The sequence below is a fragment of the Sciurus carolinensis genome, chromosome 3, assembly GCF_902686445.1.
Source record: "Sciurus carolinensis chromosome 3, mSciCar1.2, whole genome shotgun sequence".
Classification (NCBI taxonomy): domain Eukaryota; kingdom Metazoa; phylum Chordata; class Mammalia; order Rodentia; family Sciuridae; genus Sciurus; species Sciurus carolinensis.
Genome location: NC_062215.1, coordinates 176,230,670 through 176,297,002, shown reverse-complemented (window position 1 = coordinate 176,297,002; position 66,333 = coordinate 176,230,670). Strand labels below are relative to the sequence as shown.

Genomic DNA, 66,333 nt, shown 5'->3' with positions numbered 1-66,333 from the left:
AAATCCTCATTGCCCTATATTCTCAAATACTCTGAAATTTCCAAAGATCCCTTCTTAGACATCATACCTTTTGAAAATTGCTTCCAGGCAGTCTAGCATCAATCTCATTTTGAGTTTTATTTTTGAGGAAAAAAATTAACAATTTCCTAAAATATATGAACATCCTGAATTTTTCCAAATGTGCTTGGGGGATACTGGTATTAATCTTCAGAATCTGATTTTCCTTTCTGAGTCACAGAGAAAAAGAAAGATTCCACGACAGTAAATATCATGTCTTTGTATAAGAGGTGGGTACACATACTGCCTCCCAGCCTCCCTCCCCATCAGGCCTCTAGGTGAGCCTCAGTGCTTTGCCCAGATAAATTTACACTGCTTACTCCCACCTTAGTTTTTGATTCAGGGTTTTTGCCCCTGCTGTCTCCTAACCTGAAGTACTCTTGCCCTTTTAATCAGGTCTTTTCTCAAAAGTTAGCTTACCCATAAAACCCCAGGGGAATCAACTTAAAATTAACCCCTCCCCCAACTCCCTATTATCCTATCTTCCTTTCTCATTTTTTTCCCACATCACTTACCACTACACAGATGGTCCCCAAGTTAGAAGAGGGTCGCCTTATGTTTTTTCAACTTTACTGTGGTGCAAAAACCAATACCCATTCAGTAGAAACCATTCTTTGAATTTCGATCTTTTCCAGAGCTAATGATAGGTGGTACAAAACTCTGGCAATGCTGAGCAGTGGCAGTGAGCCACAAGTAGCAGCCACGAAAGCATGAGGGGAAATAACAGGGGGAAACAACCCAGACTCTACAGTAGATTATGTTGCTAAGCTGTGAGGTGGACTGTTAGGTATATTAAGTGCATTTTTTATTCAAAATGTTTTCAACTTGCAGTGGGTTTATGGGTATGTAGCCCCATCCTTAAGTCAAGGAGCATATGTACATTTTACCGAAGTTTGTATTTATCTGTCTGGAAATGAGCTCCACGAAGACAGGAATTTTTGGTCAGGTCTGTTCCAAGCACCCAAGAGTGTATTAAGTGCTCAATACTTGTCAAATAAATAAATGAATGAATGAATGAATAAAAACACATAGTGCATTTTACCTCACCAACCTCAAAACTCTAAAGTGCTTTGTCAAGTAACAAAAGGTGTGAAGTCTTTTCCTTTCTAGTGAATCACTGCCACCACCAGTGTTAAATGTCAAAGGAAGGATCATATGACATTTTCCCAGATACATGCTACTTTTAAATTTTTCTAATGTCCTCTTCTGATGTCAACATCTGACGTAACAGAAATATACATATTCCAGTTTAAAGCAATCCAAAAGCTGCTACATTAACTGGTAAAACACATAAAAACATCAATCAGTGAGAGAAAGTGTATATATTCTAACCAAATCAGTCAAACTCTTCAAGGCCAGAGCTACAAATATTATAAAATGAAAGCTAATGTAGAGGAAAGATGACCAAAAAATTGGAAATTTTTTTTTTTCTAATCTAGGAAGTCATTGGAGTCTAAGAAGGAAATACTACATAAGGATAGACTATCTTCCCTCAATACAACACTGCGAATCAAAACTGACCATAATCCAAGGTACACAGCACTGGATAGGAAGCTTTTCACAGATTACAGTAGTCCCTTACTTAATTCCTGGCAAGTTACACTGGAATACTTACCTTTCTCACAGAAAAACTACCCTTCTTTCAGAGAAACTAGGTATGCTTAGGAAAATTAGCATGCGGGGGGGGGGGGGGTTACTGGATAAATGCAAAGCAACATTATTTATTGCCAAACACGGTCAAACAAACCTGCTTCTTTCACACCATCCCCTCCTTCCCTGCTCGCTGGATTTATTTATATTTCAGTCACAAACTGAAGTGTTCGGAGTGCGTCGTGGGAAACTGCTCACAGGTAAGACTAAAGCCCATTTCGGCCTGACGTGAACGTCTGGGTCCCCCTGGGTCCCCAGAGCTGCGGTGGGCGCCACAGCCCAGCCTCGGTCCCAGGTTCCGATCATGGCTCCACCTTGCCTCGGGCCTGGTCCAGACCCAGTCCTCTCGCCATGGAAGCAGTCTCCCGCGTCCAGATGCTCCGCGGGAAAGGCCAGGGCGCACCTCCCCGGGGCAGGTGTGGGCTGCAGGGCCGACAGGAGCAGCTGTCCGGCCGCAGCAGCTGTGACCGCGGCACGCAGAAGCTGGGCGGGCATCCGGCCCGAGCGGCCCGCGGAAGGCGAGCCCTCCGGCCCTGAGCAAGCCGGCCTGACGCTGCCCACCCCAGCGCCGCCTCCCGTCCTCGGCTCCCCCCGCGATGCCACGGGGCCCCGGCGCAGGGGCTCCCGCGGCCGAGACGCGCCCGGGCCCGCCAAGCCCCTCGCCCGGGAGGAGGCTTCCTCTGCCCCGTACCAGACCTGTCCCGTCGCCTGACGCCCCGAACCGGCCGCGGCCGCTGCCGGGGCGGCCTGTGGGTGTCCATGCGGCCCGGCCGGGTCGGGCAGGAGCGACGGGGACGCGAGCGCGGGTGGAAGGCCCAGGCGGCCCGGGCCGCAGCGGCGGGGCCAGGGCGCGGAGCGGAGCCGGGCTGTGGAGCGAGACGGAGTCGCTGGTTACCTGCGGTCCCGGACAGGGAGTCTCTCAGAACCCAAGTCAGTCCTCAGCCTCAACAACACAAGATGGCCGACACGTCGCCACGCACGTCACGTGACAGCGCGCTCTCGGCCACGCCCCCAGTCCGCCCCCGGCCCGCCTCGCTCCCGCCCCACTCCCCAGTCTCCCACGACATCCTTCCTTTCCGAGGCCTCCGGCCTCTCTGCCCGGACACGCCCCTGCGCGGGACCCGGATGAAAAGCCGAAAGCGGGCGGAGTAGTGCAGTGCGCAGGCGTCTGCTGGGCCCTTTGGCCACTGTTCTGTTCCTGCCCTTGAGTTGAGTCCAGACTTGGACCCCTGCCAGGGACCCTGTGATTCACTACCCTCGGCACCCAATCCATGGCCAGTTTGCAATTCAGAAATCTCCGAATAACTTAAGGGCTGATCTTCCAAGCTAGAACTTTTCCACATTTTTTCGTCCAGCACTTTCCTGCCAGTTTATCATAGGGCGAAGGGAAAGTGACAAAGCTGAGATTCAAAGCAGTTTTATCTTCTGGGGGAACTGGGAGTTCATTCTGGAGTGTTGGAATGCTGCGACAGCTGACAAGGACTTCGGAGCTCAAAACTCCCGCCTGGTACAACTGGGCCTACAACCCTTTTCTTTAGAGCTCCCGATTTGGGGTAAAACACCGGACACCCAGCAATGTTTAGAACATAAACTAAGAAAAATTTTTTTTTCTAATTCAAGTTTAACTGGCACCCCGGTATGTGTGTGTGTGTGTGTGTGTGTGTGTGTGTGTGTGTATGGTGGTGGTGGTGTTGGCAGTGCTGAGGACTGAACCCGGGGCCTTACATAGGGTAGGCAAGTACTCTACCACTGAGTTACATCCCCAGGTTTGGGCATCCCATATTTTTATTTGTTAATTCTGGTAATTTTACCCTTCCCAGGTCATCCCCGTCCTTCCTCTGCCATCTGTTTCTGCCTTTCTACAAGATCTTTCCCAACAACTTAACAAATTTATCTCCGATCTTAAAATTTCCCCTCCATTAACCTCTTTGTGCCTCCGATCCCTTTCACAGGCAAACAGCCAAAAGAGTTGTTTATATGCATTTCCAATGTGACTCTGTTCTTACCTATTATACACCTATAGCTTGCCATAAGAACACCACAACCTACAGATGGATAATTGGAGATTTTCAGTTCTCATCTTGAGTTGTGCTCCTGTCTTCAAAATGATTGACCAGTTCCCACTTTGTGAACTACTTTCTTCCCTTGACCTTTATATCTTTGCTGCTCAAAGTGGCCCAACAGGATTATCATTGCCTGGAAGGTTGTTAGAAATGCAGAATTTCAAAGGGACCCTTCACAGTCCCATTCTGCTGAACTCCACCCTCTAACATCCATACCACCACCCTCTCCTTGTTGTTTCCCATGGACTTAAGACTCCAGATCCACCAACATGCCATTCTATTTTAACCTTTGCACATGCTGTTCCCTCTTGTTACAATGCCTTCCCAACACTTACCCCACTTTTCTCCAGACTACATAATTCCTGCTCATCTTTAAAAACCTAAGCCAAGTGCAGTGGTGCATGCTTGTAAGCCCAGTGGCTCTGGAGGCTGAGGCAGGAGGATGGCGAGTTCAAAACCAACCTCAGCAAAAGTGAGGTGCTAAGCAACTCAGTGAGACCCTGTCTCTAAATAAAATACAAAGTAGGGCTGGAGGTGTGGCTCAGTGGTCGAGTGCCCCTAAGTTAATCCCCAATACCCAAAATAAATAAATAAAATAAAAGCCTAAACCAGTTGGGCACAGTGGCACACACCTATAATCCTAGCGACTCAGGAGGCTGAGGCAGGAAGATCACTAGTTTGAGGCCAGCCTCAGCACCTGAGTTCCTAAGCAATTTAGCAATACCCTGTCTCAAATTTTTAAAAAGGTGGGGCGGGGGGGGGGGGTTGGGATGTGACTCAGTGGCTAAATGCCTATGGGTTCAATCCCTAGTACCAAATAAATAATTAAAAGTCTAAACCATATATTACTGCCTCTGAAGATTTTCCCTCTGGTACTAGGGGTTGAACCAAGGACTTTGCACATGCTAGGCAAATTCTACCTCTAAGACATATATATCCCCAGTTCTTTTTATTTTATTTTGAGACAGGGTCTTGCAAAGTTGCTGAGACTGGCCTCAAAGTCTGATCCTCTTGCCTCAAGTCTCCTAAGTAGCTGAGATTACAAGTGTGTGCCATCACACCTGGTCTTTACTACTGCAGGTCATTGGCTTGATAATACATGTTTGTTTGTTTTTTTAAGATTTCTTTAATCCTTTTCATAAAACCAAAGAAATATCTCTTGAACTACGATTTTTTTTTTTTTTTTTGAGAGGTGGGGATTGAATCCACAGGCACTTAACCACTGAGCCACATCCCCACCCCTTTTTATTTTTCACTTAGAGACAGGGTCTCCCTATGTTGCTTAGCACCTTGTTAAGTTTCCGAGTCTGGCCTTGAACTTGCAATCCTCCTGCCTCGGCCTCCCAAGTTGCTGGGATTACAGGTCTGCCCCACCATGCCCAGCTATAATTTTTAATAAAAAGAATAAACAGCATTTGTTATGTGCTGACCATCTCATTAAGTGCTTTACTTGTATTTTCTCTTGTAAATCCTGGTGACAGCACTATGGAACTCTGAGAAGGCCAACCAGGCATCTAGGAGAAATTCTAACCGTCTCCAAATCTCAGCCAGCACTTCCAAGCCCAACTTGGCTAATTGCAGAACCCACGTCCTTAACCATTTTGACATAACACCTTTCTGATGCTTTGCCACCTATGTGTTGCCTATGTTTTTTTTTTTTTAATCAAGGTAAAACACATAGTAAAAATTATCATTTTTATCCTATATTTCTGTGACTTTTGATAAATGTCCACAGGTGTGTGTGGCCACACAAATCAAGGTACAGATCGGTCTTTGTCATTCACAAAAGTTCCCCTGATGACCCTTGGAAGTCAGTCCTTACTCCACGCCCAGTTCCTGCAACCACTGATCAGTTTTATGTCCTATGGTTTCACCTTGCAATGTCATGCACGTTGAACAACATAGTATGTGGCCCTTTGAGACGAACTTCTTTCACTTAGCACGGTGCATGAGTCATCCATCATTGCGTGTCTCAGTACTTTCTCCTTCTTGTTGCTGAATAGTATCTCACTGTGTGTGTGCACCACTGTTTATTTATACATTCCTTATCTGTGGGACATTTGGATTGTTTCCAGTTCAGGAAGATTATTAATAAAACTTCTATAAATACTTATGTGCAGGTGTTTGTGTAAACACAGGTTTTTGTTTCACTTGGATAAACATCTAGGAATGGGACTGGTGGTGATGCAGGACTTCTTGAACTTTCACAGAAACTGCCAAACTCATTTCCAAAGTGCCACAGCCATATTTTGAGCCTGAAACTCTAAAGCAGGAACCAAATCTAAGGAATGATGTTGACCTTGATGATCAAAGCTGACAGACTCCCATGGTTTTAGCCATTATTTGCCCTGCACTCTTCGACTTTGAATTCTCATCAGATGCTTGTCCTGGTGCAGAGTAAATGCTCAACAAATCCCTGGACACTCAAGCTTGGATGCTCTGCTCCTTAGGAAGGGTGTACTCTGTTCTTGTTTTACTCAGTCTGCCCAGTGCTTCACCAGGTAGTGCTTTTAATCTACAACCATAGGCTTATGCACACAGGCTGAGGCATGCTGTCATCAGGGATGATAACCAAGTTTCTACTTTATTACACCATCAGTAGAAACAGAGGCCAAGAGTAATGGATCAGTTGGGAATGGGAGTCAGGGCTAAGGAGTTGGATCTGAAGTAGTTTAATTTGTAATGAATTCAGGCCCATCACTTGTGACAGATTGTTTTTTTCTAAACATGGCTGTGATGATCTCTTCCACTTGGCATACTCTTCTCGAACATTCTCCATGCTTTCAAGAAGTAGGGTCAAGTTCCCTTCCCCTTGGCCCTTACAGCCAATGGACGGTGGTAGAAGTAAAATGACGGGCCAGGAGTGGTGGTGCAGGCCGGTAACCCCGGTGACTCCGGAGGCTAAGGCAGGATTGAAAATTCAAGCCCAGCCTCAGCAACTTAACAAGACTCTGTCTCAAACTCAAAAAATTAAAGAGGGCAGGAGACATAGCTCTGTGGTAAAGCACTCCTGGGGTCAATTCCCAGTACAAAAAGAGAAAAAAAAAAAGCCAGAAGAAGCAGTAAAATGACAACTCCCAGTGCTCGGTCATGAGAGGTGGTGTATCTTCCACCCTGCTTGCCAAACAGTCCCTTTGGAAGCAAAGCTGCCACATAATGAGTCCCAATGGCCGGAGGCTGCCCGAAGCCAGACCACAAGGAAAGACCCACAAGTAGTTGCCCCTTCAACAACTCCAACTGTCGTCCCAGCTGACACCAGCGTGATTGGTAATCAGACATCTGAGTGAAAATGCAACCAGATGATTCTGAGTTCCTGATCCAATGAATGTGTGGACATGTTAAAATAGTGGTTTTAAGTCAGTAAATTGTGAGGTAATCTATTCATAGAAATAGTGACTGGAACACCCTTGTTATGGACTGAATTGTGTCTTTTAAAAACAGGTGCTGAGCCAGGCACACATCAGTAATCTCAGCAGCTCAGGAGGCTGAGGCAGGAGGATTGCAAGTTCAAAGTCAGCCTCAGCAACTTAGCTTGACCCTGTCTCACAGTAAAAAAATACAACAGCCTGGGGATGTGGCTCAGTGGTCGAGCGCCCCTGGGTACAATTCCTGATACAAACAAACAAACACGTTGGCCACTTAACTCCAAGTACCTCAGATTGGGACATTATTTGGAGATAAGTCATCAAAGGGGTAAAGAAAGAAACGAGTCATGGAGCACAGTGGTGCATGTCTGTAATTCTAGCTACTAAGGAGGCTGAGGCAGGAGGATCACAAATCTGAGGCAAGACTGGACAACTTGGTAAGACCCTGTCTCAAAATAGAACATAAAAAGAGGGGGGTGTAGCTGCATGGGAGAGCGGCCCTAGGATCAATCCCCAGTACCGTGAAGGGAGGGAGGGACGGAGGGAGGGAGGGGCAGGAGGCGTCCCATACCAACATGGCAGGAGTCCACACAGAAGGGGGAATGTACACCCACACACACATAGGAAGAGCACCATGTGATGAGGAAGACAAAGATGGCAGAGATGCTTGTGCAAACCAAGGAACACCCAAGGTTGCCAGCAACCCCAGAAGCTAAGTGAGGGGGGTCCAGCAGGCTCTCCCTCACAGCCTGCCCACCCGCTGCTCTTGGACCTGCGACCTCCTGAAATAAAAGACAATACATTTCTGTTTAGGCCACCCAATCTGTGGTACTTCATTTAATCATCTCGAAGGGTGAAGAAGCCATGGACATGACAGAGACCGACGGGGTAAGAGCTAGAGACCTGAGGGTCATCCACGGACAGAAGATGTCTGAAACCCAGGTCATCATCCATAACCAGCAACGACAGGAAAGAAAAGAGCTCAGAAGACACCTGGGAGGAAAAGCTGTTGCTGGTGGCAGAGAGAAGTCCCAGGTCAGGGCAGGCTGGACGCAGGAGCCAGACTCAGAGTAGAAGGAAAAAAGACCAGTTGGTAACCCAGATCTGCAGAAGCCTCTGGGAGGATGGAGCTGGCAGATGGCCATGGATGTGGAGCCTGAAATGTCCAGTGAGCAGTGAGAACAGAGAGTTAGGAAAGAGGGGGGACGAGGAAGAGGGTGTCGAAGTTTGAAAGACGATGGGAGGAAAGGTGGAGCATGAATGCAGAGGCCAGTGGCCTTCGGACTGGGACCTGCTCTGGTTTGGACGTGGGAGTTGTCCCCAGAGTTTCACGTTGGGAGCCTGTCGCTGGACGTTGATAGAGCGGTGCCTTGGAAATGCGGAGTGTCGGGAGCTCTTTAGTTCATGGGGATGCTGCCCCAAGGAGGAGTCTCAGTTCTCAGCGGAGTAACAGGCCCACTCTCGCACCGCCCTGGGCCTTGCCGTCTTCTCACACGTGCCATCGCCATGTGCGACACAGGCCGGGGCCCTGGGCAGAAACGGTGTTATGCTGTTTGGACTTTCAGTATCTAAAATTGTGAGCTAAATAAACCTCTTTTCTTTATAAAGTAGCCAGCATCAGGCCTTTCTTGTCGTAACGGACAACAGACTAACACGGAACCCTAGCAGGGTTGGGTACGTGACTAGAAACCAAAGGGATAAACCAGGGAAGAGAATGTCTGAAAATAATGCACCAGAGAACTGAGCAATCATCAACAGAGGGCACATAAATGATACTAGGGAAAAAATTCATTTTTTTGTGTTTGAAAAATAGGTTTTATCATGAACATACTTTGATATTTTTTCTTTTCTTTCTTTCTTTTTTTTTTTGGTACCATGGATTGAACCCAGAGGTACTTAACCACTGAGCCACATCCCAAGCCCTTCTTATTTTTTACTTTGAGACAGGGTCTCACTGAGTTGCTTAGGGCCTTGCTAAATGGCTGAGGCTGGCTTTGAACTGGCAATCCTCCTGCCTCAGCCTCCTGAACCGCTGGGATTACAGGCATGCGCCACTGTGCCTGGCTCTATTTTTTCTTTTCTCATTTCCAAATTCTGGAGGTAAAATACAATTAAATCATTTTTTAAAATCTTGGAATACAATAAATGTATCCTTTCACTTAGTGCCTCATGATGTGTCCCAAAATGTTAACCATTTTCTTCTGCGTCCTTTGCCTATTTAGGGTTTCCTATTTTTGTTGCCCCTGAGGGTTCCCACATGCTGTTTAACATTCTTCTCATTTTCTTTGTGGTCATAGATTCCCCTCTCTTTTTTTATTAACCGTTATTAAGAGTAGTGGCGATGGTGGTAATTGTTATCATAGCAAAGCCATATGTATTTATGGCTTTAATTTTTTAGAGTTCAAAACCAGTCATGTTGGTGCATGTCTGGAATTCTAGCAACTTGGGAGGCTGAGACAGAAGGATCACTAGTTCGAGGCCAGCCTTGGCAATTTAGTGATACCATCTTTCAAAAGAAAGAGTAAAAAAGCGGGAATGTGGCTCCATGGTAGAGCCCCCTTGGGTTTAATCCCTAGTACCACACGCACAAACATTTTCTGTTAGAGTTTGAAAACACATAAAATAAAAATTTAACTCTCCAGACTTAGAGAACCCTGGGGTCCTCTTCCCCTCCGTTTGGTGTCATTTGTCCTGAAATGTTGCACGCGTAAACAGGTACGATGAGTTCCTTCATTTTCAGCACCATTAGGTTTGGGGAATATGGTAGTTGTCCAAAAATCCAGCTTAGTGCTGACCTCATGAAACTTGCAGTCTTCTCAGACAGAGACACGGTTCTGTGTCTCCCATCTAAAATAAACACAATGAAAACAGTCAAGCACTGCTGTGCATACTGCTCAGCTCCAGGGCTTTCCCAAGAAACACCGTGCCTGGAGGCCTCCATGTTTTTGTTTGTTTGGTAGTGGGGATTGAACCCAGATAGGTCCTTGGGCTTCAATAAGATACTGAGGCTGGCCTCAAACTTGTGATCCTCCTACCTTAGCCTCCTGAGTTGCTTGGATAACAGGTATGGGCCACTAGGCTCGGCTCACAGGGGTTTTTGTTGTGGTTGTTGTTTGGGGTGTTTTTGTTTTGTTTTGTTTTTTGAGGTGGGGGTAACCGGGAATTGAACTCAGGGGCACTAGACCACTGAGCCACATCCCCAGCCCTTTTTTGTATTTTATTTAGAGACAGGGTCTCGCTGAGTTGCTTAGCACCTCGCTTTTGCTGAGGCTGGCTTTGAACTCACGATCCTCCTGCCTTAGCCTCCTGAGCTGCTGGGATTACAGGCGTGCGCCACGGCTCCCAGCTGTCACATGGTGTTTTAATGGCTACCCGGCTCTGCTTATTTATGTGGATGCACCATGATGTACCTAACAGATCCCATGCTGATAGACATTCTGATTATTACCAGCATTTTTGCTTTACTACTAACACTGTCATGACTACCCTTAATTTTTCCTTTTTTATTTTTATATTTACCTATAGGATAAATTCCAAAGTCAAAACAGTGAACATCTGCCATTTTTCATGACTGTTCTGCACTTGAAATACTTTCCCATGTGCGGGGAAATGCCAGTCTCAGCGAGAGGCAGGGCCTGCTCTTGTCACAGAGCACGCACAGTGGAGATGCCACCCTGTCCCACCCCTCCCCACACAGTGGCGTGTGACTGGACTCAGCCGGAGGCTGAATTTGGAACCAAGGACCTGCAGAAGCAGGACGCCGCAGAGCTCTGGCCAGCCAAGGCAGCAACACCACCCCTGGCCGTTTCCCAAGATGTGCCTTGCGGCTGCCAGTCAGCTGGCCTCCTGCCTGCTTTCTGAGGCTGGCCCTGCAGCCCTGCTAGCGACTCTGGGAGCGCCTCAGTCCTCTTCAGTCACTCCCTGTCTGCTTGCGTCAGTCTGCCTTCGATTATGTGACTTGTGTTTAAGGACCCTGACTGAATCTGTGGCAGTCAGCTCCAAGATGGCGCCCAGTGATTCCTGCCAGGAGCGCTGACCTATGTAACCAGCAAGTGTGATTTTTGAAGGCTGGTCTTAAAGGACACTGGGGCTTACACTTGCTCTGGGGAAAGGCAACTGCCATGTCGTGCGGACACTAAGTGACCTCCTGGAGAGGGTGGCGTGGTCGGCAACTTGAGGCCTCTTGCCAACAAGCAGCACTAACTTGCAAATCCCCTGAGTGAACCACCTTGGAAGCCATTCTCCAGCCCAGGGAAGCCCTCAGATGGCTGAGTCGCAGCTGGCATTTCAGTTGCAGCCACACGAGAGACCCTGAGCCAGACCCACCCAGTTAAACTGCTTCTGAATTCCTGACCCTCAGAAATTGTGTGAGATAATACATGTTAATTATTATTTTAAGTAATTAAGTCATTGGATGAATTGTTAGTGCAAAAATAAGTAAATAATACACCCACAGTTTGGTTTTTTTTTTTTTTTTTAACTGCAGTTTGAACCCAGGGCTCTGTGGATGTGAGGCAGACACTTTGCCACTGAACTACATCCCAGCCTTTTGCTTTGTCTTTGATTTTGGTTTTAGTGGTACTAGGGATTGATGCCTAGGCTTCACACATGCTCGGCAAGTACTCTGCCACTGAGTTATACCCCTAGCCCTTTCCTAAATTTTTATTTTGAGACAGAATCTTGCTAAATTGACTGGTCTAGCCTCAAACTTTCATCCTCCTGCCTCAGCCTCCCCAGGAACAGGGTTCAGACTTGTGCCACCATGCCTGGCTTATGGATACAGTTTTTAAAGTTAACAGTCCACCAAATTGCCCTTCAAAAAGGCAACAGTAGGCCAGGGGCTGTGGTGCACACCTGTAATCCCAGCTACTCAAGAGGTTGAAGCAGGAAGATTACAAGTTCTAGGTCAGCCTGGGCATCATAGTGAGTCTCTGTCTCAAGGGAAGATGTAGCTGGTTCCTGACAGCACTAGCGGAGGGCAGGGAAACTGACCTTAATGAGGTTCCATCCGTGGCACCTCCCTAGACTGTAGAACCCTAAATGGGCCTCTGAGGACTCCACACCATCACGGGACCCAGAGAATATCTCCAGAACTGTTGTTCTTGTATTTTCAGGCCAGGTGGGCAGAGATGGATTAGAATCTGGCCCGGTGGACAGGTGGAATCAGTGTGGAGACAAGGTCAAAGGTGTCAGGTCACATGATCAGACCCAGCAAGCTCAGCAACTGCCAGTTGCAAGGTTCATGGCAGGTGAGCAGACAGATGGGCAGAAGTCTCCCAGGGCCGGTTAGAAAAGAGCCCCAGTGACCACAGAAGGTGGGTAAGTAAGTTAGATAAGTGGACATCTACCCTCGGGGTCAAGACAGTATCCAGGATTGAACATTTCTGGGTCACTGTGGCTTGGACTTTAATTGAGAAACCCTGAGCTCAGAAAGAGAAACATCGTAGCAGTAGAGGGTGGCAGGTAGGAAGGAGACCCTGTGTCCTGAGCACTAATTATATGCTAGGCATGGAATCATTCCCATTCTGCCACTGCACCCAGTGAAACCTGTTTTTTTTTAAATGAAGTTACCCAGCTTCAGGTATTCCATTATAGAATCAAAGGAGCTTAGAAGTTTCCTGACATTAGTCATGTTCAGTAGTGCATACCTGTAATCTCAACAACTGAGGAGGCTGAAGCAGGACAATCCCAAGTTCAAGGCCAGCCTCAGTAATTTAGCAAGGCCCTATGCAACTTAATGAGACCCTGTCTCAAATTAGAAAATAAAAAGGGGTGGGGATGTAGCTCAATGGTAGAGCACCCCTGGCTTAACTTCTCAGTACCAAAAAAATAAATTCAAATAAGTCTCCGACATCAGTGGTCGGGGATCCTTCCTTGCCTGTCCCTGTCTGCTCAAAAATCCCAGCACATTCTTGTGAAATCAACATGCAGGGACTGTTACATGCCAGGCAACGTGCTAGGCCTCTAGCAGTGGGCAAGGCAGAGCTCCTGCCCTTGGAAGAGTTCATAGTCCAAAGAGGAAGGCAGAGAAGTCGAGAGGGGGATACTGAATAATGCTATAGGATTGCAAAAGAGAACATCTCAAAGGGAAATGGGAACCCTGGGATAGGGTTCCTCGTCCAGCTTGGGGGCAGCCGGAGAGCTTCCTGAAGATACTCTCTGAGCAGCGTGAACAACAATGAGGAGTAGTTGGCCAATGGGAGGGAGAGAGGGAGTGCCAACGAGAGGGAGCAGCGTCAGCAAAGGACTGGAGGTGTGGCACTTTCCAGGAACTACTATGCGTTGCATAAGCTGGCTATGCACTCCCCAAAGGCAGAAGCAAGGAAGGAGGAGCAGGAGACGGGGCGAGACCCGATCTTAAGAGTGGGAATCAAAAATGGAAGGGAAGATGTTAGGAACAGATTGTTAGGGCAGATGAGGTGGAGAACCATTAGGTCACTGCAGAGACCTATGAAAGGGCCCAGGAAGGGTTGTCCTTGGAGATGGAGGCCGGGAACCTGTTATGGTTTGGATATGAAGTGTCCCCCCAAAGCTCCTGTGTTCATGCAGGAATATTTGGAGGTGAAATGATTGGCTTGTGAGAACTGTAACCTAATTGATCCATCTTATGTGAATGGACTGACTGGGTGGTAACTAGAGGCAGCTGGGGAGTGGCTGGGTCGCTGGGAGCGGCTCTGGAAGGGTTGTCTTCCCTCTGGGCCCTTTCCTTTTCTCTCTGCTTCCTGGCTGCCATGAATGGGACAGCACCTCACCATGCCCTTGTGCCACGACTTTCTGCCTCTCCTTGGGCCTTAAGCAATGGAATTGGCCCACCATGGACTGAACCTCTGAAACCAGGAGCCAAAATGTACTTTTCCTCCCTTAAGTTGTTTCTGTCGGGTATTTCGGTCACAGGGATACAAAGCTGACTAATAGAACCTTAGGTGGGAGCTACTTCTACAGAACATCATGACCAGAAGGGAGCCAAGACAAAAGACAAATTACATCTGTTCTTTGTGGTTACCATGTCCAGGATATGTCCTAAATCCTCTTGTGTTACTTTTTTTTTTTGGGGGGGGCGGGTACCAGAGATGGATCCCAGGGATACTTAACCACTAAGCCATATCCCCAGCTCTTTTTAATACTTTATTTTGAGTCAGGGCCTTACTAAGTTATATAGGGCCTCACTAAGGTGCTGAGGTTGGTCTTGAACTAGAGATCCTCTTGCCTCAGCCTCCCCAGTCACTAGGATTACAAGTGTGCAACATCACTCCTGGCCATACTCCCAGCCCTTTGTACTTTTTATTTTGAGACAGGGTCATGCTAAATTGCCCAGATTGGCCTCAAACAGCAATCCATCTGTCTTAGCCTCTATGGCTGCTGGGATTACAGACTCATGCCACTAAACCCAGCTCTTCCTCTTGGGTAAATTTGCTGTTGTTTTCTTTTCTTTTCTTTTTTTTTGGGGGGGGGGGTGCTGGGGATCGAACCCAGGGCCTTGTGCTTGCAAGGCAAGCACTCTACCAACTGAGCTATCTCCCCAGCCCCTGTTGTTTTTCTTTTCTTTTTTTTGCGGGGGGAGGAGTGCTGCTGGGAACTGAACCTAGGGTTTTGTGCATGTGAGGCAAGCACTCTACCAATTGAGCTATATTCCCAGGCCTCCCTTGGGTAAATTTGAAGGAGCATGATTGCCAGATCAAATGTTAAGGACCTCTCTATTCTTTGATGGTCTCCCCTCTGGTGAAGAGACTGGAAGGTGACCCTAGGTAGAAAAACCATGTCTGAGAACTGTAGATTGTAGCTTGGTGCAGAAAGAGAATGGTCTCCGGGAGAGCAAAGGGTGTTCCCCTAAGACCCCAGTCCTTGCATAGGTGGCCCAAGCATCCTGCAATCATACACAGGAGAGGCATTGACCCTCATCAGTGTTTCAAGGGGTCTAGAAGCAAATGGGATTAAGCTAGAGATGACCAGCAGCTGGAGGGCACGCTCACTGGTATGAAGGGGGTGCGGGGGACAGCAGCTGACAACCCTCGTACCCTGAACGTCCAGTGAAAGCCTTCCCCCAGTTCCCATTCCTAACTGTACTATAGGAAATCCCTGTCAACAGACGCTCAGGGCTGGCCTTGGCCCCCACGGAAAACATGCTTCTCCCTCCCAAATTCAAAGACTAGAGGTACATTGCTGTGATGGCCAAGTTCATTTGCATAGTTTATTTAAAAAGAAACAGCTGTAAGGTAGAAGTGCAGATGGTTTCTTTACCCTGAAGAGAGAAGTTACAAAAGAGAAGTAATAAATATGACAATAGGAAAGATATTTTTTAAAAATACAAGAGCCTGGTCTATGTGAGCAATCCCAAGAACTCACCAGATAGAAAAACTATCACAGGGGTAAGAACATATCTACCTCGACACCTTGTAGCAGGGGTTGGAAACGGGCTAATGGAGAGAGAGGATGGCCATGACTTTTGGGATTTCAAAAGGCACTGGATGTGACCCTGACCTCCTGGGAATGTAAGCGGTTCATGTAACATGCTCTGCACAGTCAGCCTGATCTGGAATCCTCTACTCATCGACATTGCTTCTAGTGATGCTTTCCTTCTCAGAGGGAGTAGCACAGCACTTAGGTGTGGGAGATGGCCCCGGGGCAGCCCCGGAGCAGGGGAATGCAGCGCTGCCACCCCTGGATCTTGCCACCACCCCAGAAGATCACACAGAAGCAACTGGCAGATTCTGACCAAGAAAGGAATGGGCTGGGAAACAAAGGGAGGAAAGAAGAACTTCCCAAGAAAATGGCTAGCTCGCCTGTCCTCTAAGGACCACAGAAGAAAGAATATCTGTACAAATGAACACAAGAGACGCCTCGCTGGTGCGGAATGGTAGAGCGACAAGGGAAAGGAAGGCTGAACCCAGCTGCAGGGGAGGGCAGAGGAGGGAAGTGGGACAGAGAAGTGAGCAAGCGGGGTTTGGCCATCCCATGACCCTCTGGGAGGGCAGGACAGGGTGGGGGCAGCCTCTGGCCACCCCCGTGAGGCTCAGGAGAGGCCTGGGGCCCAGGAGGAGGCTGGTTCTGGGGGGGCCTGAAGGTTGAAGATGTGGGGTCACCCCTTCCCAGGCATCGTAGAGGCACAGCTGTGGACAGAGGTCAAGGTCTGCTGGACTATGCGCTGAAAGCAGCCTTGAGTTCCCGGAAAGCTGCCTGGCGGAGCCGTCTCTTCTCCTCCTCCTGCTTCCGTTCATCTTGCTCTGCTTTTAATTCAGCTTCAAACTTGCTGGCAGATGACAAGGCCTGGGCCTGCGGAGGGACAGCATATACTGACAGTTAGGGTGTGGACAGGGACGGAGATGCAGATGCCCCAGCCGGCAGCAGGACAAGCCAACCTGGGGATGAGGAGGCTGGGCTGTGAGGGGAGGAGTCCCCAGGGACAAGGAGGCTGGGCTGCGAGGGCAGGAGCCCCCAGTCCACTCTCCTTCCTGTGGTGTGCTGCTGGCACCCAGGCTGTGGCTTTATTTGTTGCTGGCTGTTGTGGTTGGATCTGAAATGTCCCCCCAAGATTCATGTGTTGAGGGCTTGTTCCCAGCACAGCAGCGTTCAGAGGTGGACCTCTGGGGAGTGACGGGGTCCTGAGGCTCTGACGGGATCGCAGCGGAATGGATTAATGGGAGGTGGTGGGAACCGCAGCAGGTGGAACATCATTGGAGGAAATGGGTCCTTGGGCCCATTCCCTTGGGAACTATACCTGTCCCTGGACCCCCTTCCTTTCTCTGCTTCCTGGCTGCCATGACTGACGGTTCTGCTCCACCACACACTGCCATGACGCTCTGCCTCACCACAGGCCCAAAGCAACGGAGCCTGCAACCATGAGCCAGACACCTCGTCCTCTAACTTGACTTTCTCAGGTATTTTGTCACAATGACAAAAAAAAAAAAAAAAAAAAAAAAAAAAAACAAACGACAAACACCTATGTCTTACATGCTTCTATCCACTCAGGTTGCTCCATCTTCCTTTTCAGGATATCATTTAACATCCCAGCTAACTTTTCACCCTGTGTGTGTGCGCGCGTGTGTGTGTGTGTGCGCGTGTGTGTGTGTTACTGGGGATCTTGGACTTGTTCTACCCCTCAGCTACACCCCCAGCCCTTACTCGCTTCTACATTCCTTGAATTTCACAATATCGTTACCTCCTAGGGGAAAAAGCAGAACAAAAGGCCCCCCTTGCTGGGATTCTGGTTGGCACTGCATCCATATGTCCATCTGCTGTGGCAAAGGGAAGCCCTCACCCTACCAATTCCCCCGGAGGCTTCAGTTTTTATGTTGCCTTTACAGTCTGAGTTTTCTCTACATTGGTCATTCTAATTTACTTTACTTCTAAATATTAGAAGTAAATATTACCTGTTTTTGTTGGTGGTGTGAGTAGAATGTGGCGCCATTTGGCTTTTTTAAACCTAACAATCTGTCTTCAAGACCATATCAGATAAATCCATCTAAAAATCCTCTTAGAACTGACTTCCCCTGACCGTGTCTCATCCATAGTTGTTTTTTTTTTTCCAGGCTGCATTTTGATTCATTGTACACAGATGTACACAGATGGGGTACAACTTTTCATTTCTATGGTTGTACAGGACGGGTCTCATCCATTTGGTAAAATGTCTTAACACAATGGGTGTGTACATTATTTTAATAAAGGCTGTTCAACTGCTCTCAAAAGTAGCTGTTCCAGTGCAGGCCATATAGTGCACCTTGTAGAGTGCCTGCCTCTCATGCTGGAGGCCCGGGTTCGAGTCCCCAGCACTGTGGGATTGTGGAAAGAACAAACAAACGAAAAGTAGTTGTTCTGAGTCACCCCCGCCATCATGGACTGGAAGTGCTCATTTCCCCACAACTTTGCCAAGATTATCATTAACATTCTTCCCTCTTGCCAATCTGATAGGCGAAAAAATTGGCACCTTTTATTTCCTCTTTGGTGAACTGTCCACTTGTGTCTTTTACCCATTTTTCAGTCAGCTGGGTTTTTTTTCTACTTGCAGTTCTCTATATAACTTAGGTGTTAGCCCTTGTTTTATATATTTTTCAGTCACTTTGTTCCCATCTTTTATGTGGTTTTAACTTTAAGGTACCTTAGACCACAGAAATACTTAAGTAATCTTATTTATGTGCAGTACTGGGTGCTCTACCACTGAGCTACATCCCCAACCCTTTTAATTTTGAGACAGGATCTCACAAAGTTGCCAAGGCTAGCCTCAAACCTGTGACCCCACCTGCTGTTGGCACTGCAGGTGTGTATAGGTATGCACCAAGCACCCAGCTTTTTTTTCAAAGAAGCCTCACAAAGATAGTATCTGGATCCACTGGACATCAGCTCTCCAGTGGGGCTGGGTCGTCAGTAGGGCTTAGCCCTCCTCCCTCATCTCTTTCCCCAACGCAGTCACCTCCTTTCCCACCCTTTTTATTCTTTTCACCTCCCGCTGTGCTTAGGAAGGACAGGAAGGTGAGACCCTGGCTGTTCCCTTAATGTCCCTGAGCCCAGAGACTCACACTGGAGCTGGCTGTACCTGCTCAAACACCAGCGGCTCAATTCTCATCAATTTTGTGAGCTGGTTATTAAAAACAACCATTATGAAAAATCAAATCATATGAAATTATAATCATACTAAAAGCAAAATGTGTATATATACATATATCTATCTTTTGATGTTGAGAGTCGAATCCAGAAAAGTCCCCGTGTCTGGCTTTTTTTTCCACACTTGACTATTATCCACGCCCTGAGTCACCTACTTCTGTGGTACCTCTGCGAGGCTGTGTTGTGTTGTGTTGTGTTTTTGCTTCGGGGCTGGGGATCAAACCACAGGCTCGCACATGCTAGGCAGGCCCTACCTGCGTCTGTCTGTCCAGGAGTCACCCGCCCCAGAGTCAACGACCACACGTGCCACAGTTGCAGGGCGGGAAGTGCTGGCTCGGTCCTTTCATCTCGGCTTCCACTCCCAGACACGGCAGCAGCCCGCTCCCTCACGCATGCCATGTCCTCGCCACAGGGACACTCCCTGCCTCGGAACCCTCACTCCTGCTGTTCCCACGACCAGAATGCCTTCCCTTCCTTGATTATAAGGTGAATCCCCATTCATCTCGGAACATCTGTCACCGATGTCAGCTCCTAAATGGCCTCTCCCAAATTCAAGCGGTGATGCCCCCATTCGTCATTCAAGCCAACGTTTATTGAGAGCTATTACCCGCCGGGCGCTGTAATTACAAAGATAGCACGCCTACTCTGCCTTTGAGTCTGGCTGGGGAGGCAGACACAGAAGCAGAACGAGTGGCAAAAATTTATTGTTATGCTTTTCATCTTTTCTCCTGCTTATAAAAATAATATGCACTCGTTATTAAACATCGCAGAAATACAGCATAAGTCCCTCTGACATAACCATGACTAATAATTTTGCATGTAATTACCCAGGTTGTATTTAATATTTTACAAAATCTGGTTATTGCACATATTGCTTTGCTTGATTTATTTTGGACATCTGTCCACACACACACAGTCACACCACATTCTTTCATGACTGTGCAAACACGGGGAGGGACCACAAAGGACCCATTCTCTGATAAAGGAAATTTTGGTTGTTTCTAATTTTCCTCTATTATCAACAATGCTAAATAAAAATTCTTGTCTGGACACTGTGTGTGCATTTGCATGAATGCACAAAGATAAAATCCTAGGGGTAGGATGTTAACAGCGAGTCCCTAGCTGCTCTGCAGAAAGACAGCCCAACTTATACTCCCTGCGAGTGTCCATCAGCAACCTGATCAGACACATCGCAGTACCGTTCCTCCGAGGACTAGCGGCACACAGGACAGGGAGGACTGTGCTGTTCTGGATAGTCAGGAGAAGCAGCCTGGAGGAGTCAACCCTTGAAGGGTTGGGTCTGAAAGGAGCAGAGTGTTCTAGGCAGAGATGTTGGAGTGGGGCTCCAGCAGAGGGAAGGGCAGGCCCTGAGGACCAGTCGTAAGAAGAGCCTGGCAGCCCTGGGAATGGGAGCCAGGTGACAGCAGGTCCTGAGTGCCGGTAGACTTTCCCGGGAACTCGCGTCTACTTCACCTACAGCACTTAGCACACTATACTGTAGCAGGGGTGGGTTCTGCCATCCTGGTGTCTCACCCAGGACTGTTCCCAAGGCAACAGAAGAGCTCTGCAGGTGTGACTCCACCATGAAGACCCCACCCAGCAGAATGGACCCCTCTTTCCCCTGACTCCCTCTCTGTGTGGTGGGTGGGGCGTCTGCTTTCCTCACCGGGCTGTGCGGGCCTCTCCTCCCGGAGAGGGCAGACCAGACGTTCTGTCCGCTTCCTCCTCAGGAAGGAGCTGGGTCTCAGAGCTTAAGGCAGTGCCTGGCTTTGCTGGGGATGGGTCAGTGAACCAGGGTGAAGGCAGGCAGGAAGGGCCAATCCACTTTCAAGACTGGACACACATGGGCTGGGGTTGTGGCCCTGTGGTACAGCGCTTGCCTAGCATGCGTGAGGCCCTGTTTCAATTCTCAGCACCACGTGTAAATAAGTAAGTAAAGATCCATCGACAACTAAAAAACATTTTAAAAAAAGACTGGAACACGACTCTGTTCTTCCAGGCACATCAAGTGGTTGGCCTGTCCCTGACACTGTCCAGTGAAAGCACTAGGAATTCAGCTTGCAGAGTGACAGAAAGATGACAGATTGTGTCTCCAAGCAGAAACATGGAGAAGGAAGAATAGAAAGGGGAGTGGTGACGTACACCTTTAATTTTAGCAAATTGGGAGGCTGAGGTAGAAGGAGCATGAGTTTGAGCTCAGCCTGGGAAACTTAGTGAGACCATCTCAAAAAAACAAAAATTGAAACAGGTGGGGATGTAGCTCCGTGGTAGAGCATTTGCCTAGCATGTGCAAAGCCTTGGGTTCAACCTCTCAGCACCGAATAATAATGAGAACATTATTATTCGCTAAGGGGTCTAAGCAGACTAGGATATGTCCTTGTCCCTAGGTAAGTTCCCAGAAGGTAAACCTTCCCCAGAAACTATTTCCTGCCTGGAGTGGGAGGGAGTCCCCACAGCTCAGATTACTGTGGGGTGCTCTGTGAGCCCATTTGCTCCCCACTCATACTGAGTTCATGTAATCCTCAAGGAATCCTATTATCACCCCCATTGTACAGGTAAAGAAACTGAGGCACAGAGAGGCAACCAGGGGAGGAGGCAGAATCTGCACTTGGGCAGCATGGCTGCAGAGCTGTGTCCTTCCCACCACACCCCTGCTCTGTTCAGCTCACGACGTATAGGACTCTCCTGGCCAGTTTCTGCAGAGATGAAGGTGGCAGAGGCCAGCTGCGAGCGGGTAGGCTCACAAGGTTCAGCGACTGCATGATCTTGTGAATGAAAAGAAGCGCCCAGAAGGGCTTGGGGCCACGCATTGGATCTTCTTCCCAAGTCCGGACCACTGTTGATGGCACACATGCCCATTCAAGACAAGCCACCCTGTCCCCCTGCCCCGCCCCACTACCCGCTTGATCACAACACAGGCATTTAAGACGTAGAGACAGGAGCAGCTGTGAAGGACTGATCCAGGGTGGGGGCAGAACTCTGCAAAGTCTGGATGGAGAGCCCATCTTGGAGCACCGTACCAGCAGCTCTGTTTGAACCTGGAACCAGGATCGGGTGTATTGACTCTGCTTGTTTTCTGTTTTGTGTTTACTTTTCAGATGGCACAAGGACACACTGTTATTTCCCTGAGTGAGGCCCTGGACAAGGCAGTGTGTGTCCCTCAAACAGGGTAAAGGGAGGGAGCAGCGGCTCCGCAGAGAAGAACAGGCATGTACCTTGGCTTCGAAGAAGTCCTTGGCACCTCTGACGCCCTCCAGGGCGACGTCTATCTCGGAGAGCTTGGCCAGCGCCATCAGCCCGCTGTCCTCCAGCAGCTCCCCTGCCGCGGCCTTGTGGAAAATGAGCAGGAACTGCAGGAGGGAGAGAGGGGGGTGTTTGCTGTCCCCGCGGCCTCCCTGAGACCCACGAGACCCTCCCGCCCAAGCCAAGGCCGTTCTTGCCAAGTATTCGGAAAGGGTGTTTCTGTGTGTGTGATGCCTGGTTTTGCTGCTTATCAGATTGCCAAAGGTGAACACACGGGCCGGGCCGGGCGGCGGCAGAGTGCATGCTCAGCACACGCAAGGCCTGGGTTCCATGGCCAGCACCCCAGGACAAACACACCACGTAAATAAGGACGTCGGGAAACGAGCGCCTCCACATCTAGTGGATGGGAGTGTAAATTGGTTGAAACTTTTTTGATGAGCACTTTGGAAATAAATACCAAAAATGAAATGCTGGGGGCTAAGCCCAGTGATAGAGCACGTGATTAGCACCAACAAGGACCTGGGTTCCATCCCCAACACAAAAATACACACACAAAAATAATCCAATAAAATGCCGTTCGTCTGCCCAACCACCAATGCCATGGCTGGGAATTTACCTTCAGAAATTCACATAATAGTTTTTAAAAAAATTTTTTTAGTTGTAGATGGACACAGACCTTTATTTTATTTATTTATTTTTATGTGGTGCTGAGGATCAAACCCAGTGCCTCACATGTGCTAGGCAAGTGCTCTACCACGGAGTCACAACCCTAGCCCACATGATAGTTGTAGTATTATCTATAAAATTGGCAACATCCTCGCTTACAGCCATAAAAGAAAAGTCAAATAGATATATACATACTATTTTGAAACAAAATAATATTTTTAAAAATTCTTTTGTAGTTGAAATGGACAGCATGCCTTTATTTTTTTGATACAATGCTAAGGATGGAACCCAGTGCCTCACACATGCTAGGGAAGCGCTCTGCCACTGAGCCCCAGCCCCAGCCCCAACCCCAAAATAATATTTTTGATATTCCTTAACCACTTCTATTTTACTTGTATTGTTCCACTTTTTTTTTTTTTTTTTTTTGGTATTGGGAATCAAACCCAGGGGTGCTTTACCACTGAGCCATATCCCCACCCCTTCATATTTTATTTTTTATTTTGAGACAGGGTCTCACTAAGTTGCTTAGGGCCTTGCTAAGTTGCTGAGGCTGGCCTCGAACTCACGATCCTGCCTCAGGCTCCTGACTCATTGGGATTACAGGCAAGCGCCACCAAGCCCAGCAAGTATGCCACGTTTCATGAGATTGCTTACCTTCCTGTGTGCTAAGAGGTCTTCACAGGACCTGCTGTGTTTCAAAAACTTTAGCTCTGTCACTTGCCATTGAAGAGTGCTTACGGTAATTTTTGACTTTCAGAAGTTTTACATATACTCTCTCTCGAATCTTTTTCTTTTCTCTCACCAGAGATATGCTTAGAAAAAAATCTTCTCATCACCAAGGTTACATGAACAATCATCTATGTTTTTGTCTACTACTTTATGGCTTCTTTAAAAAAAAAGTGTAAATAATTAATCTCTGAAATTTATTCCAATCTATCATGTAAGGGTAATTATTAACCTTATTTTCTTCCAAATGGTTACTTAGTAATCTCCACATCATTTATTGAATAATCCATCCTCTTCCTCCAGATTCAAAACGTGACCTGAAAGAATTAATCTTTGAAGGCAACTTGTCCAAAGGCCTCCACAAAATAGTTTCTTAAACAAATAAATTGGCCAAACATAAATAGCCAGCCCCCATCTTCCTATTCTGTCCTGAGGCAATTTTGTGACTCTTTAGTTCCTTTTCTTTTTTTATTTTGTACCCGGGATTGAACTCAGGGGCACTTAACCACTTAGCCACATCCCCAGCTCCCCCTTTTTTTCATATATTTTATTTAAAGACAGGGTCTTGCTAAGCTACTTAAGGCCTTGCTAAATTGCTGAGGCTGGCCTCAAACTTGCAATCCTCCTGCCTCAGCCTCCTGACCTGCTGGGATTACAGACATGCACCACCATGCCCATCTTTAGTTCCCTTTTAAATAATTTTTATGAATCTACTTGTCAAACAACTACTATGCAATGTCTATGATTTATTTTCCATTTGAGTATAAATTGATAGACTCCAAATCATCAAAAGAGGGTTTGTCCAGGTTTTCAGATGTGACCTAAAACATGTGAGTCTACAAGGAAATTTCAGGTTTCCAGGTCTTTTTTCATGCCTTTTTTCTGTATTATGTGGGACATCACCTGAAGCAGTGACAAGTTCAGTAACTGGGACAGGCTCTGCAAACCCAGCTTGGCTTTTACCCCAAGGCTCATGCTCCTAGAGGGAGGTGTGTGTCACCGAGTGGTTCTCACTGGCCATTGCAACAACAAATGCCTCACTCATGACCTCTGATCTGGGTGCAGTGGTACATGCCTGTCACCGCAGCCACTCCAGAGGCTGAGGCGGGAGGATCTCAAGCTTGAGCTCAGTCTGGGCAACATACTGAGACCCCATCTCAAAATAAAATAAACCTTCTCAGCGCTTCTCATTTCAGGGTCCTCAGTCCACGTGGACACTGCCCAGTCCTGATCAGTGCCCATGGACTCGGAGCTTCGCCCACGCAGATGGCAGCTTGGATTGACAGAAACGCCAGGTCCATCCACCTGCAGCTGCCGACTCCCCCACTAGAGGCCGGCAAGGACTCAGTTTGCTGCAGAGGCTCAGAGCCAGAAAGTTGGCCCAGAGAAAACAAGCCTGTTCAAGGAGGCCCGGCCCCTGGACCCCAGCCCCCAGCCCCCCCACCCCCCCAGCCCCACCCCCCCCCACCCCCGCAGCAGGATCAAGGCCAAAAGGGTGGGGTCGGTGGTGGCTGAGCTCTTTCCGGGAAGAGACTGAAGCAGCAAAGACTTCAGTGTTGCAAACGTGAGCTGTGGGAAGGAGTAAAACGCCAGCCCCTCTGTACCCTGCAGCTATGGGTTGTCCCCACTGACACCCAGGGGAACAGAGTTGAGAGGTGGTGGGTCTTTAAGAGGTGATTAGGTCATTCAGAGGGGTTAACGCCTTTCTCCTGGGGCTGGGTTAGCATAGAGTGGGTTTGGCTTCCTCCACTCTCTTACTTCTTCTCTCATCATGCTATCTCTCTTCCACACACAGCCCACTTGGCCTTGTGCTTTCAGCCATGAGTTGCAACGGCACCAGAACTCAGCAGATGCCAGCACCATGCTCTTGGACTTCTAGAACTGTAGGTCAACATAAACCTCTTTTCTTTCTAGGTTACTAGCCTCAGGTATTTTGTTACAGCAACAGAAATTCAACTAAAATGATGACCCGTCCCTAAATACCTCATTTATAGAAACACCCCTCATGGTTCCACAAGCAGATGGCTCTGCATATCAGCTGTGCTTATGGGCCCAGGGAGGCAGCTCAGAAAAGAGGAGCAACACCCTGAACTCAGCACCAATCCAAATCCAGGGTTTCCTTCTGACTTAGTTTTCTCACATCTGAAGTACAGGCAACAGAGTTCATGTTCACAGGAGGGCTCTGTGAACTGGAAACATTCAAGAATCCCTCACGGCTCTTTTCCCCAGAGCTGTTTCTTCTGAGCCCTCAGGTCTGGGGTGAATCCAGCTCACAGGCCCAGGCTCTGCCTTCTCAGCAGATTACCAACAGTGGCCTGTCCTACTCAGGGATCCCCTGGACCCCAAAGAAGGAAAAAAGAAATCCAGCTCAACCTGAAAAGGTCCAGCCTTCCACAAAGTATGCTGGACATTCCCATTTGACTTTTCTACCACCACGCACTGCCCCTGAGTGACAGTCTCTCCAATGCCCAGTCTTGTTTGTCTTCCTATTTATAGTCCACAAAGACTGGCATGTTGTAGAAGAATTGGAAAATGTCCTAGCTGTGACTATGAGGAAAGCGGGGGAGGGAGGGAGAGCTGCAGAACAAAGAGCCAGGGAGAGCTAACAAAGCCCAAGGGCCCTTTCAGCCACAGCCCGGGTGCCTCTGATAGATTGGGGGAATGTTCACCCTCACACGCCGGCAGGTGATACAAATGCTGCCCCTATTTAGTCAGAGCTCTTAGATTGCAAGTGACAGAAATAAACTTGTGGGCTTAAGCAAGAAGAGGTATCTGTTACATAAGAAGGATGTCTCAGGAGCCCGGGTGCAACAGGTAGCAGCCTGGAAGAGGCCCGAGACTGAGAGCGGCCCAACTCTCTGCCAGAGACAGCATCCCTCGCCATCTCTCCCATTTGGTTCACGTGGCAGACAGTGGCCACCTTAGAGGGACAGTGGCCACTTTAGAGGGTCAGCAGCCACCTGCAGAGTCATCTTGAAGCAAAATCCCAGGAGGGAGAACTTGACTGGCCTAGGTGGCCAGGGCTCCACCATGGTTCCATCAGCCATGACTGGGCAGCTCTGCCAGGGCTGCCAGGGTCCCACCGCCTTCATCTGCTTAGGCTGCCCTAACAAAATACCAAGATTGGGTACCATAAACAATAGCAGTTTACTTCCCTCAGTGCTGGAGGCTGGCAATCCATGATCAGGGCGATGGAGATGCCGTTTCCAGGGAGGGCTCACTTCCTGACTTTCCACGAGACAGAAAGAAAATCAGTTCTTTTGAACCATCCTTAAAGACCGCCATCAACACCCCTATTTGAAAGACATTAAAACTGAGGCTTGAACATAAAAGCACTTGTCCAGCATGGTGCACACGCCTGGTAATCCCAGCCACGGGGAGGCCAAGCAGGAAGGTCCTGAGTCAAGGCCGACCTGGGCAACTTAGTGAGACCCTGACTCAAAATAAAAACTAAGAAGGGTTGGGGAAGTGGCTCAGAGGTGAAGTACCCTGGGTTCAATCCAGGTACAAGAAGAAGGGGAAGGAGAAGGAGTAGAACAATGACTTGCTCTAGGGACTCAGCTTCATGTGGCAGACCAAGACCGGGCTGCGGCCGGGCTCTTCTCACTGGGCACAGTGTGGCCCAGCGGCTTCCAGCACAGGCAGAAACCAGCAGTGAAAAGGTTCAGCAGGAGGCTGGGCCGTGAGGCCTGAATGGCTGGCACGTCCTTACACTTTCAAATCCCATACACCTGGTACAACGGCCACCCATGGGACCACGGCAGGGCCTGGAACTGACAAAGGATTAAAGCAGATGCCACTGAAGCTTTGTAGGGGGGTTGAGAGCGCCACTGAAGCTTTGTAGGGGGTTGAGAGCTGACAAGACCTCCGGAGATTTCCAGGCCTTGGGTGTCCAACAACTGTGGGAATTAGCCAAAATGGCAGCTCGTCAAAAGTGAGCCAGGCATCTTGGATTCAAGAGGAGTAGCTGTGAGCGCCCCTGAGCAAAACAGGACAGGGGCACGTGGGCCTTAGTCCAGTTGGTGACTGCACAGACCCCTGAGCACGCCCCCCACATGTTGTTCCAGAGGTCACCATTTTGGAGACCAAAGCAGAGGCTCTTTCCCCGACGTCTCCTCAAGCTTCACCAAGGCAAAAGCTTCTTCCTCCCACACCCCAGAGGAACTGGGGTGGAAAGAGCCAATGCCCAGCAGGGGGCTGAGTGATGGGCCTGTGAAGACCAGCTGTAGGTGTCAATGGCCGGGGCCAGCCCAGCTCAGCTCTGGGCTGGGGCTTGACAGCAGGGTGGGCCTGAGCTTTCTTGCCCTGTCACTCCTAGGTCTGAAATGAGAGAGCTGGCTGAGACCACCTCAAGGGTTATGCCAACTCCCGTCTTCTGTGATGTACTTCAATGCCAGGGGAAAAGCCAAAGTGGTTTTCCTCTTCTCCCTCACACAATACTTCCAACCCCGGACGTGTGGGGGGCTTCCTCACACCAGCAAGCAAGTCTGCAGGGGCTGGATTAGGGGTGGCATCTAATCCAATTCAGTTCCAACCCTATCTGCCTGCAGAAGGCATAGATCCCACAGTGGAGGGCTCAGTCCCCAAGACTGGCCCTTCACCTGAAGACGGCAGTCCCCAGGCCAGGCCTCTCGACCTTCAGGCAGCCCACTCTCCTGGAGTCTCCATTCAGTTACTCAGAATCCCCCTGCTCGGTCCTTTTCAGTCTGATGGAAACTCCATCACACACTGGCCACTTAAGTCACTGGCCACTGGTGATCAATTTAACCTTCAGCTGGTCTGCTTTCCCAAGAGGTTGTTCTTGGTCCCTCCTGTGACCAGTCCCATGCTGAATCTACCTAGAGGAAGTGAGTGGCAACCCTCCTTTCACACAGCTGGGAAAGGGATTCATGGGGGCCAGCTAGACTGCTGACCCTCACGAAGAGCCTCACGTGACCCTGTCAGGCTGGACAGAGGACCTGCCCCTGAGCAAAGGCCTCACCACTGACCATGAGGACACCATCCAGGGACAGCACAAGAAGGCAGAGACAGGCAGGCCTCTCCTCCCACCCCCTGACCCCAAGGGCCCGGCTGAGAACCAGAACCAGCCCACAGGAGCAGCCTAACCCTGCCAGCCTTTAGCCCAGAGGCTGTCACCAAAGTTACTATGATATCAGGTCCCACTGACACATCTAGAAGACTTCCCAGAAAACACAGTGGCACATGCCTGTAATCCCAGTGAATGGGGTGGCTGAGGCAGGAGGACCTCAAGTCAGGGCCATCCTGGGCAACTTAGTGAGACCCTGTCTCAAAATAAAAATGAAAAAGCGGTAGGGGCGTGGCTCAGTGGTGGAACGCCCCGGGTTCAATCCCCAGCACCAAAACGATGACAACAGAATAAACCACACGGGACACAGAAGGCCCTCTCGTCAGGAGGCACCTTGCTACGGAAGAAACCCAGTGGCCTTGAGACCATTTTCCCAAAAGGTCACCACAGTCCTCAGCCGTTCCAGGATCCATCTGTGAATGCTGTGAGCCACATATCTTCCCTAGAAGATGCCCAGGCACACAGAACAGGGCCACAATTTCAGAGGTTCAAGGCCCCAGAAGCCCAGTCCTTAACTGTCCAGGGTGGGGAAATGGTCAATCTTTCCCTCATTTAATAGTTTTACTATTCTTAAATGTTTAATATAAAAAGACAAAATTTTAATATATAAGAAAATATAACACTATCCACCCACCAAAACTTTGCACCTATAAATGTCCACTATGAAGATTTCAGAGAAACATCCTTCTAGATTTCTTACCATTTGACAAAGGGAGGTGACGCCCCCACAGGCTGATTTTCAGTCTGTTTCCTGGGCACTTCCCCAGGCCAGCATGATGGCTCAGTATCCCCTCAAGGCTGAGGAGGCGGGTGCTGGGGATGGAACCCAGGGCTCGCACATCCTAAGCACAGGTCCTACCACTGAGCAACACCGCCTGTCCCTTAACACATTTTTAAAAGCAGCATTGTAGGTTGAATTTCCAAATAGCACACTTAAGGGGCAGTCCCATTTGTCCCCCAGAAGGCTGTAAACTGAGGGTGCAGCCCAGGGGCCCAGGACAGGGGGTGCAGCTACCTCCCGGAAACTGAGCTTGCCGTCGAAGTCCTCGTCCACCTCCTTGATCATGCTCTTCAGGCCCAGGTGTGTCTGGGGGGCCCCCAGCTTCTCCATCATCAGCTTCAGTTCCATCAGGTCAATGAAGCCGTCGTGTCCAGCATCATACCTGCAGGGTCGCAGCAAGGCATGGTCAGGAAAAAGGGACCCTTGTCAGTCTCCCAAACATGCAATCCTTTGGCCTCATTTATTGGATTTGTTGGTTCTTTTTTGTGTTGCTGGGGATGGAACCCAAGGTCTCAGAGCTGCCAGGCGAGTGTGCCACATCCCCAGCCCCCACTTGTTGAAAAATGACTCAATATCTCCTACTTTGCCATGTCCAGGTCACCTCCTCAGAGGAGACCTCTCTCCTCTCGAGTGGACGTGGTGGTTCACATCCTGTCACGTCTTTCATCCCCTTCCAGGCCACACGTTTCTCCAGCATGAACACATGCCTTACTGACCTTGATTTCCCCGGGTTCAGCCGGTAAGCACTATGGGCCCTGCACACGCTGGACGCCGGGGCAGCGGCACACGCAGGTGTACACAGTGTCCTCTGGGCTCACCGGATGGAGCTCCCTGGGGGCACCATCCCCACATCTCTGCACAGTCAGTCCCAACAGTCCCTGTTCCCCCTTCGCGGTCCGTCCTGCGTCTCTGGAAGCCGCTTCCCCACCACGTGCATGGCTGTGAATTGGGCCTGGCCCTGGCTCAGGGTTTTGGCTTTGCCCTCTGGGTCACTCCCTGGGTCTAAATAATCATGTCTGTGCAGTTGACTGTCCTCTCAGAACCTCTGTTGGCTGGTGGGACAGCCCCCGGCACCCTCCAGAACTCAAGCCCAGCCCCACTGGGGTGAGGGGGTGGGGAGGCATCTCTGGACATCTCAGCTCAGCCTTCTCCTGGCCACTGCCAGTCCCTCCTCCACACACCTAACCTCACTGGGCTTCCTACAGACTCTCTGGTTCTCCTCCCTTAAAGTCCTTTCTATTTTCCAATACCCAGAGGCCTCTCAGGTCTGAATGCCCTACTTTAAAGAACCAATTGGGAGATGGGCATGGTGTGCACACGTATAATCCCAGCGCCTCAGGAGGCTGAGGCAGGAGGATTGCAAGTTCAAAGCCAGCCTCAGCAATGGCGAGGTGCTAAGCAACTCGGTGAGACCCTGTCTCTAAATAAAATACAAAATAGGGCTGGGGATGTGGTTCAGTGATCGAGTGACCCTGAATTCAAACCCCAGTACCCCCCCCCCCGCAAAAAAGAACCAATCAGGTCTCCACAAAGAGGAAACACTGGCACATGTCACCACATGGGGGACCCTCTGGGACATAATGCTAAATGAAGTCAACCAGCACAAGAGGACACACACAGCATGATCACTTACAGAGGAACCCAGAGCAGCCAACTCATAGCCAGGGGGCACGGGGCAGAGGCTGGGGGGAATGGAGGCTACTGCGTGGTAGACCGAGGTCCAGCACGGGAGGAGGAAAAGGCCCTGAGGTCAGGACACATGCTCCTGAGCTGCACACGTAAGTGGTTAAAATGGTAAATTCACTACGCATATCTTAGCATAATTTTAAAACCTAAGTTAAACATAAATAAGCTGGCCTTCTTCACGGTCCACCTCTCTCCTACCCACCCCCCACAAGAACACAAACCGTCACTGTTGAGAACCAAGAATCAAGAAGTGTAGCCGTGGGCAACTGGAAATGTGCTGCTGTGGGCCGTGGTATTTCTTAAGGCCCACACGGTCAGGCCAGGCCAGGCCCAGGAATCCCCACGAGGCTCCATTCCAGCCACTGTGGCTGATGCATGCTGCTCCCCTGCCTCCTGCGGCCCTCCTGCTCCCCAGGCCCCGGGCCTCCCGCTTCCGCCTCTGCTCTCCAACAGCACCACTGCCAGTCCTTCTCTGGTCCCCAGCATTCACTGCCCTCCTCCGCTGGGCATGCTTTCTGCAAGTCCTCCCTGCTGCCCCCTCCACCTGGGGCCTCCTCGTTGGAAGAGTGACATGATAAGGTGCTAAAGGTCACAGAGGAGATCCCTGCACGCCTGCTGGTGACCTCTGAGCACATCTGGAAGTGAGCAAGGTGCTCCAGGCTTCCAGGAAGTGGGTAGATCTACATCACAGGTGGACCCGTCCCAGATCAAAGGATGGACGATTCCCAGCAACCAGGGAGGCCGAGGCAGGAGGCTCTCAAGTTCCAGGCCAGCCTACAGCTTTGCCAGACCCTGTCTCAAAAATAAAAAATAAAAAGGGCTGTAGTTGTAGCTCAGTGGTAAATAGGCCCTGGATTCAATCCCCAGCCCGCATGCACGCACACACACACACACACACACACACACACACACAAAGACGGACTGTCAGTACTTTAAAAAGGAAGCAATGGGCCAGGTGTGGTGGCACATGCCTATAATCCCAGTGGCTCAGGAAGCTGGGGCAGGAGGATCAAGAGTTTAAGGTCAGCCTCAGCAATTTAGCAAGGCCCTAAGCAACTCAGTGAGACCCTATCTTGAAGTAAAATATTTAAAAAGGGCTGGGGATATGGCTCAGTGGTTAAGTGCCCCTGGGTTTAATCCTTGATACAAAAAAAAAGATTGATTGAGACATAATTCACACACTATAATATCTACTCCTATAAAGTGAACAGTTCAGTGGTACATTCTTTTGTTTTGTACTTTGGAGATTGAATCTGAGCATGCTCTGCCACTGAGCTGCATTCCAGCACTCTGTTTTTTAATTTTGAGATGGGATCTCCCTAAATTGCTGAGGCTGACTTCTAACTTGAGATCCTCCTGACTCAGCCTCCCAAGTCTCTGGGATTACAGGCATGGCCACCACACCCAGCCCTGGCTCTTAGTACAATCACAATGCTGTGCAACCATCATTGTCATCTAATTCCAGAACATTTTCATCACCCTAAAAAGCAATTCATAGCCATTAGCAGTAATTCCCCCTTCTTTTCACTCCCTGGTCCCCTAGCAACTACTAGTATTTCTGTCTCTGTGGATTTGACACTTTTGGAAATTTCATATAAATGGACTTATACAATACACAGCTTTTTCGGTCTGGCTTCTTTCCCTTGGCTAACGTCTTCGAGGTTCACCCGTTTATAGCAGCATGCATCAATCTACTTTACTCCTTTCTGTCACAGGCATGTGCCATATTTTGTTCATCCATTCATCAGGTGACTGACATTTGGGTCACTTCCACTTTGGGGCTCTATGAATAATGCCACTTTGAATACCAGGACACAGGTTTTCGTGAGGCACTGTCTCTTGGTTTCCTTGGGTATACAGCTCAGAGTAGAACTGCTGGGCCATATGTTCACGCACATTTGGAACCTGGTTGTCAAACTGGTCCAACAGAAAACCATGGTCAACCTGATGTTGCTGTTCAGGGGAGCAAGGCCCTCCGTCAGCGCTGGGCCCAAGACCCACAGGGCAGATTACCTGACCGTTGGGTGGACTGTGATTGAGCCACCCAGAAAGGTAGCAAGACCCTGACCCGAAACAACATAATAAGGGCTGGGGATGTGACTCAGTGGTAAAGTGCCCTGGGTTTAATCCCCAGTACCATAAAAAGAAAGGAAGGAAGGAAGGAAGGAAAGTTCTGGGACTGGAAGGTAGTGATAGTTGCACACTATGAATGTACTTAATGTCATTAAACTGCACATTTAAAAATAAAAATTTGGGGGCTGGGACTGTAGTTCAGTAGTAGAGTGTTTGCCTAGCACACACAAGGCCTTGGGGTTCCATCCCTAGCAAGGGAAAAACAATTTTTTTTTTTTTTTTTACAGTGCTGGGGATTGAACCCAGGGTCTTGGGCATGCAAGGCAGGCACTCTATCAACTGACCTATATCCCCAGCCTGAAAAAGAATTGCTTAAGAAACAAACAGGCAAAGATGGACAGTCTCCGTTACAAGGAGTCCTAGTCAAAGTAAACAGGTTTCTGTAGTGTGGAACTTTCCAGAGCCTTCCATGTGGTCATGTGTTCAAAATTCACAGGAGGGAAACAGCACACAGCCTCCTCTGACCACATGATCCTCACATTTAGTAATTTTCCATTGCAGAGGTGGCATTTCATATCAGAAGAGGTAGTGCCAGGACCGCAGCTGTGGCTCTCCGTAGAGTGCTTGCCCAGCATGCATGAGACCCTGGGTTCCATCCCAGCATCACAAAAAATAAAAGATTAAAAAAAAAAAGAAGGGGTGGCCCAGTAAAATGACCACTAAGTTTCCTCAGGATTCCGAATGAGCGCCTCCTGCACTGTGCTCAGCACAACCCGTGAGTTCCGCCGAAGCTTGCAGCAAAGGCTGGGGCCTTGCAGGCGGCACCATCAAGACGTGACTCCGTCCAGGCACAAACAAGCAGAACCAGCAGACGCTGGAGAGCAGAGAAGGAAGGAGGAGAGCGAAATCGCCAGGGAGTAGCTGACGGGCTTGGGTGGAGGGAAAGGGGCGTGCTAGGAGGATGGGGACAGGAAGTGAAGGTCAGGGAACAAGGCAGGGGTTTGTCCTCGGTCAGCTGGGAGAGGTCAGAGCAGCTCCCAGCTCGCCACCTAGAGATGGCACTGCCTGCCACAGACACAGGCGGGTAGCGAGGCCAGGCCAGGCCGGGGCTCCTCAGACACGGGGAGGTGTCAGCGAAGCCATTCTCCCACCCTCCTCTGGGGCTCTGGAAAAACTTTCCTCTGGACCCTCAAACCCAACGCTCTCCAGACCTGACGAAAAGAACACACAGGTCAGAAAGGACCCTCAGCCAATTCTGGGCAACGGTTTCAAGAAATTCCAATTTCTAACTGGGTGAGAAATGTTGGTTCAACCCCTCTGGAGATTAAGTGCCTGGAAGGAGAAACCCACCACCCCAGTAGGCAAAGCCCAGACAGGGAGAAAGGCTGAGGCTGAGGCCCGAGCAGGCCTGGGCTGGTTCTGTTGGGGGCCACGAGGCTGGTCCAGGAGCAGAGTGTGTGTAGGCGTGGAGGGGACATCTCTGAGGTCGAGAGCAGGAAAGAAAGGAATTGTGAGCCAGCCACCTCTTCACTCCCAGGTGCTCAGTAACGCTGCCTTTTGTTCCTACTAGAAGCATCGGCCTAGTGCCATCTATTGAAGTCCCGGCAGGACTATAAAGTGACCACATGAGTGGCATACCCTTCCCTGTGGAGCTGGGATTTGAATTCAAAAGGGCATCTCTCTTCAAAGTGGCTTGTCCACAGCCAATTCCTTCAGGGCCTGGATTTGCAAGACAGGCAGGAAAAAAACACGACATGTCCCTTTCATCGTCTCACTGTTTTATCTCCTCCCTGGAAACACCCCCTGACTCTGCAGAGCCCGGTACACAGCGGGCTCGAAACGCTTAGTAACTACGACGGCTCTCTTCACCGCTGACCAACTTGGTCTCACAGACCAGTCCTTTTGATCTTTGGGACAGACCTATGAAGAATTCTAACACGAGCCACCTGCCCTTGTTTACTGAGAGCTCACTGAGGGCCAGGCACGGGCTACGTGACCTCACTAATCCAGCAGTGCCGAAGGTGGCAACCAGTAGTCCCACTTAGTGGACAGTGACAACTGTAATAAGTAGCAAAGCCGACTGCTGGGACAGAACCAGCCTGGGGCTTTAGGCTTTCCATGGGAGCGTGATCATGAACTGAGTTTACACTAGGTACCCCTCAACTTGCAAGATGTTAAGAAAGGCCTACTCAATGTCCCATGAAGAGATCCGTCATCGCTGTGCATGTCACATCTCCTGTACTTACTATCTGGCAGGAGAGACAGAGCTGTGTCTCTGAGACCTGGATGTCCAGAGAGCCTCACTTGGACCTTAAAGCGTGGTGCCACATGCTACGGACACAGCAGCTCGCTTTTGGCCGATGGTGCTAATGTGGCCACCTCACAAACACTTGGAGAAACAGCCCCCCAGCCAGGCCTTTCGAATAAATAGCATCTGTTTTATTCTTAAGCCTTCCTCTGCGGGGTGTGGTACTGCTGGGCTGCGGAAGAAACTGGAGCCCATCACCATCAGCCCACGGTCACCAGGCCCAGCCAGGTAAGTGGAAGCCCTCCCACAGCTCTGCCTGGGGCTGGGCTGCAGGGCTGAAGCCCAGAGTCAGGTTTAGGGAAGAGGACTTGATATTCAGGTCAGTCTTTACAATGCCAAGGCAGCCTCTCCAGTTTAAAAAGGCAGAAGCGGGAGTCATCAAAAATATAAATAAAGGCAAAGAGAGTGTAGCTCAGTGGTAGAGGGCTTGCCTAGCAGGCCTGAGGCCCTGGCTCCAACCTCAGCATGATGATAATGATGGAGGAAAAGAAACAAGATGCAGGCCTCCCCAAAGGCTTCAGGAGGCCACCACTGGAGCATCACGGCCACCACTGGGTAGAGCTGAGGAGGCTGGAGGTGAGGACCCTCACAGAGGCCCGCAAGGCCGGGCCCTGGGGCAAAGCACACTTTGCAGGGCAGGGAGATGCTCATCTTTAACCTGCTCCAGGGCCACCCTTTGCAAACAAGTGCAGCGTGCAAACCCTCAGACAAGACTGTCTGCAAACAGGTGACCTTACACCAGGCGTGAGCCACCGGTCAGGCCAGTGCAGGTGGATTTGTTTCCTTCACATAAGAAACATCTGTTGCTCCCCTCCCCATGAAAATGCTATCACATTCCGTGCGATTGGAAATTCAATCCTCTAGAAAGGGGACAGAACCTGGAATACCTTGCCTGGGTGGGGGCCGGGACACCCCCAGCCCTTGAGCACAGATGAACTCTCCAGCCTGGGGAGTGGGACCAAGCCCCAGAGTGACCTGGTAGAAGTCAGCTGGGGAGGGCCACATGCGCCTCATCCAGGAGGCCTAGCCCCAGCGCAAGCCCACCTGACTGCGCCTTGCTTTCTCCCTCAAGCTGGGCCCGAACCTACATTCCCCTTCCCCTTATTTCAACCACCGCCACCACCCCAAACACAGTTTGCATCCTTCAAATGCCTTCAGGTTCAAGGAAGTTCCCATGAGCCCTAATCCTCCTCTATCAACATCTTAGCTCTTCTATCTTCCCTGTCATTTTGTGGGGTTCTTTTGGTGCTGGGGATTGAATCCAGGGCCTTGCACATGCTAAGCAAGAGCTCTATCACTGAGCTACACTCCAACCCCCAGATCTTTCTTATTAAAGGCAACCCAGACCAGTAAAGCAAACTCATCCATAACCCCAAGACCCTGTGTCACTGTTGCCTGGGGGGGTCGTCTTGTACTTGTGACTTCTTTCCACGTTTACCCTTGTATCAGTCCCTGTGAGGGACTCTGGTCCCACTGGCACTTGGGATGGTGACACAGACATAGACTGGGTGGAAACCTTTCCCTGCCAGACCTTTGGGAGAGACCTGACCCTTCTGGGAACAGTCAGTGACCCCAACCCTAAGTGCCTTATTGGACTGTAGCTGAGTCCAAAGGAGATAACTTCAGCTGACACCTGTCATCATGAGTGAGGGGCTGGTTTTATGAAGTAGTCCCTGTGTGCAGGCGCCAGGAGAAAGCAGATGCCTTCCTGGGTTCCACACAGGAGAGCTGTCCACTCCCAACACAGTCTTCAGTAACTGGCCCCTTGCCATAGTCCCTGGTCTGGGCAGCCCTCTCAGGGCGTGAGCCCACTGCCCAGGTCTCCCCACTCTTTTCTGACAGGGGCCACCTCTGAAGGTCTGCTGTGGTGAGGTGGACTGAGATGCTTACCACTGGGCTCGTTACTGAGTATGTCCATCACCTGGAGAAACCCCCAGCCTTGCCGGAGTGAGTCAGGTCACCCCTAACCCCGGCCCCACAAAGTCAGCTACCACAGGGACAGTGGTGAGGGGACAAGGGCTGGTGTCCAGTGTCCACCAGTTTCAGACCCCTCCTCAGCCCATGAATCACTTATTCTTCTGTTTTCCACTGTGCGGAGCCCCTGGGTTTTCTTGGTTTTCACCTTACCAGAATAATCCTGCCATGAATGCAGAAAGAAAGAAGCCAGCAGCCTTTGTGTGCCTGAAGCTCAGCCATCAAAACTCCCCCAGGGATCCCTGAGGTGGGGGGTTCCCAGGAGGTGGCAGTGCCCCAGAAAATGCCTGGAGCTGGGGGGTGGCCTCACCACAGCAACCATCAGAACCCCGCTTCTCTACACAGAGAGGCCTTGTTAGAAACTCGTGTGACTTTTCAAACAGCCAGGCGTGGCCACTCCAAGTGCAGCTGGGACAAGGGCGTTTGGAACTATCAGAACTAGTCTCTCGGGAGCCCCGGGACCTGCTGAATAAGAGAACCTGCACTTCACAAGCTCCCCTGTGGCCCCAGGCACCCTCCATCAGAGAAAGGCACCCGCAGGTGGTCCTTTTGGGGACCATCTGGGATCACTCTGTGGGTGTCCTCAACTGTGCCTATCGAGAGCCTCAGGGATTCCCTAAGGTCACAAGATCGTGGTCCCTCTGCCCAGTTCTGATCTGCCTTCTGTCCTTCTTGCCGGTCCCCCTGGCTATCACATCACCTGCTCTCGCTCCGTCCCATTTGATGCAGCAGGAACAGTGATACAGCAGCCTGGGCTCTGTTGCAGGAAGGCGGGGCTCCGAGGAGTGAGGTGCATCCACCTGGGCCCGCGCTTCTCATTTCCAGTCACTGGGCTCCTGCCGCCTCTGTCCCAGGAGCTCCTGACTCTCCTGTGCTCCAGATACTGGGTTCATTCACTGGCTCCCTCGCCACCTGATCACATCTACCTGGGCCTCCAAGAGCAGAAGAAAAGCTCGGATGGCCCCAGAGAGGGGAGCAGATACAGAACACAGAGGAACTGTGCGGAGAGAAAGCTGAGCAAGAGGCCCTGGGCGGTCAGCAACCGAGGGAGGGAGCAGAGCCAGGTGCGGGGCCTCTGTCTGGGTCCAATCCTGCTGAGGTGCTGGAATGTCCCCAGAGGGGAGCGGAGGGCCAGCTCCCATAAGGCACTCTGGAAGAGATCTGTCTTCCTGGGGCAGCCCCAGAGAGCCTGAGGCAGGGAGGCAAGTCCAGGTGACTGCCTCAGAAAGACCTCTCAGCGCAGAGGCAGGATGGATCTTCTGGGGGAGGGGCAGTGGACCACAGCAGGACCCAATGTCCAGGGCACAAGAGCCCCAGCCAGGGCTGGAGGCGATAGGGAGGGTGACAGGATGGCACAGGCACAGGGCTGGACTCCAGCTGCGTCTGCTCTTGTGAGGCCGGTGCTTCAGGGCTCCCTTCTGGTAAATTCCTCTCCTTTTCTGGTAAGAGGCCAACATTTTGGCAGGCTGCAGGAGACCAGTGGGGTTTGGGACACCAACCTCCGATCAGTCACCACACCCTGCGCTTCCATATGCTGTGTCCGGAAGTCCAAAAAAGAAAAGTGGAGGGCAGGACAGAGCCCTCTCCTCCAAGGATCCCCTGAGAGCTCAGCACCCTGCAAGGTGGCAGGGGCGGCGGGGGAGGCCACTACCCTGGCCTTCAACACAAATAGCTTCCAGGTCCACCAGTCCCAAATGCATGCCACGGGAGTGCAGAGCTCCTGCCAGGGACAGTCAGGAGCTCTTCTTGGATTCAGAAGGAGAGAGGGCAGTGGGTGACCACACAGGATGGTCATTTTCGGCACCAGCCTCCCCCAGCCTCGTCCTCTCCAACTGGTCACTGGCAGCCCTAGCCAGCAGGCAGCTTGGGCACAGAGGTTCAGCTGCCCACTGACGCCAGCCACCCAGTGTGGAAACAAAGCATACCAGCCTCCATGGCCACCCCAAAGAAGCATGCCAATGACAAAGAGAAACAGGCTGGTAGCTCAAAGTGCTTCACACAAATTCCAAGAACCCCGAGGGAGAGTGACGGCCAGGGAGGGGTGAGCCTTGGACAGCCTGACCCAGAAGTGTGAATGGACCACAGTGGCTGAGAGGTCCTCGCTCCTCCCAGGACGGTGAAGGCAGCAGGCAGGGGTGTGCCCCTGGGGTCAGAGTCCCTGTCCAAAGTCCCAGCACCCGCACGTGCTGAAGCACTGGAGCTCTCTGGTCATCTGATTCCTCTTTTATCCAGCTGTCGCCAACATCAGAGGCAAATAAGCTCCCGGGGGGCACTTGCGGTGGCGGGGGACAGGCAGAGGGCCTCGAAGGCTCCACAGGGTCACTGTAGGGCACGGCGGAAGGAAGCCACCCTGAGCTCTGGACGCTTCCCATGAGAGTTCAGCGGGAGAAATGCAGCTGGGATGCTCCTGGGAACTAGCTCTGGAATTCCCAGGGACCCCCATAAACACGGGGTCCCACATGCACTCCTTAGGGCCAGGACCCCCCACCCCCACCGTGGAGTCAGGGAAGTGGCATGGGCGTTAGGCAAAGGTGGCAGAGCAGCAGAGCCAGCGGGCCTGGGAGGAGGGAGGCCCAGCTGCAAGCCCAGCTCCACGGACTGTGGGGCTCTGCCCCTGCTCCAGACAGGAAGGGAAAAGCTCTCGGCCACCGCCCGGCCCACAGAGCCCCCACCTCCCCCACCCTTCCCTGCCAGCAGGACCTTGCTTACTCCAGGGGGGCACCACCTGATCCCAGCAGCACTCACGTGGGGCCGGAACCGAGTGACCTAATTAAGGCCCGAATGCACACCTGAGCGAGTGGTCACTTGATCTTGGGGACAACCTGAGAAGGTGGTCACTTTCTTTTTTCCACATCTCACTTAACAGGCGTGTGCCCAGGTGGCCAGGGGCTCTGCAGGAGGACACAGGCTCCCACGCTTCCCTGGAGGTGATTAGGGTCTCAAGCAGGGCAGCCAGCAGAGCTCAGAAACCTCTGCAGAGGTCAAGGTTCCATCTGTCCATGGCCCTGGCGGGTCCTGGGGTGGGGTGGGGACTGCAGAAAAGGTTAGCCACACTCAACCATAAAGACTTTGTTTCTGCTTTCCCAGGGAAAACTCTGGAGGGGTTGGGGAGCCCCACAAGAATCAATAATAACTGACAGACTGAAATCTAACCAACTGGAGGGGCTCTGAGGAAATGAGCCCAGTTGAGAGTGGAGAAAGGTGGGGAAAACTAGTGAGAAAGAAGAGCATAACAGCCAGCTAGGGTAAGCCCTGCGGGGCCGCATGAGGAGCCTGGACACTGTTTTGGGGGTAACAGGGAGCCACTGAATGTTGTATGTTGCCTCCAGCTCACAAGGGCTTCTGAAGAAGGAAACAAAGTAATGGGATCTGGGTTCCGACAAGGTCCCTCTGGCTACATTTAGGATGGACAGCAGAAGGCCAAGTATGCGGTGGGTGGTCCAGCAGGGCTTGCAGGCCACCTGCAGAGGCAGCATCAGGCCCCATCCAGCTGGGGACAGGAATGTTAATGAGAGAGGCTCATGACACAGAGGACCGCAGTGCAGGCGACCTGGATTCAAATCCCAGCTCCACCACTTGCAAGACGCAGGGCACCGGGCAAGAGATGAGCCACTGCGTGCAAATGGCAGGAGTGGAGCCGGCACACAGTGGGAGCGCTAGCAGCAGCTGGGTGGTGTCAGGAGCACAGAGCTCAATCATCTCAGCTGTTCTGGGGGAGGGGCGTGAGGCACGCAGGGAGGAGCAGAGGCTTCACCACCAAGGCCGAGCTGGACCGCATCCAGGGCCAGCATGGCTCCTCCAAGGCCCTGACAGAGTTCGCCAAGTCCCCAAGGGCCAAGAGCCGGCACGATCAACAGAAAGATATTTGTGGTAAGAGCTGCCCCCAAACACAGTGAGTGCTCAGTGCCATTGCTGGGGGTGGGGGCATCTCACCCCGGCTCTGGGATAAGCTGCAGCCCTGGGGTGGAGGGTTCCTGGGTTGCTTCACCACCAGGAAGCGGCGGAAGGGCCAGCCCTGGGCACAAGGCAGCCTATAAATCCTGAACAATATCCTCCTTCTTCCTGCAAACCTGATCCAAGTTGGCAGCGGGTGAGGGAGTGTCCGCAACCCAGAGGCGGCCTTGGGTGGGGAGACCAGAGGCGAGGGTCACTACTTTGGAATCAGACCCGGCACAGCTGGAGGGAGCCCCCTGCTACCCCGCCCGGCCCCACCTGCCCCAAGGCTCTGCCGGGCCTAGAACCAGGAACCAGCCTTGAGGCAGCTGCTGCTGTCACCAGCCACCCAGATCTTATCTCCCACCAGGAACTGACCTTAACTCAGCAACATGGGGCGCCAGGCGAGGAAAGTAAAACGAGGCCCAGGGCTGGTGTGGCTCAGTGGTAGAGCGAGGCCTGGGGGGGCGCCTCAGCAGCAAAACCAAAAACCAAACCAGACACTCACACACACACACTCACTCTTACACACTCACCCTTGACTTTTACGAAGGCCTCCATGCTGAGCAAAGGGCTCTTAGCCACACAATCCCAGGCCACCACTAAAGGAACAGGGGACTCCCAGCACAGGATGGCAGCTGGCCCCAGGCTCCCCGCCTCTCCATCTGGAGCACCTTCCAAGAGGGAAGAAAGGCAGGGCGGAGTGCCCACGATGATGAAGGGAACAAAGGAGGCGTAGGGGGTGCTAGAAAGAGGGGCACCAGTGAACACTCTTCAAAGACAGGAGCCGGAGGCAGGAGGCAGGCAGGAGCAGACATGGAGAATCAGCTGGGCCTCCAAACCCAGAAGGCAGGGTGGGCGGCCGGCAATGCCAGAGTGGAAGGCAGCAGGAGGCTCAAGCGGGAAGCGTAACTGAAGGGTGGCCTGAGGGACAGCTGACAGAGGTCCCGCCCAGCCCCACTACCAGCCAGCACTGCAGGGATCTACAGTCACAGGCAAGAGAACAACACAGGGGGTGATGTCCATTAGGATGACAGGAGCGTCCCCGAGGAAGGGTCTGCAGGAGCCCCAGTGACAGGCTACTTCCCCTGTCTCTGGAATCCTCCCCTGCCATCAAAAAGCCCCGTGTGTGTACCAACTCAGCCTGGCTCCAGAGGCAGGCCCAGTACAAGGGACCAAGAGGGACACTGTTGGGGCCACCCATCTTTCTCTCTAACAGGACGCCCACTGTAGGCCACAGGGAAGGAGGCCCACCCCAGCTCATGCAAGACCAGTCAAGGTCACCTTCCCCAGGCAGGTAATGGACGGTGACTGGGTGCTGGCCAATGGGATGCTGGAGGCTGGTTTGGGGACACATCTGTGGAAGATTTCCCCCATTGTTTAGAAGAACCCGAAATCTTTTCTGTTTCTAGACTTTGCCTTTGCTAGGTATTGAGACAGAAATGTAGGAACATTGAGACAAAAATTTGAGTCTCAACAGGATAAATGTCCTTGTTGGTTCCAACAGGGACAACAGGTGAGCCAGACAAAGGAACCTCAGCAAAGAGACTGTTACCTGGTGAAGCTTGGACCATGACCCGCTGGCCCTACCACCCAAGGGACCACTTGACTGCCAGAGACTTTGAGAAGGGCTCGTGCCCAGACCCCCAGCGGGGACGTGCGGCTCGCGATTCCCACTCCGATTCCCACTCCGAGGAAACGCAGTCCTCTTGGACTAAACATTTTCTACCTAATTATGTGACCTAATGACAACCTGACCCCAGCCCTGACTGCCCCTCACCCCCAGGGCACACCCTCACGCCGTGCTTTCTGGTAAAGCTCTTCCTCTATCTGCTGACACCTGACATGTCCCTAAATGCCCTCTGCAATGTGTCAAGAGTCTGGAAGGTCCAAGGAGAGGTCTCCTCTGCCTCTGGAGACACCTCCTAGGGCCTCCTTATGGTGACGGTATGACCTGGGGAACCTCACTATCTTGCCACCAGCCCAGGAAGGACACCAACACAGAGGCCAGTGGAGTGCAGAGGGGTCCTTGATGACCCCTTGATGACAGCAGCAACCCATCACACCAAGGCCACCCTTGTCCTCTGGACTCCCTATTACATGGAACGATTCCTTTCCTTCCTTCCTTCCTCCCTCACTTCCTTCCTTCCTTCCTTTTCCCCAGTGGGAATGGACCCAAGGGCACCCTACCACTGAACTATATCCCCAGTCCTTTTTGATATTTTTGAAATTTTGAGACAGGGTCTGACTCAGCGCCTATGCCAGGGCGCCTCAAACGTGCCTCAGCCTCCAGAACGGCTGGGGTTCCAGGTGTGTGCTCCCGTACCTGGAGGATGACGCATTTCTTCCACTACGTGAGCCCGTGCTCTCCCAGTTAACACCCAGCAGAACAGCACAGTCTCAACATTCTTTAGGAACACGTGCCAGACCCAGAAACCCGGGAGGCTGAGGCAGGAGGATCGCAAGTTGGAGACCACCCCTAGCAACTTAGCCAGGTCTTAAGCAACTTAGCAAAATCCCACCTTAAAAGGAAAAGAGAAAAGGGCTGGGGATGTGACTCAGTGGTAGAGCACTTGCCTCACGTGTGCAGGGTCCTGGGTCCCCAACACTACAAACAAACAAGAAAACAAAACATAGGAACATGCATCAAGCCAGCTGGTACAAGCTTCCACTCTCTAAACTCTAAACACCTTTATTACTTAACAAGAAATTTTAAACAGGGAACATTATACTCATTATTCTTTTTTAAAAATATTTTTTAGATGTTGATAGACCTTTATTTTATTCCTTTATTTATATGTGGTGCTGAGAATCGAACCCAGTGCCTCATACATGCTAGGCCAGCGCTCTACCACTGAGCCACGACCCCAGCCCCCTCATTATTCTTTAATAATGAAAAAGAATGAACTTTTCTTTAAGCTGCAAGATTCTTATCTCCCATCACCCAAACCAGTGGACCTTTTCCTGGGTCAAGGGGCCTGACCTCCCTTGAGAAGCTACGTCTCGGCAGATGCGTGTGTCGAGGTCCACACAAGATCCCAAGGGTTTGAGGACCTGAGTTCAGGAACTCCGGCTCTAACCTCGGGACTTGCGGAGGCAAGTGCCCAAGGCCAGGTTCCCCTTGCCTCCAAATTAGCTTTCATTTTTCCTTTTCCTCTGGAGTTCTCAAGCTCAAGCATACCTTGGGCTACTTCTCAGGGAAGGTGACCCTTCGTGGATGCAAAAGTCACACCGGGGCCCCCGAGGGGGGCTCACTTGCCCAGCTTCCTTGTTGGCAGGAGACGCAGACACACTTCTCGTTCCTGCTCTGGTGCTGATCTCCCAGAGGCAGCTCTGGGGTCCCAGGATTCCCGCCTCGTCTTGCTATGTGCCAAACTGAGGGGCCACAGGGTCCCATGTGGCCTCTGCTATTTCCCCTTGGGACCTAAGGCCTGTCCCAGTGAGTGAGACCCCAGCCACTGGTGGGGATATGGGCCAAGAAGTGAGGCAGGGGAAGAGTGAAGCCCCCTGCAGAGTCACGAGGCTCAGCATTCAGAAGATTCTGGAGTTACTGCCTAGACAGGGGCCAGCCAACTACAGCCGGCAGGCTGCACGGCGCCCAGTTGCCCTGTAACACGGCCATACCAAGTCCTTTCGTACTGTCCAAGCATCTGCTCTCACATTGCAATGGCAGGGACATGTTGTGACCACAGGACTCCCAGGACCCACAAACCCAAGAGGTTTCCCATCTGGCCCTTGACAGAACAGGCTGGCTCACTCGTGGCCTACAAGGAAAGTTGACAGTCACACAGTCCCTCACCCAGCCTCCCATAAGCTTTGGACTCTTGCCAGGACCCAGGCCACCCCCTCCAATGGCACGCAAGAGAAAGGGGCCCAGCATGGTGGCACACAGCTGTAATCTCAGCAACCCAGGAGGCTGAGGCAGGAGGATGGCAAGTTGAAGGTTGGCCTCCACAGCTGAGCAAGGCACTGTCTCAAAAATAAACAAATTAATTAATTAATTAGTTAATTAATTAAAAGGATGGGGATGTGGCTCAGGGGTAAAATGCCCCTGGGCTCAATCCCACGTACCAAAGGCGGGGGGGGGGGGGGGGGGGGGAGTCTCATGGCCTTGAAAGACAGTTCTCTCCAGCTCTCAACAACTCTAGGCGTAGGAGAGCTCGGCCTTCCCTACAGCGGGAGCTTCCTTTCCTTGAGCCCTCACTGCCACCTGTTGCCACCCAAAGCCTAGCCAGTCGCCACCATGGGTCAGGTCTCAGCCCCCACCTGTCTCAGGAGGTTCATACCAAGATCTTTGCTTCTGCCTCCACCCAGGCCCTGAATCCATTCTCAGTGCTGGCTGGCCACTCTTCCCTGGCTGCTTCCAGAATGACCAGGACCCTCTGCCTTGAAGGCTGCTCCTGAGGTCTCACGGCCCGTGCCCCAGTCCGCATCCAGCATCTTCACAGGGTCTGTTAAGCTATCTGGTGTTTCGTACGTGGGTGGCTTGCAGGAGTTTGCACTTGGCCCTGACAAGCAGTACTGTGCTAACTCCAGTCGCTGGCCGGGGTGCAGCTCAAAGGCAGGGCATTGTCCAGCATGCACGGGCCCCATTTGGTCCCCAGTGCTGCAAAACAAAAACTTCAGTGCGTGCTTCCAATCACTAGATTCTAAAGTCCCATCACTCAGATTCTCATACAGCGCGATACTGAGAGGCCTTGATGTTGAGAGCGTGGTGGGGAGAAGGGCCCGGGAGGGAGGGAGAAGCCCCAGAGGAGAAGGTAGCAGCCCAGGGTGCCTCTGTTAAGCACGTGTGCAGGAACTAAAGGCACCCAGTGCTTAAACCAGCCTGAGAAACAGTTCCAAGTCGGGGTACTCCTGCCAGTGACCAAGGTCCCTAAACAGGACCAGCCTGGGGCTCTGGGTCTTTGTGCCCCCTCCTCAATTCAAAATAGTTAATTGTACAAAATCCAGCACAGACGAGAGAATTTCAAATCCAAGGTGAATCACTGTTGACCGAGGCTGCAATCAGGAAGTCAAAGTCCTTGCCTTTCTCCAAGGAAAAGAAAAGCATTTAACTTTCATTTATTTCCATCCACCTTCTACTTTTCTTTTTTCCCCTCCAGTGCTGGCTGGACCCCAGGGCTGCACGCATCCTTAGCACGAGCTCTGCCTGAGCTACATCCCAGCCCCCACCTTCCATCTTTAAAGCCAATTCCTTCAGATTAGGGTCTCAACATGCAGGCCTTCCCTCCACCTCCTGGTAAAGCCCCCTAGAGAGCTTACTTCACCTCTTTGGCAAATTCCCAGCTTCCCAATCTCCACCCCTTTGGAGGCTGGGGTGGAGGCTCAGGAGCAGCTTGCTGCTTAGCATGCTCGAGGCCCTGGGTTCAATTCCCGGAAGCAAAAAAGCCCCAGCAGTCCATGCCCCTTCCTCCCTCCTCCCTCCTAGACAAGACCGAGGAGGAGGAGGAGGGGGAGGAGAAACGGGGGGCGGGGTGAAGATGAACACCCCCTCCCCTGCACTGGCTCTCAGTGGTGCGGGAATGTGGCATTGGCAGGGTGTCCATGACATCACCATTTCGGATTCCTAACAGAAGACAACCTTCCCGGGCAGAACGCTCCTCTCCCCACCCTCTCTTTGGGGAATTGATAGGCAAGCTTTCCAAGTGCTGCAAAAACGCCACAGCTGCACTTTAAGGTGCTGCATTTGGGTCCTGCCTTTCAGTGACTGTCCTCGTTACCTCCCTCCAAAAGGGGCCTCTGGACCAGTCCGGGGTAATTAAAGTTTCCTGTCTAACCTTGACTGCTGGGCCAGCCAGCTCGCATTTCAGCCTTCAACACACTCTGCAGAGTCAGTTGCTTTTAAAATCAGGCCACTATTCTATGCTCCCAGCTTGGGCTATCCAGTAACACACTTGGAAATGGAGAGGGACCCTTCTCCGGCCAGGCTGAAGATGCCTCTGGCTTCCCACACTCATTAGAAAGTTCTCTCTTTTACAACATACTGTTTAGGAGCAGGCTCATTTGTGTCAGGTCCTTGGGACACAAAGATAAGCCACATCCACTCCAAGATCCCAACAAGTCCCCAGGCTGGGAAGGATCTATTTTGTTTTTTAATAATTTTTATTTATTTTTTTACGTGGTGCCGAGGATTGAACCCAGTGCCTCAAATGTTAGGCAAGTGCTCTACCACTGAGTCACAACCCCAGCCCTTGTTTTTGTTTTTAAGCCTTGAAAATGTAAGAAATCTGCAAGCCCCATTCGTTAACATAAGAAAATCCAATTTAAAAGACCAAAGCATGTCTTGCAGTGACGTATGAATCCATCTAGCCTCCCTTCCCAACAAAAAGAATGGGCGTGCTTTGTGTGATGGTCTAACCAGGTTACACACTCCAAGGGGCCAATGAACTAGGCGACATCAGAATGTGAATCTAGAAACTGCTGAAAAGTGAAATTCTTGCTGAAACTAAGTGCACTCCAGCAGGGGAGGGACTCAGTTCTGCTGGGTTTGTCTTCTAGTTGGACAGCAAGTCCATCTGCATTAGGGAGGGGAAGACGGGGCCGGGTGGGGGCAGGGAGCAGGGAGCATCATCCCAGCCTTGGAGAAGTCTGAGATTCTGAACTTCCTAATTCAAGGTCCTCCTGGGACGTCTCCCCATCTCCAGAGACGGTGCTGCCAGGACTGGGCAGCTCTTCTCACTTGCTGTGCTGGGTTGAATGGCAACCCCCCCCAAATTTATGTTTTCCCAGAACTTCACAATGTGACTTTATCTGGAAGTAGAATCTGCAGACATAAGTTAGATCAAGATAAAGTCACAATGGACCAGGAGGGGCCCTAACTCCAGTGACAGGTGTCCTTATAAGAAGGCTAAGTGAAGCGGAGACTAAGCCATGGAGAAAACACCAGGTGACAACAGGGGCAGAGAGTGAAGTGCTACGTCTGTAAACCAAGGCATGCCAAGCAGTGCCAGCAGCCCCCAGCAGCGAGGAGGCAGGCAAGGAAGGGTTCCTCCCAGAGCCTCGGGAGCAAGTAGGGGCCCACCGGCGCCTTGGTTGAAGACCGCTAGCTTCCAGAACCACGCAAGAGTAGCCTGCTGTGGAAGCTTCCCAGCCTGTGGTACTGTGTTCCCAAAGTCCCAGAGAACCAACACGCTGACCCGGCACTGGAACGAGTGGTCCCTTCAATGGATCCTGAAAGAGACAGGTAATTCCCGAGTGGAGTGGCCAAGCCACCACTCCCCAGCTCAAGCTGCAGTTTCCATCAACTTCAAAGGATGAATCAGACTTGGCAAAGGGAGCTATTAAAAAAGGACGACACGAAACTCCCCAAGATTACAGCTGTGAGCTGGATGCACACCCGTAATCCCAGCAACTCAGGAGCCTGAGGCAGGAGGATCGCAAGTTGAAGGCCAGCCTTAGCACTTAGCGGGACCCTCCTCTTAAAATAAAAAAATTAAAAAAGGGCTGGGGATGTAGCTTAGTGGTAGAGCACCCCTGGGTTCAGTCCCCAGGACCACACACACACAATTACAGCTATGTGATATTCTAAAACTCAGCAACTAAAACTGACTGGGCCTCCAACGCCAGCCAAGCATTGAGCCACTGCTTCTTGCACATTAATTTATTGAATCCCCAGGAGGCCAGGGGGTCCTATTCCACTCCCATTTAACAGAGGGGGGATCTGAAGCCACAGAGCTTTTAACCTGGCTGCTCCAGGGAGCAAGGGGTGGGGCGGAGTGTGAACCCAGGAAGCCTGGCTCCCAGCCCTGGTCCTCACAGTCCCCCAGGAATGCTTGGCCATGAGTAAAGGTCAGAAGGAAACCCACTGGTCGCAAGTAGGTGTGGTGCGTGTTCTTTAGCGTTTTTAATATGTTTTTGTTTTGTTTTGTTTTTTTCTACAAAAAGAAACCAAAGGAGAAAGGGAAATAAAGGAGCCACACGCTCAGGCCTCAGGCAGGGGCACTGAGGACTAGTCGGCTGCTTGGGTGCCACCACGTGCAGCCCAAGCAGGGAAGGCTTGGCATGAGTGCCGTGGGCCTCAGGGGAGGCGCAGGCTGCAGAGGGACTCGAGGCCCAAGCAGGGGTTTCCTTGCCTGGCCAGCAGCCAGTGGTCAAGGCAGCTGCAGATACGCCGGTGTCACCGGTGCAAGAGAGGCCGGTCGTGGGGGAGGCTGCAGCTGACGGTAAACCTGGGGAAAGGGAGCCGTCAAGTCGGCACAGTCTCTAAACTTTTTCTTTTAAGGTTCTTTTAAAAGACAATAGGCAGAGGAAGGGGAAACCCCAAGGCTCAGCGGGGATCCTGGCAACGCTGGGACCAGGGGTTCAGCAACAGAGGACCAGCTGACAGGTGACCTGGCAGGGCCTGTGTCAAGCTCCACAGTAGCAGCTTTCCCTGGAGGGAGGGGAGCCCACGTCTGCCCCGGCCTGGGCAAGGGCGGCAGACAAGGGGCAGACAGGGCACTGGGATGACCCAGCCACACAGACACCTCAGGCACCTTCAGAAGCCGAGGGCTTTGTCCATCAATTGTGGTCACGGCCACATGGCCACCATGAGGGGAATTAGGGCTAAAACCAGATGCACTGGAAACATCCAGGCGGCAAACTCACCCAGAAGCGGGAGGCCCAACGGGGTGGGGGGAGGAGAAGGAGGAGTTTCAGCTGTTGCCCAGACACAGGCAGGAGTCCAAGGAGGAAGCCAAGGGGCTTGGCTGGGGGATCCTGAGGTTCATGGATGTTAGGATGGTCAGAGCCAAGGAATCCCTGATTATATAGGCTGTGGACCCTAAAGGTAGGGCAGGGAGGGGAGAGCTGGTGGGCAGGGTGTGGAACTCCAGGTGGGGACACATGCACCCCTCACTTTAAAAGTGGGGGGCACATGGCTCAGGCCTGGCCAACAGGAGCAATGAATTCCCTGACTACAGTAATTGGTTAAGAGCCATAAAAAATAATAGTCAAGATAGATGGAACATCCCTGTAATCCCAGCCAGTCGGGAGGCTGAGGCAGGAGGATCACAAGTTTGAGGCCAGCCTCAGCAACTTAACAAGGTCCTTGGCAACTTAATGAGACCCTCTCTCAAAAAATAAAAAGGGCTGGGGATGTAGTTCAGTGGTATAGCACTCCTGGATTCAATCCCCACTGCTGAAAAAAAATTTAAATTAAAATTTAAAAAGGGTTGATGATGTAGCTCAGTGGTACAGGGCCCTTGGATTCAATCTCTAGTACTGTGCAAGAGAAAGGGGAGAGAGAGAGCTACCTTCCTCCCAAAAGGGGGCACACTAAGTCCTCTGCTGTGGATGCTCTTTCCCACTGGACTTACTGGAGCTGCTGTGGCCACACTGCCACCACCAGGGATGAACGACTTGAGGATAAGGACAACATAGAGAGAAAGTGTCTTAAGAAAAATAGAAACAAGGGCTGGGGGTGTGCAGCTCAGTGGTAGGGTATATGCTTAGCATCCAAGAGACCCAAGGTTCAGTCCTCAGCACCAAAATAAAAGAAAGGGAAAGAAAGCACAGATGGCATCCTTTGATTTCCTAGATCTAGCCATACCTGAAGCTGATCTTTTTTTTTTTTTAGTTTCAGGAGCCAAATAATTCCCCTTTTGTTTATGCCAATATCTGTTGCAAGTGCCAGAAGATGCAACCTAGGATGCTGACCAATATCATAGCTCAGGAGAAATACTATGCACAGGTTCCACTGTCACTCTGTTGGGACCCCAGACCACATACTGTCTTCCCCTTAGCTTGACACATAATGCTGGTCCAGTACCTGTTTCCTCACAGATGCCACCCTACTTGGTCTCCCAGGACCGTCTCACTGGGTGGTCCTCCGAGCATTACTCTTAGGCAGCTAACAAACGTCTTTCCTAAGAGGATTTTGCAGGAAGAGGGAAAAGAATGGAGGAAGGACAGAGGAGAAGCTCAAATGACCACACAGCAATCTAAAAAAGAAGGTCTGTCCCCAGGATCCCCTCCCTGAATCCATCTGACCTGGGAAGAAGCCCTGGGACATGGGAGCATCCAGGCCAGAGCCGTCTTCCCATGAAAAGCAAAACCCCAAATAAATCGCAGGGGGCTGACAGACGAGCGCCTCGCCGGAGCTTTTCTACCTTGACCCAGTCCATTCTTTGCGCCCAACTCGGTCTTCCAGAATTGCCCAAGCTGGTCCAGAAAACAGTGCCTGGGAGCCAGGAACAGAGAAAGCTAGGAGTCCGCAGGCCCAGCCTTCGGAGGCTCCCAGGTGCCGCCTCGGTAGACTTCAGAGCAGGGGCAGTTCAGGCTCGCTGCCACCCAACGCCCGCCACAGCGCCTTTAAATAGAACCTCCTCTCGGGGACAAACACATTCCACGCGCTTTTAAAGAAGCCCCAGCATGACCTGGCCGGCGGCCTGCGCTCCCCCAGTAATTTTTCCGGTCTTGGCCCGATTCTGGAAATAATATTAATAGCTCGGTAGGAGCTTACGGTGTGCAAAATGCTTTATGGCCTTAAAAGGCAAGGGATTCTTACTGCTCCCACTCTCCAGATGAGAAGGGTGCGTACAGGGAGGTCCTAGGCGACAAGGACGCATAGTGGGTCTCCACGTGCCCGCTTCTTTCGCCAGGTGTGCGGGCGCCAGCAGCCCCCAGGTGTCCCGGGGGCGGGCTCCTCGCTCACTCCCGGGTCTTACACAGCTGGGCAGGAACGCGCCCTCGTGCAGCCCGTGCCAGCGGCAAGTCCGGGTCCCACCGACGCCTCGGGTCCAACGGGCAGGAAGAGGGGACCCCACCTGGCGACGCCCCCTGGAGGTTGGCGCGCTCGCGGGCCGTTCTCCTGGGAGTCTAACGCATCCCCGTTCCCACCTGGGCTGGGACCTCGGACCCCGCGCGGTGGCCAAGGGCTGACTTTCCCCTTGTCTTAAAGATAAAAGGACGGCAGGGGCTCGTTTTCCCCTGGGGGCGTTAGAGTCGGCGGGGAGCGCGGCGGCACGGCTCCCTTTCCTGGAAGTCGGGCTCCAGCGCATCCCCGGACTTACGCCCGGGGCCGGGGACCCGGGCTCGGCGGCGCCGGGGGAAGTTCTGCGCTCGGCGGGAGCGACGGCGCCTGCTCTGGGACCCGGCGCTCGGGATCGGGCTCCGCGGGGCCCGCGCGAAGGGCCGGGCCCACCCCCGCCGCCCACCCGGCCCGGGGCGCGGCGCTCACAGTTTGAACATGCCCTCCAGGTCCTTGACGAGGCGGCGGCTGAACGCGGGGAACTCGGCGTAGGGGTTGAAGACCCTGCAGCGGCGGGGCCGCGCCGCGCCCTCGTTGATGTCCAGCCGCCGGCTCAGCTGGGCGCTCAGCTCCGCGTCGGCGCTGGCCGGGGGCGCGCGGGCGGGCGGCTCGGGCTCCGGCTGGGGCTCGGGCTCGGGCTGCGGCCCCGGGGCGGGCAGCGCGAGGGTCGCAGGCTGGGGGCCGCCCGGGCCGCCTTCCTCAGCTTCCTCGAGCCGCAGCCGGCGCTGCAGCTTGCGCGCCAGCTCCTCGCTGGCCATGGTGGCCGATCCGGGACGCGGGAGCGCTGGGCCAGGCGCGGGGACCGGGCGGGCGGCGCGCTCCTCGCAGGCTCGTGGCTCGGCGACACTCCGCCAGGACGGCCGGGCGCGGCGGTTGGGAGGAACCGCGGAGGCGGGGCGGGCAGGGCGGAGCCGCGGGTTTAAGGGGGCGCGGTGCCCGGGACGGTCAGCGGGGCGGGAGGCGCCGGGCGTCGGCGCGGCCGGCCGGCTGCGCCGCTCTTCTCTCCACGGTCAGGGCGGCCAGGCTGACCGCCCCCCAGCTTCAGCAGGAACCCCGGGAGCGACTCTGACCCTGCTACCAGCGTCTGCTCCTGGGGAGCCCGGGACCCTGTGGTCCCCGCGAAACGGTCCGGTCGCGATTTTCCCGACCGTTCGTTCCTAGTCCCCCTGAAGTGTCCCGGGCTGAGGAGCTCGCGGCTTGGACAGACTAGGGGGAGGGGAGACCAGCACTCCTGGTGACACCACGTGCCCCCACCTGCCCGAGGTCCTGGAGCAGGAGGCGCCACAGGGCGTGGGGGCGGGAGAGCTGGTTTTCACTCCCTCACCGTGGGGCTGGCGGGAGCTCAAAGGTGGACCGCTGCCTAGCGCGCCCGCCCGGGTTTCGATTCCCAGCGGGCAAGCCCGCCACACACAACCCAAAACAAGGCCAGGCGCGGTGCAGTAGGACCTGTAACCCCAGCCACTCGGGAGGCTGAGGCAGGAGGATCTCAAGTTCAAGGCCAGCTTCAGCAGGTTAATTAAGCGAGATCCCATCTCAGAAAATCAAAAGAGCTGACATATAGTTCAGTGGCAAAGTACCCCTGGGATCAGTCGCCAGTAAAAAAAAAAAAAAAAAAAATCACTGAAAAGCAGTTTTTCCAAAACATACTAAAAATATTAAAAGCAAAATAAACAGAAAGAACAAACGCCGATTCCCCTTGAGGTAAGAGACCAGCGCAGCGCAGGGACTCTGGAGCTCTTTTGCTTATTTATTTTGTTTTATTTTGGGTGAAACACACAAGAAGAAAAGGGAAAAACTTGAAAATAAGCAACATTCTAAACAAGAGGGTAAAAACAAAGACAGTCGTCATTCTCCCCAAGGAACTCCGAGGCTCCTGGGGTTGCATCAGCCAAGCACTAAACAGAATCATGTAAACACACAGGGCGACTCAACTCAACCCTGGCGGGCTGAGCACATGTCCGTGCCGCTTTTGGGTCTGGATACCTGAGACAGGACCAGCCTCTGCCATGTGCATCCTATATGGCACGCTGGGGACAAAGAGGCTGGGGGGCATATGTGCCTGTAATTAAAATGTTATTGGGGGGGGGGGCTGTAGAAAGCAGCTCAGGGGTAGAGCCACGTGCTTAGCATGCATCAGAACCTGAGCTGAATCTCCAGCACCCACCCCTACCGAAAGTGTTATTAAAAAAAAAAAAGTCAGGGCACACACTTGTAATCCCAGTGCCCAGGAGGATGGCAAGTTCAAAGTTAGCCTCAGCAATTTAGTGAGGCCCTAATAAATTTATCGAGACCCTGTCTCAAAATGATATATAAAAGGGCTTGGGATGTGGCTCAGTGTTTAAGTGCTCCTGGGTTCCATCCCTAGGATAAAAAAAAAAAAAAAAAAATAGTCAGGAAAAATAAGTTTTTTAAATAAACATAGCATACACACACTTTTAACATCCTAACTAAATAACTTGTGTAAAACAGGTTTTGTGCATGAAATGGACAAATCTGCAATTCTTGACCCGATGGAGACAACCAGAAGGTTTGCTTTGTTGCCACATCTGTTTCGAGCATTTTATTTGACATACTTGACCAAAATGGTTTTTTTTTTTTAATTTTAGACTCTCTCAACAAGAAACTTGGCATGAGTAGGCAATAGCATTTTTAACATTTACACGCTAAAATTGACACCTGCTCACATTAAAGCAGCTCTTCCTTCTCTTTCAATTTCCAAACATAATGTTGAAAATTCTTAAATGAGTGGACGTTGAACTGGGTACCACTCAATGGCACATCGCCTGCAAGGGGCAGAGATCAGGGACTGTGTCCACCAGGCAAACCCCAGCCTCCCTGCTGCTGATAAAGTGGTGGTAGACAGGACACCCCCTAAGCTGTGTCCCACCCCCGACAGCAATGGTTCACCAGGCAACACCTGGACACCCCTGGGAATGAACTCTTAGTGTGTCACTAGTGACCACTCCAGGTGGCCAGAGTCATGGCCATGCCAGACACTGCCCCCCCCACCAGGGGCACCCCTTCTCTAGTGTCCAGCTATGTGCCTGACGAGGAACTAAGCAAGATTTCTGAGGATGGATGAAGATCACTATTTCTGTGCAAGTATGACCCGTATTTTGTAACATAAGCTTCATCATCTAGGTCAAAACCAAAAGGACCAAATTATTCACAGTTCACAATATCTTTTTCAAAATTTGTAAACATATTTTTTTAAATCTTTTTTTTCCTGAATTTCCTATAATGAATATGTAGAACTGTAATAATCAGAAAATAAACACCATTGTTTGCAATGAAGAAGTACCCGATGGTGGACTTCCTGTTGATAGTGTGTCTTGTGTGAGCCCATGAGCTCATTTATTGCACTAATGTTCTTTTGGTGTGGTTAAAGGAGGTCCTGCCTTTCGCAGGGAAAATCAAATCACCAGTTTAATTCTAAGACTTCTTGTTCAGTTCTACCGCCATGTAACCCACCATCCACAAACTTCCTGGCTTCAGACAACCTATACTTGGCTCACAGATGTGCAGCGGGGTCAGATCTAGGTAGGGAAATCTCTCCTGGAGTCCACTTCACGAAAGCAGGGGCAGCTCCCAGGCTGGGCTCAGGAGTCCCCTGAAGACTCGGTTCTCACGAGTCCGGGGCCTGATGCTGGCCGACATGGGGCCCCTCCTTGGGGCTGCTGGCTGAAGTGCCTGGACAGGACTCAGAGCTTCGTGGGGTCTGTTACACCAAGGAAACAACACAGGTGAAAAACCCTTCATGCCTGTTACATGAAAATCTGTTGCTCTCACAAGGAGGTTCCTGGAGGGTGGCATGCCAAGAAAGGTCATGGAAGCACTACCCCTCTTCTCCCACACCTCCCCCGTGCACCGCTCTGTCTCTATCCTTTATAATCTCCTTTAATAAACAAATAGACTTTTTTTTTTGGTACCGGGGATTGAACTCAGGGGCACTCAACTGCTGAGCCACATCCCCAGTCATTTTTTATATTTTATTTAGAGACAGGGTCTCACTGAGTTGCTTAAGGCCTTGCTCAGTTGCTGAGGCTGGCTTTGAACTTGAGAGCCTCCTGCCTCATCCTCCCAAGCTGCTGGGATTACAGGCGTGCGCCACTGCCCAGCAACAAATAGATATTTTTTAAAAACCTATTGCTCTAGGGGGCTGGAGAGATAGCTCAGTCAGTAGAGTGCTTGCCTTGTAAGCACAGGGCCCTGGGTTCGAACCCCAGCACCCCAAAAAAAAAAAAAAAAAAAAAAAAAAAAAAAAAAAAACCTATTGCTCTGAACCAGCACAATGGTGCATGCCTGTGATCCCAGCAACTCAGGAGGCCAAGGCAGGAGGATCGCAAGTTCCAGGCCAGCCTCAGCATCTTAGCAAGGCCCTAACTCAAAATAAAACATAGAAAAGGACTTCGGAGTGTCTAGTGGTAGAGCACTTGACTAGGATGTGTGAGCCCTGAGTTTGACCCCTAGCACTACAAAAATTAAAAAAAAAAAAAAAAATATATATATATATATATATATATATATATATTTAAAAAAAATATTCTCCTGCTTCATCAAGAACATCTTGAGTAAAACTGGAAATCTGCACCACCACCCCACCCCCCGCCCATCGCTTGGAATCCAAACCAGCAGTGCTAGGCAATACCCTTGGCCTTGTTTTTTTTGTTTTGTTTTGTTTTGTTTTTTAATACAGGTTCTCACTGAATTTCTTACGGCCTCACTTAAGTTGCTGAGGCTGGCTTTGAACTTTCAATGCTTCTGCCTCAGCCTCCAGAACCACTGGGAATATAGGCATGCACCACTACACCCAACTGTGGACCTCTTTTTAAGGATCTGGGTAGCTCATATTTTCTTTCTCTCTCTGTCTCTCTCTCTCTCTGTCTGTCTCTCTCTCTCGTGCTGGAATTGAATCCAGGGCTTCATGCATGCTAGGCAAGCAATCTACCACTGAGCTACATCCCCAGTCCTTTTTAACTTAATTTTGCCAGGTACATTGGTGCATGTCTATAATCCCAGTAACTTGGGAGGCTGAGACAAGAGGATGGCAAGTTCAAGACCAGCTTTAGCAATTTAGCAATATCCTCAGCAACTTGGCAAGACCCTGTCTCAAAACAAAATAAAAAGGGCTGAGGCTCTAGCTCATTGGCAAGGCACCCCAGGGTTCAATCCCCAGTATTGAGGGGGAGTTCAATTGAAAAGTGTTAGTGTAGTCAGTCGGGTGAGGGGGCTGCGGGAGCCTGCAACAGGCAGAAGAGGTCTGAGCTTCTGTAACACCCTGGGTTTTGATCTGGTTGGCGACTGTATGCGTGGTTCACTTTGCACAATGACATCAAGCAAGAATCTCACGTTCTGTGTGCTTTTCTGTATCTATGTCTGTGTAGTTTTACAATCTGACCACAGATTAAAAGCACACCCGTCCCCCCACCTGTCACCATCTAGACCCAATTATCAGAAGTTTCTCCTCATTCCTGCCTACTGTGTAACAGAGTAGCTGCCCACTAAAGCTAGCTAGGAATGCACAAAACCCTCCCCTCCCAGAACTCCCTAGTCCCAAGTTACAGGGGAAGGTCGCACTTGGAAGTTTTCTTGCCAGAAACACTGACCACAACAAAAATCAACACGGGTTGCTAAATGAACACGGAAGCTTTGCTCATTGATGTCTTGTTTAGATCCATTGCGCTGCAGCTCTCCCTCACCTAAGTCAAGGTGATAAGCTGTGCACAGCCCACACTCTGAAGAGGCTACTCTCCAAAACTCTGGACAGCTGAGGCACCTCCCTGCCGGTGCCCACATTCCTTCCCTCGAAAAATCACAGTGGCTGGGGTCGTGGCTCAGTGGCAGAGCGCTCGCCTAGCATGTGTGAAGCACTGGGTTCGAGTCTCAGCACCGCATATAAATAAACGAATAAAATAAAGGTCTATCAACAACTTAAAAAAAAATTTTTTTTTAAATATCACACAGAATATTCACCCTTAGGGTTAAGGGTGATGTGGCCATTGAGGGCACAAGCCAACCGTCTTCCAACAATGCCCACCTATTGCCAATAAAGACCTTCTTTGTTCTTTTGCCTCTCATTCACTGACTCTCTGGGGTGGCAGCAAACTGCACCTTGCGGTTACAACATGATTTGGGCCTCCTTCCACTGAAGGCAGGTCCGTCCGTGCCCATTCCTTGAACCTGCCCAGGCTCTTGTGGCTGGTGGACCAGAAGCTTATGGTGGAGATGGGACTAGGCCACTTCTGAGACTAAGTCGTAAGAAGGACACAGCCCCACCTTGCCTGTAAGGACACGCATTTGGAACCCTGAACCACCTTGCGTGGAGCCTGATTGCTTGAAGGCTGTCAAGCTCAGGCAACACAGGTGGGGCTCCAGCCAGCGGCCCAGGGGAAGCTGTCTTTTGACCAGCCCCCACCCCCACCCGGGGTGCCACACCTGTGAGTAAAGTCATCTTGGAAGGAGACCATCTGTCCCCACCTCCTCCAGTCCCAGCCGTTAGGATCACTCCAGACATCAAGTTACCCCAGCTAAGGCCCAAGACATCCTACAGCAGAGAGGAGCCACCTTGCCTGTGTCCAGACTCCTGACCCAGAGAGCCCAAGAGCATCAGGAGATAGTGGTGGCTGTTTAACCCACAAAATTTGTGTTTTCTTTAATTGTGTCAATTAAACATAATAAAACTTAGACCATCCAGCTATTTTAAGTGTGCAGTTCAGTAGTGTTAAGTACTTTCACACTGCTGCTCAGCAGATCTCCAGGACTCTCCCATCTTGCAACACGGAAACAACACCCATCCCCCTTCCCTGGCCTGGCAACCTGTTTGCTACCTCTGCCTCCAGGTAGCTCATGTGAGTGGAATCCTGTGGCATCTGTCCTCGTGTCTGGCTGACCACTTAGCGTAATGTCCTTGAGGTCCAGTTTTGTAGGAGTGTCAGGGCTCCCCTCCTTTCTAAGGTTGGGTAACATTCAGTGTCTCTATGTGCCACATGTAGTCAACCCAGTCATCCCCCGGGGGACGCCGGCTGCCTCCACCTGCTGGCTGCTGTGGCTAGGGCTGCTGAGAACAGGTCACACCACTGAATTTTGAGTTGTGTGTGTTGTTAAACCACAACACATAGCTGAAACAGTATTATGCCTCAATAAAAGTTTATTAAAAGAAAATGACTATGCTAGGCACAGTGGCGCACGCCTATAATCCCAGCTGTTCCCGAGGCTCAGATGGGAGGATCCCTAGTTCCAAGCCAGCTGGGCAATTTAGCAAGACCCTGTCTCAAAATAAGTGGAAAGGGCTGGGATGCAGCTCAGTGGTACAGCACCCCTGGGTTCCTCCCAGTACTGTGGGAGGGGGAGAGAAAAGAAAATAACTACACTATTTAAAAGTGTCACTAAGCAAATCATTCATTCACAGATCAGGGAACACAGACGCGCAGGCAATGCAGCCCTGTGATTGCATCTTTAAAAAAGCAATATCTGCTTTGTGCCTGATGCTACCGCACCGAGGCAAACTGGAGAGAGAGGCTGCTGAGGTCTGGGGCAGCCCAAATCTATCTAAGTACGAAGACTGAAGAAGAGGGAGATTCACCATTACTCTGGGGAATGTGTTATCAACCTTGACCTTGTAAGAAAAAAATATGTATTTTAGAACTATAAATGATACCCTGTAGAACTATATCTAAGGCCTTACCCACCTGCATGTAAAGTAGAACCATAGAATATGCACGTAACTCTGCATAATGAAGAGGGTGGGGCAAGGTTGGGACCATTGTGACAAAATGAATTTCTTCCACTAAATAACAGGAAACCATCAGTTGTATTTATTAGTGAACCAGGTGTCCCCCCCAACCCCACTGCACCCAGGGCCTCACACAGGCTAGGAAAGCACTGAGTTCCATCTCTGGCCTTTTCTGTTTTTTATTTTGAGACACAGTATTGTTAAGTTGCATAGGGCCTCATTAAATCATCTAAGCTTGACCTCGAACTCGTCATCCTCCTGCCTCAGCCTCCCGAGTGGCTGGGATTATAGGCCTGTACACCACACCTGGCTTCATCGTTTTACGTGGCTTTTCCCTTATGACTAATGATGCTGTTCAGTTTTTCATGTCTCTATTAACCATCCACACATCTATTTTGGTGAAATGTTTATAAAAATCTTTGACCCTTTTCTGCTGGGTTGTGTGTCTTCATATTGAATTGTAAAAGTTCTTCATATATTCTGGATAGGAGTCCTTTGCCAGACATATCTATTATGTATATTTGCTCCCAGTCTGTGTCTAACCTTTTAAATTTTTCTTGGTGTCTTCTGAAGCTCATGTTTGTTTTTATTCAATAAAATATTCCATAGAGCCAGGTGTGGTGGTTCATGCCTGCAAATCCCAGTGACTTGGGAGGCTGAGACAAGAGGATAGCTAGTTCGAGGTCAACCTCAGCAACTTTTGAGAACCTGCCTCAAAACAAAAAATAAAAAAGGACTGGGGATGTAGCTCTGTGATAGAGCACCACTGGGTTCAATCTCCAGTACAGCAAAAATGAATAAATAAAATAAAATACCCCAAAGAGGGAGCACCTCAGTGCAGGGGTGCTATTTATATGCCCAGGTAGTTGGGTATCTCTCAGAAACTGGAATAAAACAAAACTGCCTTGATACAAACCATGTGACATCGGAACTCCTGCCTGGTATTAAAAACTTCCACATCCTAGGCAGGCAGGTCAAGGGCCCGAGAAGGTAATAGCCTCTGGCTCCTTTCCAGAAGGGTACTGGCCTGTGGAGATCTGCACCCATCTGGAGGAGCAGCCCCAGGCTGCCCCAGGCTGGCTGCTGCAGCGAAGAACCTGGGTACAGGGCCTCTCCCCTGGTTGTGAGCAGGGATGGAACAGTGCTCACCTCAGGACAATCTGATTTAGTTCTCAGAATCTCCTGAGGCTTGGAGGACAGACAATCCCGCTGTGCCCGAGAGGGAGACAGACGCAGGAGCGGTGCTATTGGGTGGTGAGAGCTGGTGCGGGGATTGAACCCAGGGTCACGCGACCCCCTGAGACACATCCCCAGCCCTTTTTTGTATTTTATTTAGAGACAGAGTCTCGCTGAGTTGCTTAAGGACTCGCTAAGTTGCTGAGGCTGACTTTGAACTTGAGATCCTCCTGCCTCAGCCTCCTGAGCTGCTGGGATTACAGGAGTGTGCCACCTCCCACTCTTCATCACCTGCCTGCCACCAGGGCCCCCTCTAGGGCCTTGACAGGGATTCCTCGCACCCCAGGTACTGAAGCACTCTAGCTATGAGAGATCATATCACAAGGGTAGGCCGTGTGATATGTATGGTGGACAGCGTCCTCCACAACCCACTGGAGGCCAAGAGGCTGAGCTGGGGTCCTCCCTGTGCTTTAGGGCTTTGGACAGACTCGTAAGAGATACCTTCTTCTCACCTCTACCTCCAGGGCACTTCCTCTCTCCAGAGGTTGTGGCTACCAGCAGGCAGGAGTGGGCCCACGGGCAGGTGCCATCTGGGCCCCTATCCCCTGCAGCGCCCTGGTGCCTCTGCCTTCCATGTCTGACTGGGGCTTGTTGGCAGACCCAAAGGCTGCAGGTGACTCCTGAGGGACATGAGAACAAAGCTGGCAGCATGGGAGCATTTGGACTTCCTGCTGCTCTGGACTCCATAACACCTGCAGATTCTTCCAGAATGGTTTTTAATACAAAAACCCAAAATATACAGGAATATAAAGGAAGCCAAATATATTGATATATTGAGATACAAAAATCACTGTGTGTATGCACATTTGTCTATTTTCTCTTTTCTTTTTAAAATCCTGGCGCTGGGAATGGGACCTAGCACCTGGCCATGCTAAATGCCCGCCTTACCACAGAGCTCACCTGCAGCCCCGAGAAAACATTCCTGACCGTGTGCAGGACATGATGCTCCTGGTCAGCACATTCCCAACGGCTCCAATAGCGTCCAATAGTCTCAAGATAGAATAAGAAAAATGGCGTTTGCAGATATCTGCAGCAGGAACCACCAGGCTGCTCACACGGCCAGCTGAGGCAATGCCGCTGGACTAGCGATGAGAAGAGCAGTCAGCTTCCTCATGCAAGCGTATGAGCCCAGGGGACTCTGTCACAGTGGCCCGGAGGTCCACGGACTCAAGAGGAAGGCAACAACCAAACAGAAGCCACGGGACTCCACACCCCTTGGGAGGGTCCACTCCACACCATGCCCAGCATTGGGCTCCTTCCATAGCAGGAAGGGGCTGGAGGCCGGCCCTTAGCTTCCCCAAAGTCACCTGGGAAAGGGACACCTGGTTAGGCCCATGGACTTCAGAGCCACCAGCTCAACACAGGCCGGCTGGTGTGCAGCAGCCCGCTCCTGTCTCTGCCCTGGCTGCCTCCCACAGTGTCCCGCCTGAGGACACCAGCGGAATCCAGGCCAGACCTGATTCCCCAGGTGTTGGTGGAGGAGGTCCCCTCTCCTCTGAGGGACAGTTCCACACCTAGTCTCCAAAAAGAGCTGACCTGCAGTTGACCTGGAGCCACAGCCTGGCAGGACAGCCTGCTCCATGTCAATGAACAGCAACAACCATGGGGACCCTGTCTGAATGGTCCCCATTTCCCTGAGTTTGGGGCTCTGGAGAACTAACATCCCTCTTGGCATACAGCAGGAAGGTCATTCACTCTAAGCCCCTCCTTCCACCTCTGGGGTCCCTGTCCCTTATCATCCTATCACCTGGGGAAGCTGGGGGATCACGTGTCACCACCGTAATCACAATGAGCCTCCTGGCCTGCTCTCTTCTCAGAAAGGAGGGCAGAGGAGGGGGGTGTCACCTGGCCAGGCACCTGCAGGCGCTTCAGGGCCCACTTCTTTGTGTTGTTTGCTTTACAACTAAAGGGAAAGGCAAAAGGTGAGGATTTATTTCATGTCCCCTTTCACCCCTGTTGGGAATGACAGGGGGACATGGCAGGACCATTTCAGTGTCAGGAGGAGCCTTGCCAGAGAGATGGCCTAAGGCAAAGGCCCAGGAGGTGACAAGAAGTGGGAGGAGGGAGGAGAGCCAAGATTCTGCTCCTGCCTGTCACACCTGTAAGGATGACACTGTCCCTCATAGTGGGAAGCCTCTGTCCCACACTCTTGATTATGCCTGATACATTTGAGCAATGTGGGGATGTGGGGAAGACAAAGGCAGGAAGAATTAATGAGTGATGGCAGTGAGATGCACATTGCCCTTGACCTTGCCTCCCTGTTCACAGGGGCCGGAGTGCAGGCTGAGCCTATGCAGGGGTCAATCCCCAGCACCAAAACAAAAGCATTCATGTTTACACGAATGGACACGCAGGATAAAATGATAATAATAAGCCCTCTCGCCCGTCATGGAAGGGCTCAGTTGCCCACAGGTACTCTGAGGGTGGGTGTGTTTGAAATCACTTCATTGTTGTGCTTTATACTTTTTTCCTGAAGTTACCCTGCAGTTCCTAGGTTTTCTTTTCCTCTCATTGGCGATAATGAGAGGGCATTTTTCCCCCTTTCACAAGTAAGTTTAATGTTATGCCACTAGTCATTACCTTAAATTAAAAAACAAATTGGTGGAAGGGGCAGGGCTCAGTGGTACAGCACCTGCCGAGCAGGCACGAAGCTCTGGATTCAATCCCAGAACCACCAAGTTTGTTTGTTCAGTCCCAGGGATTGAACCCAGGGGCACTCAACCACTGAGCCACAAACCCAGCCCTTTTAATTTTGTGACAGTTGCTTAGGGCCTTGCTAAGTTGCTGAGGCTGGCTTCCAACTTGCAATCCTCCTGCCTTGGCCTCCCCAGTCCCTAGGATTAAAGGTGTGCACCACCTCACGCCCGCTACCAACAAGTTTTTGAACGTGTATTTTCCTAAATTCACAAAGTCAAGAACAAAATTTTCTGACTGCCTCCCCACTGTGAAAATTGAGAGATCTAGCACATTCTGCTTTCTCTTCCTGTTTATGCCCAGAAATTGTTCATTTGTTCAATGAAATGATGAATACACGCTGTCCCATGCTCTTGATTACTAATGCTAACAATAATAATAAAAGCTCATATTTAATTAAAACTTACTGTGTGTGGCACAGGGGCTTATCTTTACATACACAGCCTCATTTAATTTTTCTAGAAACCCTACGCCTGGGATTTTGCCCTATTTAACTTTCCTGGTCATCGGCCAAGAAGCCTCACCTTAGAAGGAACTGGTCTCTGCCGACCAGCTGGGTCTGCCTATTCAGAAATAAGAAGGTCTGGCATGTGCCCAGCTTGGAGTATCCCACTGGGGCAGATGCCGTGCACCCCAACTTTAAAGACGAGAGTCAGTGTGAATGCGACACTTTCTCAGCGCCTCTACCGGCCTGCCTCGTCTCCCCCTACCCCCTACCCCACGGAGCAGAAGATGAGGTGAGGAAGGAGGAGAAAAGCCTCCTCTAGTTTCACTGACATGGCAGCTGGATTCAGTTGAGGACTTACACACGCCCGGGGGTTGAAGGAGGCTGAGGGGTCTCTCTGCAAGACCCGCCTGAGAGACGGGTTGGAAGGAGCCGCGAGTTCAAACCCCGGAGTGCCCCCTGGTGGTGGAGGTGGGGGTGGCGGGGTACCAGGACTGGTCTCTAAGAGAAATCGCCCGGTAACGGGAACAGGACTGGCCGAGTGGAAGGGAGCTTTAAAGGCTCCCAGCTGTAACGCCCCCTCCCCTCCCCGCTCTTTCTTCGGTGCTGGTGGTTGCACGCAGGGCCTCCTCGATCACCAAGCAACATCCCCAGTCCATTTAAAACTTTTTGAGACAGGGTCTCGCTAAATTGCCCAGGATGGCCTCGAACTTGCGACCGTCCCGTCTCATCAGTCTCCCGTAGCGGTGTCACAGTTGTGCAACCCCGAGCCCCGCAACCCTCCCATGCAATGCCTGGGAAACATCTCGCCTCGAAGGCAACGCTCTCAGCGTTACAGATCGTGGCATGAAGAGACAGAGTTGGTGACACCGAGGAGAAAGGTCGTTGTTGATAGAGATAAGTCGGGTCGCGGCAGGCATGAGGATTTCCCTGCCCCGAGCGGGTTCTCGAGGCAAACCCGCGTCGCCCTGGCCATTCCAGCTCCCGGGACTGCGCACGTCCGCTGGAGCGCCCTCTGCCGGACCCCGCCGTTTTGTCGGGGACCACCTTGGGAAACGCTCCGCAGAACTTTAAGTCCAGCGCGCCCCTGGCATCTGCTCACTCGTACTTCATGCATTCAGCAAAAGTTTATGGATGACAGCCTGAGCCAGGTGCTGGGCTTCCTGTTGGCGATTCGAGGACTCGCGGGCTCCGATTCTTGGGTTCATAGGGAGACATAATAAAACATTCGCACAAACCGTGTTACCTGGCCGGGACGAAGAACAGGGTAATGATAACATATTGCAGGGGCCAGGACCTAGTCAGGGACATCAGGGATGGCTGCCTGTAGGAAGTGGCAGTGCTCCTAACATCGAAGTTTGGAATTGAACAATGTCAGGCAGCCAGCCTGGTGCCACCAGGTGACTGAAGGGGCAACGGACTGGTCACAGAGCAGTGCCAGATGGAAACAGTTTACCACGGAGTGAGAAGTTTCATCAAGGACTGCTAGCTGGAGGCCATTTTAAATGGAAATTCTTATCATCTTTGGGCCAGTTTACACTGTCTGTGATGCTCTCCAAGGTAAAGGTCACGTTTTCCTTCTTCACCAAGTAGTGTTTTACTTACAAATTACCCCAATAAAGGTAAAAAAACCTTTTTTACCAAGCAGTTTTTTACTACATGCCAGACATTGAGATATTTGTTTTGGGGGCTGGACTTCGTTGTGCTCCTTTTAAAGAGTGTTGGAGGTTTTATTTGTTTGTTTTGTGCTGGGCATTTAACCCAGGGGCACCCGCTAAGTTACTCAATTTACAGTCCTCCTGTCTCAGCCTTCTGAGTCCCAATTAAGGTGGCTAGATTCTAAGTGCAGGGAGTTCATTTACTTGCAAATCACCCTGATCTTTTTCAGACTTGTTTTTTTAGCCTTTTCAGGATTGGTCTGGAGTGGTCTTTCCTCTCAGGCTAGTGTAACCACATCTTTAAGGTGTGGCACCTCAGAGGTCTCCACTGAACGCTGGTCAGTGGGAGCGCAGGCACCCAGTTCTTAAGAGAACTGGGAATTGTTCCTTCCCTGGCAGGTGTTTGTGTCTGGCCTCTGGGTTTTCACCCTGTGGGTGCACAAGTTGGTCGTGGGCCAGAGATTCAACAGGTCAGTCCCAGACGTCAACTCTCCATCCTTACTCCCTCCTCCCCACCCCATCCCAGCCCTTCCAGCTGTCAGCCTCTTCAAACTGGTCTTTCCCTTTAACTTAGACTTCTGGGCTGCGCTGGGAAGAAGGTCTGGTGACAACAGGACGATGTCGCAGATT

At 51.3% G+C, this 66,333-nt stretch overlaps 1 protein-coding gene across 2 annotated transcripts; it reads right to left on the bottom strand.

Annotated features, from left to right (window-relative positions):
• Positions 1-15,298: 15,298 nt before the first annotated feature.
• Efhd1 (EF-hand domain family member D1) lies at positions 15,299-62,242 on the bottom strand. 2 transcript variants are annotated; one of them, XM_047542729.1, is made up of 4 exons: positions 61,807-62,242; positions 29,467-29,614; positions 21,946-22,080; positions 15,299-16,405 (listed from the first exon to the last, which is right to left on the bottom strand). In XM_047542729.1, exons 1-4 carry the CDS (start codon positions 61,845-61,847, stop codon positions 16,271-16,273), a joined length of 459 nt encoding a protein of 152 aa, XP_047398685.1. In that variant the 5' UTR covers positions 61,848-62,242; the 3' UTR covers positions 15,299-16,270. The 2 variants fall into 2 exon arrangements, with proteins under 2 accessions (XP_047398685.1, XP_047398686.1); XM_047542730.1 differs by lacking the exon at positions 61,807-62,242 and adding an exon at positions 52,368-52,824.
• Between the last annotated feature and the right edge of the window lie 4,091 nt (positions 62,243-66,333).

What these genes read in the sequence shown, in the direction of transcription:
- Efhd1 (XM_047542730.1), bottom strand. Translation starts at nt 52,696, where the DNA reads ATGGCCAGCGAGGAGCTGGCGCGCAAGCTGCAGCGCCGGCTGCGGCTC. An exon ending in CTGGAGGGCATGTTCAAACT is followed by an intron (nt 29,615 to 52,367) that starts GTGAGCGCCGCG and finishes GCGACCCTGCAG; the next exon opens with GTATGATGCTGGACACGACG. An exon ending in AGGACTTCTTCGAAGCCAAG is followed by an intron (nt 16,406 to 21,945) that starts GTACATGCCTGT and finishes GTCCCTCCGCAG; the next exon opens with GCCCAGGCCTTGTCATCTGC.